Source organism: Glycine soja, chromosome 1, assembly GCF_004193775.1.
Source record: "Glycine soja cultivar W05 chromosome 1, ASM419377v2, whole genome shotgun sequence".
NCBI classification, from domain to species: domain Eukaryota; kingdom Viridiplantae; phylum Streptophyta; class Magnoliopsida; order Fabales; family Fabaceae; genus Glycine; species Glycine soja.
In genome coordinates this window covers 42,447,842-42,519,930 of record NC_041002.1, presented here as the reverse complement: position 1 = coordinate 42,519,930, position 72,089 = coordinate 42,447,842, and the positions used below count along the sequence as shown (strand labels likewise).

General features: G+C 32.7%; 4 protein-coding genes and 2 long non-coding RNA genes across 14 annotated transcripts; 5 read left to right on the top strand and 1 right to left on the bottom strand.

Moving 5' to 3' along the window:
- Positions 1-4,066: 4,066 nt before the first annotated feature.
- On the top strand, positions 4,067-5,648 carry LOC114416273 (nodulin-16-like). The gene is made up of 2 exons (XM_028381147.1): positions 4,067-4,318; positions 5,240-5,648. Exons 1-2 carry the CDS (start codon positions 4,225-4,227, stop codon positions 5,428-5,430), a joined length of 285 nt encoding a protein of 94 aa, XP_028236948.1. The 5' UTR covers positions 4,067-4,224; the 3' UTR covers positions 5,431-5,648.
- Positions 5,649-25,814: 20,166 nt separating this feature from the next.
- Positions 25,815-27,730, top strand: LOC114378739. The gene is made up of 4 exons (XM_028337392.1): positions 25,815-26,136; positions 26,233-26,435; positions 26,544-27,354; positions 27,708-27,730. The coding sequence occupies exons 1-4, from the start codon at positions 25,815-25,817 to the stop codon at positions 27,728-27,730; spliced, it is 1,359 nt and encodes a 452-aa protein (XP_028193193.1).
- Positions 27,731-29,669: 1,939 nt separating this feature from the next.
- Positions 29,670-31,282, top strand: LOC114378665. Its single transcript, XM_028337335.1, has 7 exons — positions 29,670-29,862; positions 29,954-30,028; positions 30,207-30,439; positions 30,551-30,769; positions 30,865-30,957; positions 31,035-31,139; positions 31,268-31,282. The coding sequence occupies exons 1-7, from the start codon at positions 29,727-29,729 to the stop codon at positions 31,280-31,282; spliced, it is 876 nt and encodes a 291-aa protein (XP_028193136.1). The 5' UTR covers positions 29,670-29,726.
- A 152-nt stretch (positions 31,283-31,434) lies between these two features.
- LOC114416280 lies at positions 31,435-32,865 on the top strand. Its single transcript, XR_003667445.1, has 3 exons — positions 31,435-31,604; positions 31,686-31,744; positions 32,609-32,865. It is a non-coding gene; the product is annotated as an uncharacterized LOC114416280 (long non-coding RNA).
- A 9,322-nt stretch (positions 32,866-42,187) lies between these two features.
- LOC114416288 lies at positions 42,188-43,033 on the bottom strand. Its single transcript, XR_003667447.1, has 2 exons — positions 42,932-43,033; positions 42,188-42,651 (listed from the first exon to the last, which is right to left on the bottom strand). It is a non-coding gene; the product is annotated as an uncharacterized LOC114416288 (long non-coding RNA).
- Positions 43,034-44,630: 1,597 nt separating this feature from the next.
- On the top strand, positions 44,631-50,226 carry LOC114416243. Of its 9 annotated transcripts, none has more exons than XR_003667443.1 (7): positions 44,631-45,287; positions 45,386-45,576; positions 45,931-46,037; positions 46,173-46,286; positions 46,377-46,505; positions 47,068-47,918; positions 47,994-48,603. XR_003667443.1 is itself a non-coding variant. In XM_028381120.1 (7 exons), exons 1-4 carry the CDS (start codon positions 45,044-45,046, stop codon positions 46,464-46,466), a joined length of 639 nt encoding a protein of 212 aa, XP_028236921.1. In that variant the 5' UTR covers positions 44,633-45,043; the 3' UTR covers positions 46,467-46,505; positions 47,068-47,918; positions 47,994-48,133; positions 50,010-50,226. The 9 variants fall into 9 exon arrangements, 5 of the variants coding, with proteins under 5 accessions (XP_028236937.1, XP_028236934.1, XP_028236921.1 ...); XR_003667444.1 differs by having other exon boundaries at positions 45,851-46,037; positions 46,210-46,286; XR_003667441.1 differs by having other exon boundaries at positions 45,851-46,037.
- Positions 50,227-72,089: the final 21,863 nt, after the last annotated feature.

Sequence of the window (72,089 nt, the reverse complement as noted above, 5' to 3'; positions counted from 1 at the left end):
CAAGTTTTTGCATTAATTTTCCTTCAAAGTACATGAAAATTTCTTCTTTTTAATCCTGTTGGTAAAAAATTACAATGATATTAAATTCTTTATTATTTCATTAAAAATAACAGTAAAGTGAAGAAATTCTAATCATTCTTAACCAAAATTGACTATCAATTAAACTCAAATTTTGTAGTTATCAAACTCCCCCAAATTAAAATCTTTGTTTGTCCTCAAATAAAAGACATGTTTTGAATGTACCGACACATGAGATAACTGCAAATCATTTCAAATCCTTCAATGACTGACCCTTGAGCTTGCATTTGTCTTGATCTTATGATAAAAGCATGAAGGGATGCACATGGAGATGGAAAAGCATAGCAAATAAAAACTTTATCAAGGCAAACTTACCATACTTCATTCCTTTCAAGGCTAGTGTTTCCCTCAGCGCGCAAGTGTCTCAGATAAAAGTGTTTTTAAATTCAACAACCGAACTAATGTTTCCAACTTTGCACTTCTTCTCAGTTAAGGTAATCATACATACATATTGTGGATCACTAAGGGCTTTTTAGGCTTGTAACATGACAGAACTAACAAGGAATTCATGGTTTTTCTTTGGATTCAAAGTTAGGTTCTAAGAGAGCACCTACCTCATGTTTTTCTGATAACCCATGATTTTATATTTCACAACCCCAACTTTCATGTCTTCCATTCCTAACAGAACACACAATCTCTTTGGCACTTAGTTGCTATCAGCTCTTTATTTGAAACATACATTTTTTAGACCGGATTACACTGGTACTCTTTGTTTCGTTGTTGCTTTCTCGTCTTGTTCCGAACTCTATTCATATATCGGGTGTTACTCTTCTCCCAGGTAAGCAATACTTAGGGCCTGATGTCTCTTATACTTTGATGATCCTCCATATAACTTGTTTCCATAAGGTTGAAAGTGTTTCTGCTCTTGTGTCTGAGTATAGAAGTCTCCACTTCTATGGTATTTAGGTAGATTCACGTGAAGTTTCTGATGGCCAATACACATGTTGTCGAGTTCATCCTCTAAAATTTTTGGATACTTTATCCCAACAAATCAAACAAACCCTAATCCTTTTACGATTACTCCATGCAGCTATGAAAATCTCCTACATATTATTGTATCAACCAAAAGAAACCCCAAGTTCCTTAGTCTCAAACCCATCAGGAAAGTGGGAGAGGAAATATGTAACAAGATTTTATCTTTTTTATTCCCTACGTTTTACCACCGACCATCTATCCTCCACAACCTGAACATTCCCAACACTTGGATCCACGGTCACTTTGTCACTATGTTTCCCTAAGATTCCAACAAGTTGTTTCCCTTTACCCCTCTCATCACATGCAGGATCCATTCCCTTTACCCAACAACCACAATAATTAGTTTTCACCTGCAAGTGATAGCATGCTCGATACATGTGTTTCTCAACATCTTCGTAGCTTCTGTGAATCTTACTCCTTTCCATTCAAAGATATATCTTAATCTATAACTTGTCTCTAGCCAATTCAATCTCTACAAATAACTTGTTCCTTTTTTATTTTATTTATTCTAGCATGTTCTAAATGATTTGTATATCGTTGAGTGGCTAAAGAAATTAGGAATGCTCTTACGTAATTGGAAGTACGTTGATTATTGAAGTGTCTATTTGTGAAATATGCTCAATATTTTTTAGGTCACCGTGTAATTTTATCGATGATTGCTATGGAGGTAATTTTTTCTTTAATCCTTGAGCAAACATTGCTTATTCTAAACAATAATGACAAGGAGCAACTATTGTGGAGTAAATATTTGCCTTAATCTTTAAGTTTGCATTGATTATATTCTAAGCAACACTGACTTAGGGGAACCTAACTTGGAGGAAATAATGGCCTTAATCCTTAAGTCAGCATTGCATATTCTAAGCAATACTAACATAGGGCAGCCTCGGCTCTTTCTATCTAATCTGGGCTAAAAGCCAAGCTACTTCAAAGAACATCGGGATTAATAGCTTAAATTGGCATCTGCACTCAACCTAAAAATACCTAGATAAGAGTGATCACTTGTTCCCACACATAATGACCTAAAAGCTTTTTTATCAAATGTGCCCATATATAAGAACTCTTCTCCCATATATACATTTGGGACTTCACACATTTTTAGTACTTTCCCATAAACATGCATTCGAACTTAAGCATCAAAGTCTTTACAGGTGCCGTGTCAGCATCAAATTAAAATTAGGTAATGCTCCTATGTATAATTATCATTAAGGAACTGATATCTCCCTTAATTATTTTTTATTAGTTAATCTAGGTAATCTTTCTTTAATAAGTTGTCAAAGATAACATTAGACATATTCGATATTTGGTTAGACCGAGTATTTAACAAGGGATCAGATATTTGATTAGGCCGAGTATCTGATACTATAAGGGGTGTCAAGTATTCGGCTAGACTAAGTACCTGATACTACAAGAGGTATATTTTGGATAGGGCAAGCACCCGATACTATGAGAGGTATATGATATTCTGAATACCTATCTGCGGTATAGTAATTATTGCCGATCTTTCTGATATCCATATTTTATAGTAAACTAATCTTATTATATTCATTGTAGTTAGAATATTATAAAGCATGAGACAAAGCTTGTCCCTAATTGTTGTAATATTAGTATTAAAATTTGTTAAAATAATAGTTAAAACCATTCGACATTCATAAACGCTGCCTACAAAATTTGAAGTTGTTTTAATCAAACATGTCACACTACACTGAGTGATATGCCAATTAAAATACTATAATAGACATTTAATTGCTTGTTTCAGATTTATGGTTGAAGCATTTGTAGAGTTATCTTTTAAAACTCAACGTCAAATGATGCTTATTTTTATTGAAGGAATAAATGTTTAAATCTACTTTTTGAAAGTCATTATCGTGGCTTCTGGATCGCATATAAAAGGGTCGGAGTTTAGTTAATTTGTTAGTTAAACAATGTGCGTGGACTGTAAAGTTATTAGATTCAAATTTTAGGGATCATAAAAAAATGTTGATCAGCGGGTTCAATTAGAAACCAGTCTAGTGGTGATTGATATGTTAACTCCAAAGTATAATAAGAATCAATGTTGAAACCCATTTTATGCTAATGAAAGAGATTCATGAAGAAACATTGGACTTCTCTTCATTCAAATACTAATTACCATCAATATTAATTCCAACACCACTTTAAAAAAAGTTTTCACAGAGGGTTATAATATTATTTTCATGACTCTTCATTACAAGCAATTACATGTCTATTATAGTATTTTAATTGGCATATCACTCGGTGTAGTGTCACATGTTTCACTAAAACAACTTCAAATTTTGTAGGCAACTTTTATGAATGTCGAATGGTTTTAACTATTATTTTAACAAACTGTAATACTAATATTACAACAATGAGGATCAAGCTGTCTCGTGCCTTATAATATTCTAACCACAATGAGTATAATAAGATTATTTTACAATAAAATATAAATATCACAATGATTGGCAACAATTATTATACTGGATAGGTATTCAGAATAGCAGATACCCCTATAGTATCAGGTGTTCGTCCTATCAAAAATATGATATCTCTTATAATATTAGGTATTCGGTCTAACCGAATATCTAGTATTTCTTGTAATATTAAGTATTTGACATGACCGAATACTTGATACTTATGTTATATATTCGGTCAGATCCAAGATCAAACATGTCTCATATGATCTTTGACGACTTATTAAAACAAGATTACCTATATTAACTGGTAAAGAATATTTAAGAGAGAAATAAGTTCCTTAATGATAATTATAGGAGTATTACCTAAGCAGACAACCTTACAAAAGGACCATAGATCAAAAGTCCAATATTAAGTGCTTTTTGTATATACCCAATCCCCTACTTGGTCGAGTACTATTTGAAGGAGGAGGAAGAATATCAAGAAGAATATCAAGAAGACATCAACAAGGAAGGAAATTTATATCGTGCAGGTACAATTATTATAATACTTTTGATTAAAAATAAATTGATTCTTAACTCTTTGAAAACACTGAATTAATGGATTTCCTACTGTTCCATTTAAGTGAATAGTCCCAATAACTTCTCCCTCCTCCCCCCTAGTCATATATATAGTATAAACATTCCACTAATTGTCTCACCCTTTATTACCAAATATATAATCTCATTTAGTAGATCTGTTATAGTTTACAATTAATTAAATATGGATTCGAAGACGAAGATAGCATTACTTATCCCAGGCATGCTGGCCATGCTCCTTCTGTTCTCAAAGGTGGCAGCTAGGGATTTTAACGAGGGTAAGCCACATTTAAATTTTCCTTAATTATATATTTTCATGAAGTATTTTAAAGATAATACCAATAAATGCTTTCAAAACAGTGCTTACTGTTTAAAGATTAGAGATATTAAGGGGATTTGTGGGTTTGCAACGTGTATCGATGTCTCAGGACATAGAATACTCGATGTAAGTACTTCTTCATCTAAGTGGGTGCACCTTGTACTACACTTAGTTTGTTAATCATCATTGGTTTATAAAAAAAATGCTTTCAAAACACTAGTTAAACATTTAAAAATATAATTAATTTATGAAAAAATCATATTACTAATATATTTTAATTTGTTCTTAACTTTTATAATTTTTTAATGTCTTAAACATTGTTTGTCCTTTTGTAGTTATACATTTTTTTAAATGGTCCTTCTAAAATTTTCTTTTTTTTGCTTTGGTTCTTACTATTTTGTTCTAGACCTTGTAATATTTCTAGTTTTCTATGTTGTTGTAATACCTAAAAAAATTGGTTTTAGTTTCTATCTATTTTTTTCTTTACAGGAACTAATTCAAAATCAACAAAATATTACACAGGCTAAAAAATAAGATATATGACAAGAGTTAAAACAAAATAATATGATAGGAAAAATGAAAAAAAAAAATAAAAATACCATTTGGAAAACAATTGCAGGAACAAAAAAAAAAGCCTAATTGAAGAAACTAACAAGATATTTAACCCTTTTTATTATTTACAAACTGAAACTGTGAATTTAAAGGATTCGTTGGATCATAAAGGAAGGACTTAATCCCCTGCCGGCATTTTGTATCTTATCATTTAACCTTTTCATACTTCAATATTTATGTTCACTTTAATTATTATATATCGTTTTAATTTTATCCTCAATCACATTTATGATTTTCTTTCTATGGTAAATGGTTCATGTGTTTGCAGGTGAGGTTGTCAAAGAGACTAATGAAGAGGGTAATGCCAAATCAGATGGTGGTGGGGGTGACCTTCATTTTATGTCTTGTTCACATCCAACTCCAAGTGGACATTGCCCATGTGGCTGTTGTTCGGGGTTCACAGAGTCGGGAGGTTGCGAAAAGTGCTGTGCTAGCCCTCCAGGTGGTGGTTATCCCTAGACGTGGTTCGATCTGCATACTAAATAATATACTTTTATGCAGTAAAAAAAGTCATGAATAAAATCTCGTCTTGTGAGTGGCATGGAACCACTAGAGATATTTCACAATTAAAAAATAATGATTGTACCTGTGTGATCATAAGTTTAAGAGCTATCTCAAATATATGCTCTTCGAATATAGTCACAAATCGTGGGTTTAAGGGTTTTTATTTACTTCCACCGTTATTTTATAATATAAGTTAAAATATGTTTTTTTTTTATAAATATCGAAAATTTTAAAATTTATTCCAGTAAAATTTTTGTTATATTTTTTATCCTTATAAAATTGAAATGTATTGTTTTTTTCTTGGAGTCGGGACAAATCCAAGTCTACATGACATTTATTAGAAATTAAATTATAGACTAAAATATGTTTTTCGTCACTATAAATGTCAAAATGTTCAAAATGTTATTATGGTTATGAGAGTGGGTGATTTCTGTGAGTTAAAAACGGACACAAAATGCAAAAAAAAAATCCACAAATTTGTAAATCTCTTTCTTAACCTCCTCCTTCTCTAACTTTCTTTATCTTCTTCGAATTTACAAAAACATTTTTTTATTTTTCTTTTTTAAATTCTATATTCAACTACAATGTCTAATGCCACTTTATTGACTTTGCCATCTTCTTCTTCTTTGAATTCCCCTTTGTTTTGAAAATCTAACACCTTTACTCTCAAACTCAACGTTATGAATACTAATTTCAATGTTCTATTGGAATCAAATGTTGTTGACAAACTTAACAACCTGACTTCCATATTCACCTCTCTCTAAGAAAGTTAGGTAAGAATGAGGTTAAGGAAGAGCGATTTACAAATTTGTGTTTTTTTTATTGTTTTTTACCCCCAAAAAATAACTCACTCTCACAATCATCAATAGAACCAATAAAAGAGTAACACATAGGTTCAACGAATACTTGAACCTACATCCTGGCCAAAAAGAAACAAATTTTAATTTTTCAAGGATAAAAAAAGATTCAAAATTTTGCAGGGATGAATTCTAAACATTTTTATATTTATAAGGATAAAAACATATTTTAGCATGTAATTTAATTTTTTAAAAATGCGACATAGGCTCGAATTCGTCCAAGCCTGGCTTCAAGCCAAAAAACAACACATTTCAATTTACGAGGATGAAAATATATCGAAAATTTTGCAGGGACGGATTTTGATCACGCTCTTTGTTGTTAAATTTGTATTTCTATTTGTTGGAGTACAAGTATGATGTGAAGTCTCACATCAAGTAGAAATGGAAAAGTTGAGCAGCACATAAGTGAGAAGAAGACCCATAAACATGAGCTTTAAGGTTTTGAGTTAAAGTATGGTGTTATGTTCACTTATTTGGTTGCTCATGGCTCATTGGTAAAAATCTCCCTAGTTTACCCCCCCTCTCGATTCTCCAAAAATTGGTTTACTCCCTCATATACAACTAAATCCTATATCCACAAAGCTAAAATCAAATTAACAAAAATGATGTGTGGATATGAAAAATCCACTTGATATCTAGTAAGAAAAAGACATAATAAAGAGAGAAGCCCTAGATATATTAGTTGATATGGTTTGATAGGTGATTGGTGAAGAAAGATAGAACAAGAAGTCTATTAATAGTGTTTAAAGTGGATAAGTGTATCATTACTAGAAAACTAATCACCAAGATATGTATGCTATTTGATATGTTTTGCAAAATATTTTTTGTTTTTAAAAATCAAATTACAAAAGCTTCTCAACATCATATTGTTTTTCAAAAGTGTATTTTAATTTTCTGCTTTTGAAACAAAATTCTCAAGACATTTTTAACATGTTTAACTATATTCTTTTGATCTTGTTAGTTGTTTTTTATAAAGAAAAAAGAGGGTGCAACTTGTCTCACAAAAAAACTATACATTAGCTTGGCAACACAATTTCCAAAATCCATGACCAAGATCCTGACGCCTCCAAATTCATTGGAAAAGTCATCTAAATTGTGGTCACCCATAAATAGAGGAGTGTGTTGAAAGTCCTACATGATGGAAAGTCGTAGGCAAAAAGGAAACATGTTGATTGAAGTCCCACGTTGACTAAAAATAGAGTCGAGATAGATTATATAAGTAAGGAGAAATTATTACCTTGCAAGTCATGCAGGTTTGTAGAATTGAGTTAGGTTCATAACTCATTTTCTAGTATGATCGACTTTTATGTTTGTCATGTGAAGTTTTAAAAGACCAGACGAATCTGCCTTACCCTCCATGAGACATGTTTAAAGGTTGGACACATGAGAACTACTTGTGCCTTCACATTTAGAGTTAAATAAATTAGTAGTATTTTTTATATTGATTTGATTATAATATGAGTATTATTTATTTTTCTTTTTAATAGTAATTTTCTTTTATAATCAATTATTTCTATTTTAAAAGCTACAAATGATCGTATTTACAGTTAAATAAATTAGTAGTATCTTTTATATTGATTTGATTATAATTGATTTAATAATTAAATATTGTTTATTAACCTTTAATGGAGGTAACTTGACTACTTGAACATTGAAACACATCAATAAATCTCTTTTTATGTCACTATTATTTATATATGGTCTTTGTTTTTCTCATTTTTTGTTCATTCTTCTTCCTATATTGTTTATGAGATTCTACCGTCTGTTTAGTCTCAAGTGTACGTGCCCGTATATGCCATTGTTATTTGATTCAATACCGGGAAGAAAATAATTGAAAGCTCCAACTTCTGTAGAATGTATAAATTATAAATTCTGTTAGAGATACAAAATAAAAAGTCAGGATTAAACCCATATTTAACATCCCCTACCCCCTCCCAAAAAAATCAAAATCTAGCATTATTTACCATCCAAAAATGGCCTTCAGAACCTAAGAAAATAACCTGATGAGAAATAGGGTAAGCAGTAGATAACATTGGACATAAAGAGCTAACATATCCAACACTAAGAAAGAGGTAATTTTACCAGGCCCAATGACCCCAAGGCTCTATTCTCAGAAACCGCAGAAGACTGTAAATATCCTCGAGGCTGTTCAATAGATTAAAAAGGGCTCCATGTCAGGAAGAATAAAAACTAATTTACAACGCTAGACTACTAGAAAATAATCTAATCTAAATACATGAACAGCAGTTCCATGGAAAAATTTAAGTACATACTCATTTGGAGAAAATCCAAAAACTAATTTTTTAACTTTTCAAAGAAAGTTTTCCATACCAAAATCACTTCCGGAATTTGGATGGAACAATTAAAGTGAGTAAAGTATTTTAACTAAGCTATTAAAATGCTTCTTATATTTTAATTTGTTTGGATAAAGTATTTTAAAAGTAATTAAAATGTCATCATTTTTTTAAAGCATTTTAATAGACTAAATTAGAAGAATTTTAAATTCTCACCAAAACCACAGGAATTAAAATTTCACATCCCTCTCTTCCACGGTCAGCCACTCACTCACGCAACAAACGCTCTCTTCCGCTTTTCCCCTCTCAGCCACTCTCTCTTCCCCTCTCAGTCACTCTCTCACACTCTTCCCCTCTCAGCCACTCTCTCTTCCCCTCTCAGTCACTCTCTCACGCTCTTATCCTCTCAGCCACTCTCTTACACTGCAGACGCAAGTAAGTTTCCTTTGCGATTTCGATCCACACTCTTGTTGTGTCAAGTGTATTCATTTTTTTTTGTTAATTTGTGATTTATTTTTTATTTAGTTGTTTGATTTCATTGATTTTGTACCCTGGGTACTCATTGTTTGATTTCGTTGCTCATTGTTTGATTTCGTTAATTTGTACTGTGTGCATTTTTGCAAATTTATTAGGAACAGACCTTGCACTCTAGGTGCTTGTGTTTATTCTTCAATGAGAACTTTGGTTTCTTCACTTTGTGTTTATTCTTCAATGACAACTTTCTTTTCACAATATGTTTTTCTGGGATAGGGTTTTGGTTTGTAAATTTTTTTGTATTAATTGAAGGGTTTCAATTGTGTGGTTAGAGTTCCAATTACGGTGTATCATTTGCTATTTTGATTTTGATTTATATGCTCTTGCATTGTAATGTTTGATTCTATTCACCTCCATTCATCTTAAACAAAACTTGAATTTCAGTACATTGTATGGAGGGCCTGTACATTTTTCCTTGCTTCAAGCCCAAAGGGCTCTTCCATGAGGGGACATGTTCAAAATAAAACTATTGGAATTAGTAGTTAAATGCCTATTGTTCACCAAAAATAAAGTAGTTAAATGCCTATTGGAATCTGTAGCAACTAGCAATTATTTTTCAGATTCATGTACATAGCTATTCTTATACTAGAGTATATTGTCTAAGGAACTAGGATCATCCTTAATCTCCTTATAATCATTGTCAAATTGTATATAAATACTAGATCAGTTGAATAACTCCCTCAATCTATTCAGAAAATTCATTCTCAGCTGTTAATTTGTGATTTATTTTTTATTTAGTTGTTTTGGATAATTGAAAGATTACCTCATTAGATTCTGTTGGAACAGGGGAATGTCCCAGAGTCAAGTTTAGTAGTCAATCATCATTACCGAGCATCAAAGTTAGAAATTGTTTCACTAAATTGTAAGTATATAAATATTGCCAATACTAAGTTAACAAGAGCTTTAAGATATTAATTTCTCTATTAGTGTACAAACTGATTATAAATAGGTGCTGTGCAGATTAACTATTTCCCTTTTTACTACTTATTTGCTGCATCAAACATAAGTGATAATTTATATTTTATACAATCAATATCACTAGAAGGTAAAGTAAAATGAGCCAAGAAATATACGTACGAATGGTTTTTTGTTTGTTTGTACATATATTAGCTGACCTTAAATGTTGAACCTTATCATTGCTTGAACAATTTATGTGAGGAAGGTGCTGCATATCTAGCAGAGAACCCACGATGTAAAGATTCTTCATCATCCTCTACCCATCCCTCGTCAAAGTTTTGAGCATAGCTTAAAGGGTCATAGTTAAAACCACCAATGGGTTTATAAGAACTTGTTCTCTTCGCCCATGGAAGCTTCAACTTGAGACGCCCCCAACATGAAAGCCTCCCTCCGTTTGTTTTGCTTCTAAGAGATGAACTTTTTTCCATGACTTCGAGATAGCTTCATTCATGGAACGAAACTTTTGTCTAGCTTGTAGTGTTTGTGCCTGGTGGGGGTGTTATCTTAATTCTCAATTTATTTGCTAAGAATTTTAAGTGTGTGGTAGAGAATAATGTATAACTTAAGAAAAAACCCTTTTTGGGTTGGTAGTAGCTAGATGATATGTATGGAGAAGCAATACTATTAACATCTGGATTAACCTCTTGAGGAATAATGTAGTTATCTCTATTCTTTACAATAAATATTACAAAAGAATAGAATATTTTATTAAAATATAAAATGATAAGTAAGACTCAAAAAATATTATTTACATACTTAAATTTCCAAAACAAAATAATTACTTAATATTATTTTTTAAGAATAACCTAATTAAAAAATCTAATGTGGAAAAATCAGGGGACCAAGGCCCCCCTCATGTAGCCGTAGGTCTGCCCCTGATCATGTATGTTTGAAAAGTTGTTTAAAAATATGTTATTTCCAAAATGCAAAGATATATTTAGATTCATATTATTTAATATATTTTTATTTATTTATAAGAATGGAAGATAAATATACTAAAAGAATTACATCAATTTACGCATCTATTAAATAACTGAGCTAGAAGTCCCCTTAGTTCATACTATTTAATATGAACAAATAAATTTGATGTCTTGTAATTAAATCTACACCAACTTGAAGAAAGCCACAAAAAGATGAAACTGAAGAAATAATGCGTACAATGTCATGGGAGGGGGGAAAAGAGTGCAGCTAAAAAGTAATAACAGGAACTATAGTCAACAACCCATGACATGCTCCCTGAAGTCATTGTATCATCATTGTTTAAGACACTATTGATCTATAGTCATACCCAACAAATTTTATAAACCATAAACCAGTAATAATAGGAACTTTATTATTAGCATTCTAGAATCAAAATTTCAACCATTATGCAGTTGTTACTCATATATTGGCCCCTTTTCCATTTCAACTTCCTCAGCTACTTGGTCAATTCATTGTTGTCCAAGTGATATGTTCTTCTAAATAAAGGGAAGGTCTTAGATAGTCTTCTAGTCTGTGTTTGATGAGTTAAAGTTGCACTTTTTTTACTGTTGAATATTGATACTCTGATTTTGAAGTCTGTAGATATGGACATTTATTTTTGTTTTGAAGTCTGTGTTAGTATTTTTTTATAATTTTTTATATATGCTGAATCTAAAGCACTTCATTATAGAATTAATTAATCAATACTTTACTTACATACTTTTAACTCTAACAGATAATTTTAACAAATCTTAAAAGTAGTATATCTAAAACCTGTACAATCATATATACCATATCAATCACATCCCCTTTGCAATTGCCTAAAGTGTATTGGTTGGATCAAAGGGACTAGCAAGTAACAACAGTGATTTATACGTACGGGATAGGGAACCCTGCTAGTATCCGATTTTTATGAATGAAACTTGTATGTGATACATCTATTATCTATCAGCCACAAATATGTAACAAGTTGGTCGATGCTTCCATATGGAAAAGCCACAGATCATTAATATGAGTGGAATTAAACTTGAATTTCTTAAGCTCCCTATGCCTCGAGTTTAATTTTTGATTACAGGGGTCTAATCAAACCCAAAAAGAAAAAAAAAACTTCTTTTTTTGTTGTGTATATATAGTTAAGAGACATTTCTTGTCATCCAATTTATATTCTGCTAAAGTTAACCTCTAGGCTCTTGCTTGTGACAGCCTAATGTAGAAAAATATGGGCATTAAAATTTATAGCTTATTTACATCTTTTCCCTACATATTTGTTTTAAATCTCAAAATATTATCTTATATCATTATCATGCAGTTTGGATTGAGAAGAAATGGATCCTAGCATAGTTGACACTGCAATGACTTCAAGAAAACGTAAAAGAGAAGAGTATAAGAAGATAATCTTATTAGCTGCTGCTTGTGTTGTTCATATGGTCATTGGTGTAGTGACATGGTATCATAATAATTATTTTGTTAAGGAACCAACCCGTAATTGGGAACAAGAACGTCACAGCTTCCTTAATCGTCTTTATAGAGGAACAAATAAAGATTGCATTGAACAATTGAGGCTTAGTAAAAATGCATTTTTTAACCTTTGTAGAATTTTACAAGAAAAGGATGGATTAGTAAGAACAAGAAATGTTCCAACAACTGAAGCAGTAGCAATGTTTTTACATATCCTTGCTCACAACCTAAAGTATAGGGTAGTGCAATTTAGTTATTGTAGATCTAAAGAAACCATAAGTAGGCAATTCAATGATGTCTTGAGAGTGGTAATGAAAGTGAGCAAAGACTATTTGAATTTTCAACCCTGTACTTTAGAAGGTGCGGAAGCAAACAAGTGAAGATGGTTTGAGGTAAGTTTATCAATTGTTAGGAGAGATTAGTTAATTATAAAATTTTCTTAGAATCTAAAAAAATTTTCTTGTTTGTAGAGATGTATTGGAGCACTTGATGGGACTCATATTCCGGTTACAATTTCTCCTGATGAGAGACCTAGATATCGTAATAGAAAGGGTGATGTCTCTACAAATGTGTTAGCTGCTTGTGGTCCAGATTTAAGGTTTATTTATGTGTTACCTGGGTGGGAAGGGTCTGCAGGAGATTCTCGAGTATTACGAGATGCATTACGTCGTCAAAACAAACTTGAAATTCCAACCGGTAATATTTCTTAGAAATAATTTTTTTTCTTTTTTTTTGGTCTAGTTTAATTCTATGTTTGTTATTTTAAACATTGTAGGTAAGTATTTTCTTGTGGATGCGGGATATACCAATGGTCCAGGATTTTTAGCACCATATCGAGGGACTAGATATCATCTCAATGAGTGGATTGGAAACATCCCTCAAAGTTACAATGAGTTATTTAATCTTCGTCATGCAAGTGCCCGAAATGCAATAGAAAGGTCATTTGGGATCTTGAAAAAAAGATGGAGTATATTAAGAACTCCTTCATTTTTTGATATAAAGATACAAATAAGAATTATCAATGCTTGTTTTGTGTTACACAATTTCATAAGAGACGAACAACAAATTGATCAACTTTTAGAAGTTCAAGACTTTGAATTCTTATCTGTTGTTGATGAAGAGTTAGTCCATCAATCAAGGGAAGGAGTTCAAAATAATGTCATAGATGATATCACAACTATTCAAGCTACCGAGGAATAGACAAGATTTCGAGATACATTAGCTATGAATATGTTTGCTAACTATCAAGTTAGGAGAAACTTTGCTTAAGGATAGTTCTTTTTTAAATGTAATTTGCTATTGCAAACAAACTTTGTGTGCTTTGTTACTATTGTACTTTTCTATTGAAGATAGACTTTTATGTACTTTGCTATTGCATAAAAACTTTGCTTGAAATATTTTCTATGATTGTGTAGTGGACTAGTCAAATGAATAAAGTAGGTTATATCTAATATTTGTTATGTGCAGGTTGAATAAGTGACATTAACTTCAATGGAGTCATCTAATGAAAAAATGATGGACAAAAGAAAAGTTTTAGGAAAAAATAATGAGGAAACAAGAAGTTATTTTACATGGAATTTTGAAATGGAACGTGTATTGACTGATGTACTTAGAGATCAAAGGAATTTGGACAACAAGGGTGACGAAGGTTGGAAAAGGTCAGCATTGAATGCTGCAGTCGCAGTGTTGTCTACAAGCTTCATGTTAATGTCACATCAAATAATGTCAAAAACCGTATCAAATTATGGACATCGTGGTATGGTATTGTAAGTGACATCCTTGGCCAAAGTGGATTTGATTGGGATGGCACTAAGCACATGATCACAGTTGAGAATGAAAATGCTTGGAATGAATATTGCACTGTAAGTATTCTTTAATATGTTGCTATTTTTTATTTAAAGTAGATTGGATTTGACTTTTTTTTCAGTTGCATAAATCAGCTAAACCGTTTCGATTCAAGGTGCTTCAAAACTGGGATGATATAGTGGATTTGTGTGCTAAAGATAGAGTCATTGGTCATGGAGCTGAAACTGTTGTGGATGCTGAAAAAGCGAAGAGTAGAGAAACAAATGAAGTGGAATTAATGGGATTAGGTGCTACTGCCATAGATTTAGAAGAACCAAGCTCTAATACAAAAGGAAAAAGACAAGGTTCGACTTCTTCTGGCACACATCCTCACAAGAGAAAGATGGGAGAAAAAGAAGGAATAGCAGCTTCTTTGGATAAAATGGCCAACTCTTTTAACCGAATGGTAGAAAAAAGGGATGGTAAAGTTGATGATGAAGATATTCAAGAAGTATGAAGTGAGACAGCTTTGATACTAGATCTTAATAGACAATAATGGGTTAAAGCTATTAAATGGTTAATTGACGATTTAAAGCAATTAGCTATTGTGAAAGCCCTTCCAATTCACCAAAAGACAGATTATGTTTTAACACATCTTGGAGAATGAAACTTGGTGAGTAACCTTTTGTCTACATTTCCCATTTCAACTTCCAAATTATAAATTTGTGTCTTTTTTATGCCTAATTGAGCTCATATTTTCACTATAGTTATTTGTCTTTCCTCTTGTGACTTATATTATCTTGTTTCTTCTCCCCTAAATGGCAGCATTGGATGTTAATTATTCAGGTTCCTCGACCTTTTACACTTGATGATGAATGAAGATTAAGGAATGAAGAACATTGTTTTTTTTTTAATTTGGACCTTGTAATTCCTGTTTAAGATCTTTGTTTGGAACTTGATTAATTAGGACCTTGTAATGCTTGTGTTGATTCGTGTTTATGCGTTGGTGCATTATTAACAATTTGAATTTTCTTCCCGTACGAACAATGAAATTAATATCATTTAAATTTTGTACGAGATAATTGTCCTTAAATTACATAATTATTTAATTTTAATATGTTTTTTAAAATTATTGCAAGACTAGGTAATTAATTTTTTTTAACAAGAATAAAGAATTACATATCATTCATCTTTTAATTTTGCAGTATTATTTAATCCAAGTTTTTTTTTTGTGTTACTACAAGAATATTGTATAAGATTCAAAATTGTTTAGCATTAAAATTATTTTGATTATTTAATTATTAAATATTTAAAAAATTTATTATTATATATTTTATAACATTAAATTTATTTTGAATATTTAACTATTTAAAAAATGACTCATGTTTATTTTCATTCAATATTGAAATTTTAATTTTTAAATAAATATTTAAAAATGAAAATTTGAATTTCATTGATATGAATTACTTTGTCCAAGCAAGGAAATTAAAATACAAGAAATTGAATTGCCTTATCCAAACAAAATATTTACAAAATGAAAGGAATTTAAATCAAGGCAATCAAAATGCTATGAATTTGAATTTCCTAGAAATCTTTAAATTCTCCATCCAAACACATAGTAAAGCTTATGCCGACACGCTAAAGGTTTGACAGCATTGCAAGGTACATGAGTATTATAGACCAAGGGTTATCAGCTTAAACACTATGAATAATAATGATACTACAATGTCACAGATAGATTCATGAGCATGAAGCAAACAACACAAATACAATAGGAAGACAAACACACCGCACATATGTATGATATATCAACATAAATACAATAGGAAGACAAATGCACTGCACATATGTATGATATATCAAAACTTATAGGAATCCCTCTTACGGGTAAACATCATTTAGTAATGAGAAACGAAACATTACAAGCAAATTCAACAAAATTAATTAGACACTTTGATGCACCACTGGCATCTATCAACATTACAGAGCCAGAGCACACATCATGGACAAAATTTTGTCCCATAAATCATTTTGGGTATCAATTTTTCCTTCATTTACATAATTATTTGAGAGAAGGTAAATGAGATTGTATATAACGGAACTGTAACATATTTCCAATAAATTTTTAAGCTTACAAATCTTCCATCCAGATAGATGAATGTTACAAACCTGTATGCATTCATCAATAGGTAGACCTCATGGTTGCACAAATTTCTACTTCTGGCTCCTGGAAGGCAGCAAAAAGCTGAATCATTTTTATATTATATATGCCAGCATTGCCCTTATAACTGAAATTAAATTCAATCACATATTAAGTTAACACAAGGCCATGACTACATAGAATATTTTGCTGTAGATCTTTTTTGTCTACCACTACTTTGAAGAGGTAGGTGTGCAGAGGAATAGTGAAAGAAGAAAAACAGAATGAAAAGGATAGAGCAGTGATACCTCATCCTATTGTTCCTTTCCTCTACTCTCTCGCGGGCTTCATTTGATATTCTATCTGATTGCCTCCCTTGCATTCGTAATCCTATCCACCTACTTCAGGTTAAGGTGGTTACGATTCAGATATCTAAGATACTCTCTCCTTGCTTTTTACCCTCATCACTGGTACACACTACTAATCTTCAATACTAAAAAAATAGTTTTTTACGATGCACATTCGATGAGGGTTTTGTAAAACTCATCTTAAAAAGTAAGGCGATGACAATTTTGTAAATATGAAGTTTTTCAACGAAGACGCTTTTACAAAAACCGCCCTGGAAATTACCATTCCATGACATTCTAAAACGGTTTTTACAAAAACTATCTTAGAAGGGAGTGTGTTTTTAATGTCTCTCTCCTCTTCTAACTCTTGTTTCCTCTTCTTTCCCTCTCCCTATTTGTTCTCCTTCTTCCTCCTCTTCTTCCTTTTCTTTGTAGTTGTATTTGTCACATAAATACCATCTTTTCTTCTGTCTCTATCCTCGTTATTTCTTTCTTGTTCTTAAAATACCTAGCCCCCTCTCATTTTTGTCTCTTGCCACGTGATTTTTCCATTCAATTTAAAGTTCTTTAGTTTGTGATGTGTTTGTGTATTCATATTTTTGATGAATTTGCAGTTTTGGATGTATCGACAGTTGAATTCTGTGTTTCGGTCTTTAGGTATTGTTGATCTGTTCGGTTCTAGATCTTTTGGTCCAGGTTTTGTGGACGACATCGTCATGTCTTCCCTCAGCAGAGAGGTTGTTTTACTCACACTATAGTTTGTTCGATGAAAAGAAAATTAAGGCTTGTTCACAAGTACATTAGTTTACGAAAAATTAAATTTTTATTCCAGGTTTTTGTTTTTTTATATATTTAATTTAATTTATTATTATCTATGTGAATTTGTGAACTTGAAGGAGCAAGAATCGAGATTTTTCTTTTGTCGCAACATGGGTCATGACGGGAGGACGAAATAAAATTAGATAAATAGTTTTCCAAAAAAAGGAAAACTTGGGGAGTCGCCACCAATGTTTATTTAAGGAAAACATCGGGAAAACTTGAGAGTCATTTACGCACGGGAAAAGTATTAGTACTCCACATGCTTGTCATGAAGACAACCACCTTTAATCAAGTGTGCTAAAAAATAAAGGAATTTTATAATTATTATCATCCCTTGAGAACATGAATTATTTTTTTATATTTTTGTTTATTTAAGAAAAAAAACAATTTTTAAGAAGAAATTTTATGTTTTTTTAGTTTTTTAGGTCGACAAGGGGTTTGTCCTTACTCCTACATATCCCCATGTGCAATGAGAAAAATCAGGCTTACATAGTTATTTGTAGAAAAAGAGCTTCTGTGTTGGGTTGATTTTATTTATTTATTTATTTATATTTTTTTTTTGAAAGATTTTGGTTCTGGGATAAACTTTGTGAATTCAAGCAAGTCGGAGACCCAGCATGGAGTGCATGGAATGTAAACCTATACTAAAAAATACAAATGTGGATTTGCAAAAAAAAATTAATAGAATGCAATAATAAAAAGAAAATTGCAATAAAGAATAAAATAAACAACAGAGACGATAAAGAAATACAATAAAATAAAGAGTTATCCAGTAATTTTTATAATTATTCTTACTTTTTTTTCTGTTGTCAAAGTCAAAGGGTTGATTTTGACTTAGAAAACACTGACGGAGTGTTGACATGTCAGGCCTAGTCACCAGGCTAAGTGGCAAGGGTGCATATATAAAGGAAAGAGTATAACTATCAGTATTTATTTTATCTTAGATTTCACAAAAACGAGCTAGACCCAAAATGGAAAAGGGTGCATATGTTAAAAAAATGTGTACATAACCATCTTTATTTTATTTTAGACATAAAAGAAATGGGCTAGGCCCAAAATGAGAAAAGGGTGCATGTGTTGAAAAGGGAGTGTAAATAGCGGTTTGTATTTTATTTTAAACTTCACAAAAACGGGCTAGGCCGAACATATAAAGAAAAAGGGGAATGTGTTAAAAAGGGGGTGCCAGTAGCAGTCTCAATTTTTTCAGTAAAACAAGCTAGGCCCAAAATAAAAAAAGGGGCATGTGTTAAATAAGGGGTGTAAACAACAATACTTTTTTGTTTTGGACTAGGGTTAGAACCGGGTCTAGGCGACCCGACCCAACCCGCAATTAAGCAACAGGGTTGCCTCATCCCCAAAATGGTGTGGAAAAAGGGGAAACCAACAAGGAGGGTGGCGCGCCTCCACAAAGGGTGGCACACCTGCTAAGCGCCACTGGTGCATGCCCCAACAATGCAAGGCCACCACGGGGATGGCAGCGGCAGTGCAGAAGAGGTGTGGCGACCCAAACGAAAAAATGAAGAACTAGAGGAGATGTCAAAATTCGTGAAAACCCAAACCGAAATGCAACAACAAAATTAAAATAGTAATTAAATCAACATAAACCTCGCCAGTGGCCAAGGTGCCCACCATCGAGATAGGACGGAACGAAGTAGTAGATCAAGAAAAGACAGAAAGAAGAAAGAAAGAATGTGGAAGAGAAGAAGGGGAGAGGAAGGGAGGAGAGGGAAACGTGAGAGAATGAGGGAATGAGAGGTTACCTAGTGACCCCTTTCTCTTCTTTGACAGTGTGGCTAAATGGCACGACGTAATTGGTTTGTCTTCGTCCTCGGGATCCATGCCCTCTCTGTGCCATTAATGAAGAGGCTTTCCTCTTTTATTTACTTTTTCTTTTCTTTATTGTTCTTCCTTTTTTGTCTTTTCTTTCTCTCTTTTTTTACTGTTCCTTTTTCGTTTTTTTTGTTCCTTCTTTTCTTTTGTTTTTTTGCGTTTCTTTTTTTTATTGTTCTTTTTTTTCTCTTTTTTGGGGGTCTGGACAGAATTAGGATCTAACAACTGCCTCTCTTTACTTATCTTTTATTGAAAGTAAAAGATAAGTAAAGACAAAGACACTAATTATGTTTAGATGATTCTTTGAAAGATCACAACATGAGAACGAAGAATCTTTGGGAAAAAAGAATTTGGTGTACCAACAAAATAAAGAAACTTGAGTTCAAAGACAAGGCAGGGAAATGAGTCTCATGAAACAAAAAAATATAAGACATTGAGTTCTATGAAACATAAAGACAAAGAACATTGAATCCTATATGGACGTTGAGTCCTATAAAAACATAAAGACAAAGGATGTTGAGTACTATGAAAACACACAGACAAAGGACGTTGAGTCCTATGAAACTTAAAGGCGAGGACGTTAAGTCCTGTGAAAACATAAAGACAAAGGACGTTGAGTCCTATGAAACATAAAGACAGAGGATGTTGAGTCCTATGAAACTTAAAGGCGAGAACATTGAATCCTATGAAAACATAAAGACAAAGGACGTTGAGTCCTATGAAACATAAAGGCAGAAGACGTTGAGTCTAGGGGTAGGGAAACGGGTTGGCACGTCCGCGTAAGCCCGTATTGGCAACGGACCGGACCATCCCACCTCACACTCTTACACGGACCTAATAAATTGGTCCGCTCCCGGCCCGCGGACCCTGCAGAAAAAAATTTATGCCCACCCCACACTTTTACATTCAATTGACACATGACATATTGCAAATATATTTTGTACTAAGTTTATGCCAGAAACTTCTGATGAGCTTGTAGCCTCTGGAGCTGGAGATACTAGAGTAATCCTATGATGATCCTTTCAATATTTTTAGTGGGCAATACAGTTTTAATTCTCTAATTCCAGCTCTTGTAATTACTTGTTGAGTGATTTGAGAAAATTGGTTTTTCCTTCATTTTTTTATAAGTACTTGTTGAGAAATGTTTATCACATTGAGGGGCATTGCTTGCAGAAAAAGAAGTGAAGAGTTTATTGTAAGGGCATATAAAGGTGGTACAAAGAAGGAAACTCATAAATCAACCTTGTGCTATTGGAATTGCTATCTCTCAGTTAAAGAAAGTTTTCAATCCAGGTGGTTCCTCCGTTTCCTTATTGAAAAATTTTAGTGTAAAGATTTTTTTAAAACTTTAATTATATAATTTTTTCATGCATGCTACTACACACTTTTGGAAGACAGATGATATCAACAACAGTGTAATAAATTATGAGTTGTAGTCTTTTTCTTGGTTAGAAGGAAAACTCTAATTAAAATGTGTTGTTCATAATATTTTAATGCTAATACTTTGTCCTTGTTCAGAAAATCTGGTGATGACAATGTTCCACCTCTTGCTCGTTCTCATCCTTTACCTTTATTAGAAAACTCAAAAGGTCACTTTCTTTCCCCTATTCTCCATTTTTAGCATGCTATTTCTCAAGGGCGTGATCTCATTATTTTAGTTTGAATTTGAATTCGGGCTTCATTCTAATATTACACTTGACTCGCTAAGGACCATCCTTTTGTTCATTGTAGTTTTTTAAGCAGCAAAATAAATTTCTTCAAGTAATATTTTCTGACAAATTTGCAATTTACCTCTAATTATATTTGAAAATTTCATTTTATTTTTAAAAATCCACAACAATTTAAAGAATTTAAGGAAAACCAAACAAATATACAAATCGAGCTTCTCTCGGGGAAAAAGGTGGCTCTTTTGGATGCCTCAGGGGTCATTCCCTCCCCAAATTTTTAAAACTCTTTAAATTTTGAACTTTCCCCCCTCGAATAAAATTTCTCATCCAAACCCCTTCACAATTTTCCTCTAACTTTACCTGTGTCAAGATAAATTACAAGCAACAACAAAGTCTAAGCTCATTCCTTAATGTAGTTTTTGGTTCACAATGTCACGAACTATTTGATGCCAAATCATAAAACTAATATATTTCACCTTTTAAAATAGTAAAAAGAAGCCTTTATTGAGTAGAATAAAAATGTTTTACTTGAATCTATAAGTGTAAACTATTTATATAAAGGCCAAGCTTTACAATGTGATATTGAGATTGACAGGCATGTCACAAATGATTTTTTCAAATTCAACTTTAGATAGGATTGTACAAAATGAAGATGGAGTTGATGAGTTCAAGCTTACTATACACGGTTTCATTGAATTTTTTTTAATTTTTTATTACTAAATAGTTGAACTAATAAATACATAAATAAATAAGAAAACATAAACCTAACAGCGGGAAGTAGAGAGTGGGAAATATCTAACTTTTAAAGTCACATTTTTAGCAGCTGAAAATATATATGGGTATAGAATCTGAGATCTCAAAGAACGGCTTGTAAAATGATATTGTGAACATATCATGGCATTGTAAATTTAACCATTTTCAAATTTAATTTGTTTATCACTTTCAAACTTTTCCTTTATATATACAAATTTAATTTGCTTATCACTTTCAAACTATATATATAAATTATTTTTCTTTCTCTAAAGCCATTTTTATTGGACCTAAATTTGGGGTCAATGGTCAAAACCTCAGCTTATTAGTAAAACTACAATGTATCACTATTTTTTTATTCGATGTCTATTTTTTTGCACTGTTTAATTTATTCACTGATCGTTACGTTATATAGTCTCAATTAATTTAGATAACATAATTTATCTATTGCAAGCATGTCTCGAGCTCCCAACACACTATTAAGGTTAGTATATGTAAAGTAATGGATGCTTTTTTGGTTCCATGTGGTGTGTGGCTAATGGTTAGTTCTTGTCTATGTTGTGCAGAGGTGCAAGCACTTTGAGATTAGTGGTGACAAGAATGGCAAGGGAACATCACTCTTATAGTTTAAGAATTAGGATTTAGAGTTTTTATGTTCCATCTAAGGAAGAGATTTCAAAAGCCAGGGTAGATGTCTTCTTTGTGTTTGATATAAACTTTAGGCCCCTACTAACTCTTTTAGAGAATATAATCCTGTCAATAAATTTATAGCAGCTTATGGGTATATAAGACTTGTGGTTTCCATGTTAATTATGCTAGTTTCCGGAAATATATTATACAAGAAGTATTCTTAATACTTTTTTTTAATAAATTTTGGTTACATTTCTGAGATTGAGCTCATTATTCACTGAAATGTTTTTATATAAAAAAAAAATGACTTATATTGCTTTACAAGTTTATTTTCTTATTCCATGCTATTACTATTTTTTATTGCTAAAGAGCTTTATGCAATAAAAATTAAGATGATAAGAAATTTTATGACAAAAGGGAAAAGGGAAGGAATGTAGGCTCAAACTAATTGACAAAATATGATATTGCTTTCTTATTTCCCTTTCCTATTTCTCACACTATTTCAAGAATGTTTCCTTTGGTGAGTCCTCTTATTTTTCGATTATATGAAGTAATCATAGAAATATACATTTCCCTCTTATGTGATACTTATAATTGACCTTAGTCTATTTGTACATAACAATTGTTGTGTCTTTCATTCATGTTTTGTCTGGCTACTAGCTTTTATATGATTTTCATGAAAATTTAGATAATCACTATATTATCTATAAAGGATATAAAAAAAAAAAGACACCAAGGTTTTAATTCCAGGTTGATTCATTTGCTTATTTTCCTCCAAATTTTTAACATTCAATTGAATCCGATACATGCACCTGCTACTATTGTGGTATTTGAACGAAGGTTTGAACTCTGTACTTTATACTTCATTATCATTTGAGCAAAGGTTGATTCATAGCCTTGGATTTGTTAGAAATTAAAGCAAGTTGAATTGTTAGAAATTTTCAATAGTTTCCATGTAGCAATAATGTTTATTTGTTTACTATTATTACTTTGTAAAGTTGATTTTGTGTTATTTTGTGATTGCTTTATTCTTTATTTTTAAATTTTTTATTTTAAAAAAACACATTCTAAGACAATTCTTTAAAAAATCGTCTTAGAATTCTTAACATATTTTAATTTTAAAAAAAAAAATACATTCTAAGAAGGTTCTTTGATGTATTCTATGACTGCTTTCTAAGACGGATTTTTGGAAAAATTATCTTAGAATCCTTAACTTATTTTAATTTTTTTTTTAAAAAAATACATTCTAAGACGGTTCTTTGAATAAGCATCTTAAAATGTTCACATTCTAAGACGGTTTTCTCAATATATATTTTTTTCAAAAAAATAAACTCTAAGACGATTCTTTGAAAAATCGTCTTAGAAAATCTACCCTTCTAAGACAATTTTTAACTAAGAACCATCTTAGGTATCATTCTAAGACGGTTTTTTGTTAAAAATCATCTTTAAATGATACCTTTTTCTAAGAAGGTTTTTTAGGAAACCTTTGTAGAAAGTAAAGACTTTTTATGACATTATTTACGACGATGATTAATAACCGACGTAGAATGTACGAAATAACCATTATAGAAAAGTGCTTTTCTAGTAGTGAAAACTGTCAAAAAATTTATTTACCTTATTTGCGAAGGAGGAAAAGACATTAGTTCACACCTATAAAGTAAAGTAAACTGATTAGAATACACTACGCACTCTCAAAGATACAGTATACCCCTTTTCTCTGTGTTACCTCTAATTTCAACAAAAAACAATTATTTGATTTTATATTTATATGAACTCTCTAACTTTTGCTCCTCTGGATACTATACAAGGTGTTATTTACTTTATTCTTTCCAAAATTAGCTGGGTGCTCCAAAAAACAAGGTATGATTCCAAGCCGTAAATATAAATTTCAATAGTTTTTTAAACACACACTACAAGAAAAATAACCTATGCCTACAGACGTTTTTTTGCTACAGACATACACTAGTGTAGGTAAATCTCAAAAATACTTTTACCTACAACTAACTAATGTAGCTAAAACTCAACCACTTATACCAACCATTATTTGGTGTAGGCAAATTCATTAAAATTAAAAAAATACTTCTACCTACAACTATGTTATGTAGGTAAAACTCCAAAAAACTTGGGCCTATGAGTGATTAGTGTAGATAAAACTCAAAAGAATTACTACCTACAGAAGCACAGTGTAGGCAAAATTTTAAAAAACTTATACCTACAACTACGTGATGTAGATAAAATTTCACAAAATCTATGCCTATAATTAGTTGGTGTAGGTATAACCTCAAAAGCCTTATACCTACGATTGTTGGTGTAGGTAAAACTCTTTAAGACTATTTGAATTTGAATACTAGTCTCTTGTTTTTTTTAGTAAATACTCAATCTCAAAAAATAATCATTCAATTTAAATTAATTTTTAGTTAATAATTGTTCAAAATTTTAAAGAGAAAATATATTAATTAGTAATATTAAAATTTTAATTTAGATTAACATCATTTTTATGGATTAATTTAGATTATTTGTGTTGCAGCATAAGAAGACAATCCTAGCATAATTAACGCTTCCCCCACGCGTATAGATCACTCTTGTCCTCTGCTAATCATTATTTAAAGTAAAATAAAAAAATATAGGTCATCATTTGTATTATAAAATAGTAAAATATAATGCATAATAATATAAATAAAATAAACCGTGTCAATTGTATATGTAACAATAAACGAGTACTAGAAATTAAAAAATAATATTAAATTTAGAGGAAAAAAGTAATATATTGGTGGTTGTAGGCTTCCAGTGCATTAGACATTTAGTTATTAGTTAAAATTCTCATAAGAGTCAAAGTTATTGTTTTGGTTCATTAATGCAGAATTAGTACTCTCAATTTGGTTCTTCAAAATTACTTGTCATCATGTTAGGTTTTTTAAATTGTCATTAAATTAATCTTGTTAACATATATATGCTATGCTTGTATTCTTGTGTTTTATTTTTCATATTTTGTTTCCAGCTAGGCAATTAAAATAATTTGTCCTTTTCACTGCTAACATTATTAATTTTATAGTTGCTAACACGGTTGTGATTGACTTATACCTGGATATTTTAGTTATATTAAGCACTAATTTATTATGTCTATTTTATTCTACTTTTTCAGTTTATTTTATCAAATGGATAAGAGTTGGATAGACTACAATTCTCTTAATAAAGAGAAGTATATTAGAGGAGTTTTAAACTTTCTAGATTTTGCATTTGCGAAATCGTCAAAGGATGGAAAAATTTTATGCCCTTGTACCAAATGTGTCAATTGCAAGTGGCGCTCTCGGATGAATGTTTATGAGCACATTATTAGTAATGGATTTCTAAAAGGATATGTTACTTGGATCTTTCATGGTGAACAAGTTGGCCCATCTAGTTCTTTAGATACATCCCAAGTGGAAGGGGAGTTTGATCATGACATGGATACATTGGTTCATGATGCATTCACAATGCATGCAACTAATGAGAGTAATGACACAGATATAAATATGGAGGATGGAGATTCTAGAGAATTTATGAATGGACCTAGTGTTCAACAATCTGAAGACAATAATAATTCAGAAAAGTTCTATCAGATGTTAAGGGAGGCAGAGCAAAGTCTTTATAAAGGTTGTAAGAAGTTTACAAAATTGTCATTCCTTGTACATTTGTATCACTTAAAGTGTCTAAATGGGTGGACTGATAAAAGTTTTTCGATGTTGTTAGAGCTGTTAAGGGATGCATTACCAGAGGAAAATACTTTGCCCAAATCATTTTATGATACAAAGAAGATTATTTCAGGGTTGGGTCTATCTTATGAAAAAATTCATGTTTGTCCCAATGAATGCATATTGTATAGGAAGGATTTGGCTGATGCTGAAATTTGCCCTAAATGCAATTTGTCAAGATGGAAATATAACTCTGATGATGTTGAATGTAGAAAAAAGATACCAGCAAAGATTCTTCGTTGGTTCCCTCTTATACCTAGATTGCAAAGACTTTTTGTATCACCAAAAACAGCTTGTTCTATGATATAGCATGAGGTTGGTCGAACTAAAGATGGACTCCTGAGGCATCCAGCTGATTCATTTGCCTGGAAGAATTTTGATTGTCAGTATCCTGATTTTGCTTGTGACGCTCGTAATGTTCGACTAGGTTTGGCTACCGATGGTTTTAATCCTTTCAAAACTATGGCAATTTCCCATAGCACTTGGCCTGTTATCTTGATTCCGTACAATCTTCCTCCATGGATGTGTATGAAGCAACCTAATTTTATACTTTCATTGCTTATTCCTGGTCCAAAAGGTCCAGGTATGAACCTTGATGTTTATATGCAGCCTCTTGTGGAAGAATTAAAGGAATTATGGGAAATTGGGGTAAAAATGTTTGATGCATGTAAAAAAGAGTCATTCCAAATGCGTGCTGCAATTATGTGGACTATTAATGATTTTCCTGCTTATGCAAATTTGTCTGGTTGGAGCACTAGAGGCCAATATGCTTGTCCATGTTGTGGTTTTGAGATTGGCTCAAAGTGGTTGCGTTATGGTAGAAAGTTTTGCTATATGTGTCATCGTCGTTGGTTAGAGCCCGATCATAAGTGGAGATACAATAAAAGAGATTTTGATGGAACCCAGGAGTTTAGAGCTCCACCTGATCTACCTAGTGGAGCTTTTTCTTTGAGACAAATGGAATATCATGGAGTTGGGGATTGGTCACCATGGAAAAAGAGAAGTATTTTGTTCACATTGCCTTATTGGCAACATAGTGTGCTCCGTCATAATCTTGATGTTATGCACATAGAAAAGAATGTGTGTGATAACATTATTGGGATGTTGTTACAATTAGAAGGTAAGTCAAAGGACAATGATAAGGCACGCTATGATCTTGTTGATATGAATATTAGAAGCCAATTACATCCAAAGATGCACCCAAGTAAAGGCAAACAATATTTTCCTAGAGCTTGTTACCAAATGACTTCAAAAGAGAAAGAAACATTTTTGGAAGTTCTCAAAACAATAAAAGCTCCTGATGAATATTTGTCTAATATTTCAAGATGTGTGCAAGTGAAGGAACACAAAATATCCGGTCTCAAAAGTTATGATTGTCATCTTTTAATGCAAGAGTTTCTTCCTATAGCTATGAAAGGTTGTTTGCCAGACAAAGTGAGTTTAGCTATATCCGATCTTTGTTGTTTCTTTAAGGAGTTGTGTGGCAAGGTGCTTAATGAGAGTAATTTAGAGCACCTAGAGAATCAAGTAGCTCTAACATTATGCCAATTAGAACAGATTTTTCCTCCATCTTTTTTCACCGTAATGGTACATTTGGTAATCCATTTGGCACATGAAGCAAGAGTTGGAGGACCTGTACATTACCGATGGATGTATCCTATTGAAAGGTATGAATACTTTTTAATCATTTTAAAACATTCTAGAGTTATAAAGTAAAATGATATTATCTTAATTTGTAACCTAAAATTTTCTTTTTAGGTTCCTTTTGACTCTAAAGTCATTTGTTCGTAATCGAGCACATCCAGAAGGATCTATTGCAGAAGGATATTTAGCTCATGAATGCTTGATATTTTGTTCAAGATATCTATCTAGGGTGGAGACTCATTTTAATCAATTTGCTCGAAATGATGACTCATGTTTTGTGGAAAATGTAAGTGTTTTAAATCCTAGAGGTAGACCATTGGGGAGAAAGAAGCAAGTTGGATTCAATGTGAAGAAGAGAAAAAGAGCTTCTCTGATTTCTCTTGATAAGAAAGCATTGGTTCAAGCACATAGATATGTGCTTTTCAATAGCAACAATGTTGACCACTTTCGAAAGTAATACAATTTTTTTCATGTTCATTTATTTATTGAATATTTGTATAATATCTTTCTATCAATGATAATGCTTACTTTTTCTAACCTTTTTTACATAGAGCCCATACTGATCTTATCAAGAGACAAAATCTTCGATTATCTCCATATGAAGTTGACAAAATTCATAGTAAAGAATTTCCAGATTGGTTCCGTGAAAGAGTAAGTTTAGGAAGAATCAATAATATTAAATTTTTCATTCATTTAAAATTTTAACCATTTGAAATAAAATTGTGGTAGGTTGCTCGATTGGAAGAGCAAGACAGCACTCTAGTGACAAATGATATCAAGTGGTTAGCTCGTGGTCCACTAGAAATAGTGAGAAGATATAGCGGGTACATTGTTAATGGAGTTAGATTTCATACAAAGACACGTGAAAGGTGCTAGAAGACTCAAAACAGTGGCATTGTTGTAACTGTTAAGACATTAAGTTATGCCAGTTCAAGAGATAAAAACCCAAAGGAGGGAGAAATCCACTACTATGGTGCACTAACAGATATAATTCAATTGGATTATTCTGGAAAATATAAGGCTATACTTTTCAAGTGTGATTGGGTTGATATAAACAGGGGTTGCAAAATTGATAACTTTGGTATGACATTAGTGAATTTCAATTATTTGCAACACACAGGGAATGATATATGTGACGATCCATTTGTTTTTGCATCTCAAGCTAAGAAAGTATTCTATTTGGAGAATAAAACACAAAATGGTTGGCTTGTTGTTGTGCATGCTAAAATCAGAGATGTATATGATATGGGTGATGAGCAATCCAATGACACGGATCAAGGGAATGAACAAGTCTTACAAGAGATAAATCATAATGATTTGATCAGACCAGAAGCCGATGATAGTGATGATATCATTGAAGTTACAATACCTATGGAGAACATTTTACCACATGACAAGGATGATAATTATATAGATGATGATGAGAGCGATGCAAACTTCTTTTGATTTGTTTTTATTTGTTCTATTTGAACATTTGGTTATAGTTTGAGTATACATGTGTTGAACATTTTGTCACATTTATATACTCTTATTCCTTTCTTTAGTTTTTTGTTCTTATTATTCATTACTCTTGTGTTTATTTTTTGTTATGTATAAAAATCACTCACAATATAATGATGTTATCCGTTTTTTATCAAAATTTGTTTCGTTGTTTCCTCAATAGTTTGATTCTTTGTGATTGGAGATTGGTGAAAAATAGCTTACAAGCAATCTAAATTTGCCTTTTAGGTAATTACTTTATTCTTCTTTTATTTTTTGGCATGGTGTTTAAAAAAATCATAGTCAATAATGTAGTTATATCTAATTTTTATTTTATTTTATTTTTTGGATTGATTTATTCAGCATACTATGGGAAAGCGCAGAAAGTTGAATATCATTCAAAATGATGGTCAATCACAAGCAAAAGAACAATCAATTGAAAGCTCTACTGAAGTGAACCAAAATAACAACTCTATACTTGAAGAAAATGCACAATTTGAAGGAGGTATAAAGATTTTATTAACTTAATTTCTTTATTTTATATTAAATTATTTATAACACAATTGTTTATTAACTAAATCAACAATCACAAACAGAACAACACATACAAGAAGATAGTCATGTTCAGTCTCATACTTCTCTTGAAAGTGCAAGTGAAAGTTCAACTAAAGGTATTTATACACATATGCTTTTTTGGGTTAGAATTATATGTACAATTCTGTTTGAGTTGAATATCTTTTAGAATATGATAAGATTAAATTTACTAGTGAGTTTCTTTTTTCCATATAGTTCAAATGTGTGTGTGTGTGTGTGTGTGTTTGATAAATGTCATATCCATGAATGATTTAGATAAAAAGAGAACCAGAGGTTATACACATATGCTAGATGTGTGGGACTTGCCAGATGGAGAATTCATACTTGTTGAAGTAGATCATTGGGGCAATCCTATGGGTTGGGAAGGGAAAACTCTACTGAATGCAATTGGGAGCTTGGTAAGGAGACACCAATGTGCTCCTATCAATTTTCTTAGCTGGAAAGATATGCCTAAGGACTATATTACTGACATGGTTGAATTAATTCAGGTCTGGTATAAAACTTTATAAGTGTTGTTTCATCTTGCTTCTTGTAAAATTTTATGTCTTCTAATGTCTAACAAAATGATCTTTTTTGTTTGTTAATGATACTCATAATAGAGTAAGTTTCGATTTGTTCCTGAATTAACTGAACAAACAAAGAAAATATTGATTGATGACATGAGTCTGAAATGGAGGCAATTTAAATATGAACTGAAATCAAAAGGATATGATGAGAGCAAAACTAAGGAGGAAATGATTGCTCACATCCCAGATCCAAGGGTTGATCCTTCTCAATATCGTGATTTAGTACATTATTGGTGTTCTGAGAAAGGACAGGTATACATGACAATGTCACCAACCTTTTGCTAACATAACAATTATATATTATATGTTTATTTTTATTATTGACTTTTTATATTTGTTGGTTATAGAAAATAAGCAACATCAACAAAAGGAGCCGCTCAAAATATGAGGACTTGCATTGCATGGGAACTAATAATCTTCCAAGACGGATTCATGAGATGGTTTGCCTTTTTTATATTTTTTTATTTTTAAATTGCTTAATACAAATAGGATGATTGATCTTTTTAACTAATGTTAGACTACAAAGGCTAAGGGAGTGCAACCTTCTAGGGCAAAAATTTATATTGACACTCGAACTCGAAAAGATGGAAGCATTGTTACTGAAAAGGCTGCTATTATAATTGTAAGAATTTTAATTTTTATTTCAATACTTTTTCTTTGTTTTGCTCAATTTTCTAATAGAAGGTTATGGGGTGAGGGGGAGTAACTAATGTGGAGATGAGTTTTGTTTAGTGATATTGAAGTATTCAGGATATTGATGTATGATAATAATTTATAAGGTGTATTTATGTAGGATGAACTAAAAAAGAAAATGGTTGAAGCAGAGAGTTCGCAAAATTTACAAAGCACCCAAGATTCTACTGATTTGACAAATGATATATATTCAAAAGTCAAAGGACCTGAAAAAAGAGGACGTGTGCGTTGTCCTGGCAAGCTTCCACATCAAGCAAGTTCATCTCAAAGCTCTTATACAAACAATAGAATTCAAAAGTTGGAGAATTTGCTTGGAAACCTTGTAGCTGTGCTTAAAGTATGATTTGCAGAAGATCCACAAATTAATCAAGTCTTAGAAGCTATAGATCAAGAGGTATGAATTTATAATTCTACTTATTCAACGATTTAACTATGATATGATACTTTACAAAGAAAAAACATTCTTTTAATTTAGGTACCTACAAATGATTCTACCGGTAAAGATCATCAAACTACAAACAATCTTAGCTAGAGGTGAGTTGAAATATAGTACTATATTTTAACTATATATATATATATATATATATAGATAGATAGATAGATAGATAGATAGATAGATATATAGAATATATCATCATTATGTTATTTTAATAGCAGTTGAATGTTATAATTTATGCTTCAGTCTTGTTCCTTTTACTTGAATGATGATTTGGAAAGCCCTCATGCAATTGGACCCTTCTTTAGGCTCTCATGGTCAAGGAAAAGATGATGGCAGCATCAACCACATGATTATTCTGTTTGTGTCCCCACTATAAATATATAATTGGGTCATCTAATTGATCTTTTCTGGATGGGATCACCTAAATGAATTATTGATTAACTGGACCAGCTTGTGATAATATATTGTTAAATTTACACGTCCCATTTTTCTTTTTTGAGGTTTGTTTTCTTGTATATGTTATTGGGTGATATATACTTGTTAAATACATACTTGAAAGACCTATGCTAAAGCAAGAGTATTTTACAATTGGAATGAGGGTGGGAAAAATGTGAAGCAGAAAAGCAACCTTATTTTCATGTGAATGTTTGGCTATTATTGTTGCATACTCATTTTGTTTGACCATTCCATGTCCTTCCTAGGTTTTAATTATTCTCATCTGCATATCAACTTCATAAAATGTAACCCTTCAACAATTTCTAATTAATTATAAGTTGCTGTAATTAATTAGTTGTGCAGAAGTATGCTAGATAAAGTAATCTTTTTGAACTTTCAACAGAAAACACAATCAATTTGGCTTTAGGGTCATCTTAATTACAGTTGTCACGTAGCCCTTTGAAGTATGCCATATCTAGTAAAACTAAAAGCTAAGAACAAATATCTTTCTTGCTGTGAAACAGGCTTCATGGAGTTGCTATAATTTGTTGCTTCTGAGAGAAAAAGGTAGGAGCATGCCAAGCTTATGATGGAAGAAACAACTAGTTAAAACAAGATTCCAAATTAATTGCTGCACATGCAACATTTTAATACTACTGGGCTCTTTTTTTGTTCCATGATATTACATATAGAAGAACCATGTTCTAAAAACATTCCCTTTTTTGTTCTTAAATCTTGCCACTGTAACCTTTTTCTAGGCAAAAGTGATGTTAATATGTTAGTCATTAGTCATAACTCCATGTGATTAGCACACAGCATATACATTTAATTTGAATTTCAAATTGAGAGCAAATAAATTCTGAGGTCAACCACTAAAGATATGTTTGGATTTCTTCCATTCAAAGCTCACAATCTAGTTACAACAATCACAAATTAGGCTAACAAAAATTTAATTGTATGTAGCAGGTTGTTGTAACTTTTCAAATTTAATTAAGCTCATGTATATTTAATTAAAAATTATAATAAAAAAATAATGTAATTAGGAACTAGTTTTATTATTATATGACATTTACCTACAGAAGACCGTAGGTACAAGTAAATTGACTTTTACCTACAGTTAGAGATTATAGGTATAAATTAATATCTTTTACCTACACATTTAAAATAGTAGGTGTTACCTATAGTGATAGTTAAATTTGACTGTAGGTAAAAATATATCCGTAGGTAAAGCCTATAGTGACGACTATTAGTTGTCACTGTATACCCCCTCAAAGTTGACGCAAAAAACGTCTGTAGGACAAAGTCCTTTATACATCTACCTACGGATTTTGGACTTCTAGTGACAGATTTTGACTGTAGGTATAAGTCATTTTCCTTGTAGTGACACAAGTATGTTAAATGATTTGATTAGTGTGAGCACTTTATTATTCTAAAGATGATGAAGCAAATTAAAATTTAAAAGACCAAACTTCTAAAATGGTTCCCCAATGATTACAGTGTCATTACTTTATTCTTCTAAAGTTTTTGTCACCAAGTTAGTCCCTTAAAGATCTAAATTTGAACTAGCAAAAAAAAAGAGAATGCAATAAACTTCACGTTTCAGTGAAATTAAAACCACAACATCTGTATGAAATACCTTTGAATCGATCTGGCGATATAATAAATATTGTTCATGAGAAATAGATGTGTCAAAGTAAGGTCTCTATACTGCTTTGATTTCCCATCTAAATTGGTTTGAAGAGCTTGCAATATCCACATTGTCACAGATGCTACCTGTGAAGAATCACCTTTACCTTCAATTCCTTGAAAAAGTTGGTGTAAGGTAGATCGATAGCTACAAATATTTATTGAATTCTGGTATGGTTAAATAGGTCAAGATCTCAAATAAATAAAGGCACAATTTACAAACATGAACAAAGGAGAAACTACACAAGGTTTAAGGAGAGTGTCCACTGTTGAATAAGAACATTCTTGTAGCCTAAGTCACTCTCTCACAAAGTACACATCCTTGTAGCCTATTATTTATTTTCCCTTGTTCCCCCTCATCAACATTGTTTCAAAATAAATAAATAAACTTCTACAAGGGACACATGATGTAGAAATGGCCTCTCAATTTAATTTAGAATGAGTCATTCACACCAATATTTTCTCAAAGTTTCTTATTCTTTACTAGTCATCACCACATGGCAATCAAAAGAGGCAGTAACAAGTAACAACAACCAGTGTAAATGTAAACTCTTAAAGCTGAGTAAGTTTGATTGGTGGAAGACGTATTTGAAGTCATCACCTCTTTTTTCTACATAGGAAAACAAATGAAACAATTGGTGAAAATTTAAGCCATAGTGTCATACTATGAGACTAACAATTGTTAGGCATTGAAACACAAGGATTAGAATAGAGTATACACACCACCAATCACTCCCTATGTTCTTCAAGTAAAATAATATCCATAATAAGTATTTATTGAAGATATAGTTCATCCTCAAGAACTTGTTGATACTCTTTTTTTTTCTTGGATGGATAGTTGACTTTGTAACATCCCAATTTTTGTATTCTAGATTAAAAAGGATTGTTATTTATAAATAAATATAATTTTAGAAAAAATAATAAGATTTTATAAATAAATAAATAAGGAGATATAATTATTAATTAAAATAATGATTTGAGAGAAAATAAAAAGGGTATTTCATTTATTTGTTTGATAGAAAATAAAATAGAGTTTGTTTTTATAAAATAAATAAATAAATAAATATAGAGCAAATAATAGGCTGAGTCCCTAAGTATAAATAATTATGTTAAGTCAGATGCCTCTTTTTGGCCTCATTTTCGTTTTTTCCCTTCTCTCAAAACCCTTTCTTTTTCCCGTAGCCCACCAAACCTGTCTCAGAAAAACAACGATCTCAGACTTGTTCACCGTTGGATCGTCGTGAAATTTGAGTACCACGTTCGCAACCCAATTCTGAACATCCTCACCGTTGGGAATTTCAAAATCATATATGAGCTTAGAGTAAAACCCTTCGCATTGTAGCATTTTAATTTCCCGTAGAAACCCAAAACTGTCTCGGTAGAACTACGATTCCGGTTTCGTTAACCGTTGGATTTTCATGAAATTTGGATATGTTGTTCGAAATTCAATTGTGCACACTTCCAACGTTGGGATTATCGAGATAATATTCGTGGAGGGAGAAAAAGGAATCGCATGAAGACAGTACAAGTGGAGGTTTCAATCTCTTCTCCGTCTCTCTGACGTTTGGGAACTCTATCGGAGCAGTCGGAGGAATAACTGAAGGAATCTCAGGGAACCGCTAGAGATGTTGCTATCACTGGCTGAAGACACGTGAGTCCGCTCAGAGGTAAGGGATGAGTTTATCGCAATTGGGGGTTAGAATGAACATGTGTAGGGATCCTTAGAGAACTAAATTTGGGTTTTATTTTGGGATGTTTATTAAATTTCAATTTTTCCTTTATGATTATAAATACAATATTGATGTCCTAATGGAAATTGCATGATAAATTATGCTCTTGATATTTGTATATTTCGACCTATGATTTTGATATAATTGTGTAATATTATTTGAGGGGTTTTAGTCCTCATGTTGTGATAGTCTTTTGTATAAATTGTTATATTGAGGATATGAAATGATGATTCAAATTGTGAGTATGTGATGAATTGTGGAATAACATGTTGCTTTGAGATTATAATATTGTTATTGAGATTGAGTATAAGTGTAAAGTTGAACATGTGTTAATTTGTGAGATACGTGTAAACATGTGATGGTGGATTGTGACACTATGAGATGTGAAATTGTGAATGAGTTTTAGTTGTGGATAAGTGTGTAGTTAACACTTGATGTAAAATTACTTGTGTTGTAAGCTATGAATTGTACAATAACCCGACCAGTGTTATCTTGAGAAAAGCGTTGATGCGCAGTGTTAAAGAGAAAATGTAGGTTTCCTATTTAGGAACCAGTGTTAAATCGTAGCACAATTGTGTTGAACATGTTTAAAACACGAGTGTAAGGTTGTGGGTATTGTATAATTCATGAGCAGTGTCTGCATGCAAAAAAATTATTTTAGGGGTTGGACCTGAATCAGGAGGGAGAGACCCTGACAGACTCTTCGGAGTGTAGGCCTTGGGGGTCACCGGGTTTGAGTGCTCCTTTAAGCTTATGCTGATCTCATATGGTTGGAGCATTCTCGCAAAACATCGTGACCTTGACTGGTCTCCCTATGATCTTACTTAGTGAGAGTGACCTGACAAACCCATTGCATGGTGTGTCTTGTTATGTACTCCTAAGCGCCCTAGGGTGGTTTTTCACTGACATGGTACCACATTGCATATAGGATTGAGTCTTAGCACAACTGTTGCATATGCTTGCTAATTGATGTGTTATTATTCTTGATCGGAGTGTGGGATTCTTGTGTAATGTTATTGATGATTGAAAAGTGAATTTTGAATGACGAAGTGGTGAAGTTACGTGAGCTATGTTTAAGCAAGTGATATCTCATTTATATAATATGTATATTTAATTGTCTTGTTTCTCTATTAGCTAGGAATGTGATAACTCACTCCCTGTGTGTTGTTGTGTTTGGATCCTGTGATGATCTTGAACTTGTGTTCGGGGGAGCAGATGAATAGGTGGATGACTATGAAGAACCTCATGTTAGAGGACACAGGAACACAACGCTCTGATAGAATGTGACATTAGGATATAGGTTCTATATTAATTGTATGAAGCTTAGACGACCTTGTTGAGTCGAGAATACTTTATCATTTATTTGGACAAGTTTGAATATGATGTAGAAGAAAATGAATGTGATCCTTTTTTCCCTTTGAAAGACTTGTAAAAAAAATGTTTTAAAAATACTTTTAATTAATATTTGAATTTTTTTATTCCTTATTAGTATATATGTGAGGGGTAGAGGGTGTCACATTTAGTGGTATCAGAGCAGGTCGAACCTTTCGACCAGTGTGTTATGTGCTTACCATATTCTTGTGTGCACTCTGTGTGGTTACTTACGACTAGTTTTGTTGAACATGTTTGAATTATTATTTGTATTTCCTCCTACATGATTAAATGAGACTTAATAATAATGCTTGTATGTGTCTTGCATCCTTAATGTTGCTATACCATAAATCCACTGTTGAGTCGTGAGTTATGAGACTGGTCATCTCTATAATTTGCGAAGTGCGGTTGGACATTATGGCAAGCCATTGGGTGATGCAAGTAGTCTTGATATTGATTGATAATGTGTTAATGAACCTTTATCATCCTGTGTGTATGTTGTTAGTTAGCTTATTTCTCCTTTGATGCGTGGATTAGTGTTGCAAGAACCTTTTGGACCATATATATATCTTGGATGAATGTGTCTTTCTTGATGTGTAAATGCATGACTACTTAACTCTCTTTATTTTGTGCGTAGTCGTGAATGTAGTAGTTGAAGTTTATGATTCCTTAATACGTACTTATTAACTATTTAATTCTTACTTCATATATGTACGTTGTATACTTATTATAAGAACCTTATAATTCTATGTATACTTGTAGTATGGTGTTTTACCTTAATTGCATAAAGAGTATGGTTGTTTGAGATTCTTGTTCTTAGCAATGGTGATACTCTATAGTTCAATGACTCATATAAAAAAAAATTATTTCATAAAGAATACTCTTTAGACCGTACCTTCTGATTCTAGTGCAACTTATCCTTTGTGTTGCGTGCTTAAGTCAAGTAATTCGATTACGCTTCCATGCTTGAGTATAATTCATTCTTTGTGTTGTAAGCCTACATCAAACAATTGGATTATTGATGTTTCTGTCACAATCAAGTGATAGTTGATGTCTCCATATGTGCATACACTGTGATTATGTTTTCGTTTCTAGAATTCATTTGGAGTATCGACTGTTGATTCTGGATGAGTGATCCTTCTTGATTTAAAATTATTGTCTCCTAATCAATCGAGTGTTCATCTTGTTATTAGTTGCTCATCTTCCAATCATGTCTAGTTAAACTGCTTGATAATCTTTCTTGTTGTTACTTCTATTACGAATAAAGAAAGACTTCGCCCTTGACAATCACGTTAAGATGTTTTGAGAGGAAACACTTGAGTATGCATTATCCTTGTTATCCATAGACGAAAGTCAAACTTAGTAAGTCATGTATTTGTGTTCCTTGAGGATATGCTTATTTACCACCTAAGTGCAAGATTGAGAATCTTATAAGTGCAGTACCCATAGAAACTTGTAGCCGTAGTTCGTGAGAAATATCTAGTATAGAGTTGTTTGAGAACATAGTGTAGTTGGAAAAGTTATAAAGTATAGTTAAGAGATTTAATGTGGAACCTTAAGAAGAGTGTAAGGTAGTTAGTAAGACATTAATTGTTAAGCATAGAAGGATTCAAGAGTGAGTGTTCTTGCGAAAGGTAGGTGACCTAAAAGATTATTGATGATAGTTGTATGATTAGCGAGATAAATATTAGTTCTTTTTACCTTAATATGGAAAAAGTTTGTGGATGCTTTAAGAAATACCTTAGTACCTATTGTGACCTCTATGTGTACCTGGTCATGTCATAATATGATTGATGTCCATGTGTGTTCGTGGAATGCGTGACAGGATCTCTCACCTTGAGTTAGCTCTTGTTGTGGTTTTGATGATTAGTGTTTAGTATGTTTCCAGTTAAGTTGAATTATGATGTGTATTATAAGGTTGTTATAGACCCTTTGGCATCATGAATTATAATAATAATGCCTGCAAAAGTACAATCTAATTCTTAGTTTTAAACAGCAGAGGCTGATAAGAAAAATATACACGCGATCAAGAAAATGAAAGAAAACAACCACTCAAATGAAAACTTTAAGATCATTGGACAAGGTATGACCAACAAGGATCCTTCCATTTATCAACTCTGTCACTTTCTTCTGAGCAGCCCAAAAATCCTTTGCTACAAATTTTATCATCGTGTTGAAATGTATTAGTTTATTAGCACAAGAATCACAATGGTAATTAGTGATTATAGAAATAAATCTCACAGACCTTGCTTGCAAGCAGAAACGATGGCCACTGAATTATTTTCAAGCTAGGATCTAATGAGTATGGAACCATCAAAAGATCCATCTCCCTGCTGGAGTAATGCAATCATGGTTCAATGATCAAAAGATGAAGGACAAATAATAGAAGCTAGGACTTACGAGAAAAAACAACTAAAGAGTTTGGCTTCGAAGCCTTTCCTATCACTTATGATATCTTCCTCACGGAAACTGCAAATAACTTCATTCCATAATTGAGCAAATTTAGCAGCTTCACTCCTTCTACTTGCAGAAATCTACACAAACACAGAAAATATGAGAAGATAAATAATTACGCAAATAAAAAAAAATAAAAGAAACAAATCCAGAATCTCACCTTTGGAATTCCACTTGGGTTTCAAAGCTTTCGGCTTAGCTTGGTTTTCGTCGGCGCCAAATTTGTTCTTCTGCGAATGAAAGAACATAAATCGATTAATTAAAGGAACTAGGGGTGGGTAAGCGGGGCGGCCCGCCCCGTGTAAGGCCCGCCCACATAAGCCCGCATTGGTAGCGGACCGGTCCAATTCGCCCCGCTTCTTACACGGACCAAATAAATTGGTCTGCCCCCGCCCCGCGGATCCCGCGGGTCAAACGGGTCGGTCCGCGGGCCTAGTTTTAAAAGAACTTTAATTTTAGTAAAAATATAATATAATCAAATTAAGTTCAATGCAAATATAAATAAAATCTCAATAATTAGTCAATTACATCAATAAAATAAATAATGTCTTAATAAAAGAAAATCCAAGCAATAAATCTAAAATATGAAATTTAAACATCTCCAACAACAAATGATTTCATATTTGAAGTAGCTTGAGCCTTCTCCATCTCCATATCTTCATCTTCTTTTCCTAAAACTTGAAATAATAATAAATATTAGAATAAAATCAAGTTAAATGATTAAAAGACAATAATTATTACATATTATTTACCCTGCATATCAAATACTAGTAATCAATTTTTAGTATATATTGTCAACAAGAAGCCTAGTTTGATATTTGTTAAGCACACGTGAGGAGAAAAAATGTTCTTAGCCTGCTACAACTACTAAATATGATATGAGCTATTTTTTATAATAAAAATATATTGAAATATCTTTAACAATATTTATTTAACAATTATTTTTGGCTTAAATGATAAGAATTGATATTTTTATTATTTATGACTTTCAGATATGAAAATGACAGATTAAAAGAGAAAAAAGATCGAGAAAATATCAAAAAAGAAGATTTTTAGCAGATTATCACTTATCTTTTTTATCTTAATCTTTTATTTTTGTTATCTTATCCTTTTTTATCTTTTTCATCTTTTAATTTAAATCTTTTATCTTTATCTTATCTAATATATTCTTTTATCTGTTATTTTAAAAAAAAGTTTAAAGTGAAAAAGAGAAAATCAAACCTAATGTAATGGGTCAGGATCACACAAATTAAACCTAATGCGGGCAGCGGGCAACCCACGGACCCCGTGGGCCAAACCCGCATAGTCCGCAGGTTAAGCGGGGCGGGCCCAAAAATATAACATAACCATTGACTGTTTAAAAAAATTGGTCCGTAACCCCCGCGGACCGCGGGCCCCGCGGGTCAGTCCATGGACCTGAGTCCGTTTACCCACCCCTAAAAGGAACTGAACCCAAAAACGAACAGGCCCGACAGGATCCACCCACAGACCCAGCTTCCCTCCATGAGAGCAGATCCAACTCGAGTGGCGTCCTAGTCAAACCTCTCTTCGACGACAGAGACGACAATGGCGACACTCATGATGGCCATGAGGTAGACCTCGAGGGCGGAGGCGAGTAGGAGGAGCCTGGCAACGGGGGAAGGGGCGAGGAAGTGTGGGAGGGGGGAGAAGGCGAAGATTGTGGTGGTAAGGTGAGGAAGAGGGAGCTGCCAGTGGCTAAGTGAGTAGAACAGATAGAACATCGCAAGGTGTGAGTGAGCGAGCATGATAAAAAATTAAACCCTAAATCAAAGAAGATTCTCATGGAATCATCTTTTAAAATATTAATAATAATTATAAAATTGTCACCGCGTTTAAAACTAAGGTGGTTATGAAACAACCATGGTGGAGCACATTTCTTAAAAGACTCCATTTTTAGTGGTGTGAATAGTTAAAGAAGACCTAAATTAAATTTGAGCCAATTAATACAATTCATATTGAGAATTAAAATGAAATAACTTAGGAAATTAAATCTAACTCACAAAAATTCTTGGTTACATGAATGGAGTTTAAATGATTTCACATTGAACACGGGAGACTGGGGCCGGTCAACTATTAAATATATATGCAAAATATAAAATTTCGTAAAATTGAGAAGTCATGCAAGCCAATTTTACCGAAATCATTAGTCACCACCACCTATACAAAGTACAGTACTAACGGAAGAAAGTACAAGTACGTACCAAACAATGTATAGTCCTGCAATACAAAGTATACTCCTAGTGCCAGGAGCTAGCGAGTGTCGCACTGGTGATACCGTCATACTTATTCAGCGTTACTCCCTTCCAATTGGGAGGCAGCGGCATATCTATATACCTGCTGCAAATGGATTCGTAGTGCCAGGAGGGGTTGTTGGACTTGCGCTACAAGAAAAAAAAGGCTATTCACAGCGGCATTTGTTATTGACATATAATAAATGATGTTGCAAAAACAACTTTTGCCAGCAAACTTTTTTTTTTTTGTTACAGGTCCCTGCAAAAATTTTACAGTGACATTACTTTTGTTTTGTCAACAATTATTGTTGCTGAATTTTTACACATTTGTTGTTGCCATAATTATTTGTAATAACTATTGTTGTCATATTTTAAATATTTTAACAATTGTTGTATGCTAAAAAAACATTATTTCTCAGCTAAAGTGATTATGATAAAATATTTTTTTAGTCACATTAATTATTATAATTTTTTCTTAGTAACAAAATGTCGTCATCGTAAATTACCATTTCTTAGCTAATTATACTATTGCAAAAATTTATTTCAATATTAAATTTTATTTTAATAATAATTATATATTATTTTAAAAATTAATATTGATAATTTAAAATTAGATCAAATTAAAAAATTGGCAAATTCCACCTGAGCAATATTGTTCATTACTACCAAAACAAGGCCTAATACAACTTGTAACTACTGACCGAAACAACCACTAAGTTCTACCAAAGCTTTTAGATACATCTCATCCTTCTCACCTAAAACTGAAAACTAGTCTAAACAATTTTAACTGCAACATATAATTCTAAAGTCCAAACACACACCAATCCAAACCGCATAAAAGAAAATCCTGCATCTTTCAAATAGCTTGTTGGAACTGCACAAACAACCCTACATAATGTCTCCCTACACCACACTATGTTTGCTAAGCAATGTTGTTGATAGTCATGCCTATTATTAGATCTGGGTTTGCACATTCTCGAGAGTGATTCAAATGCTTTCTTGAGTCTTCACGGAGTTGTGGGGGGACACAAGGCCAGGGAAGCCACCTCTTCTCTTCTTGCCACTGAATTATTCCTGAAAAGGAGATCGAACCATCTACATGAAGCTAGATATATACCAGAACTCTATAACAGTGAAACTAACTAAAATTTCTTGTTATAAAAGAAAATGTACATTAAGGTCTCAAATGCATGTCTTGGCCAATCACCATTTAACCATGAAAGAAGAATATCTAATACTCACTAGAAGCATGTCATCAAGATTACAAAGAGCAGGAAGTTGATAAAAAAATACTTGTCCTAGGCCTTGAAGTAATTACTTGCAGAATTCACCCTATTAAAAACATCATAACTACCCATTTGAATAAAATCAAAGTTCAGTTGCGAGCTTAAAATTTGATCCAACATCGAAAACCTCATATACCGGTCATTGTTTGCTCACCGGCAAACATTTCCACGGCAAAAGAAAAAATGTCACTGTTCGCTCACCATCAAACATTTCCACTGCAAAAGAAAAGAAAAAACAAGAGGAAAGAGAGAAGGAAATGAATCTCGCCTGTAGGATTCCATAACATGGTTTCACGTCTGTTGGTTCAACTTGGTTTTCTTCAGTATTGAATTTATTTCCCTACAAATGAATGAGCAGAAATCAACAGAAGGAATTGAAAGATAAGGGAATAAACGATAAGAGGTTACTATTGAGGGGTGAGAGGAGGGAATCAGCATTGTGGGGTTGTTAGGCAAACAAAAGGGAGTCAGGAGAGAGAATGAACAAATGTATATATTACGGTTAACATAGTTCAAATTTGAAAGATTTTTTCATGGTGAAAAACTTGGCGTGTATTAGAAAGATGAAAATGTGATTGTGAAATAATGTTGAGTATTTTCCAAATCAAAAATATATTTAAGAACAATAATTATCTATATTTAACATTAATTTATTTTCTTTTATTTGATTTCCATTCTTATTATATAAAATATACAATACCTAATATATAAAAGATGAAAAATATATAATTTATAAATAGATGATATATTTACTTTATATATGAACCCAAATTATTTCTTTCGGATGACAATAACTAATACAAATTAATTTAAATTTAAAATATTAGTGATGGTTATAATTTGAAATAAAAAATTCTTTAATTTAAATTTAATGATAATAATAATAATAAATTCTTTTTTCCCAATAGATAATAAAAAATTCTTAATATCAATAATTTGAATTTCAAAAATATATAATCTTGAAAAATTAATCCAACACTTTGTCATAACAAATTTTTATATCATAATTTAAAATATATATTTAAAATTTATTTCCATGTACCAAAGAAAACTATATGTTGAAAATCTAAAATACGATTTTTAAATTTAAAAATATCAAATTATTATGAATTTTAATTATTTTTTCATGGAAATTAATTTTAATTATAATATAAGCTATAAAATTATAAATACTTATTCTGTTATTCATTATGAATTATAAAGGATAACATGTTTTTTATCCCTCTAAAATTACTATATAAAGTTTGATTTTAATCTTTCTAAAAAAACTTCTTTGTCCTTAGTTACTCTAAACTTGAAATGTACATTTTTTTTTTATTTTAGGTACTATCTAAACAATTTTTACTCACATAAGTGTTATTTAAAGCACTTTAACAATATACAAAGTGATACATTTTAAATTTAGAGGACAAAAAATGTGTATTTTCGAATTAGAGGGAATAAAAATAGACTATAAAAATCAAAACTTAATAATTTTAGAGTGACAAAAACATACCTAATTATAAATTAAAATGGATATCTTGAGTGAGAGTATTGTTAGGATTGATATACTCACTACTAAAAATACCATTTTTTACCACAGGGTATTTAAGTCGGTTATAAAAAACCGTTTTTATTTATATCATAGTGGCAAATTTGTAAATATTGTTAATATTTTAAAATCGGTTTTTGAAAACCGCCTTGGAATACTTTAAAACAAGGACGGTTTTCGGAAAACCCGTCTTAAATGTTTAGTATTTTTAATTAATATAATTTATCACTTTCTCTTTCTCTCTTTATCGGGCAGTGTACATGCCGCTCTCTCTCTCATTCTCACATTCGTTGTCGCCTCAGCTGCTTCATCGTGGCGCTGCAGGAGATGAGGGAGCCCAAAAGCCTCACATAACGTGAACAAGGAGCATGAAGAGGTTCTACGCTCCAAACCCTCTATCCTTGCCCTCAGCGATGAGCTCGATAAGCTCCGGCAACCTCTCGCCACCGCTCTCTCCAAAGAGCTCCAAATCAACGGCACATCTTCTTAAAACCCTCACCATGAGACTGAGACCGAAAACGAAACCTTAGTTGAGAGCTCTGACTCGATTGAGCCGAACTCGAACTCGAGGAACGACATCGTTGTGGAGGACCTGCTTAATTTTCTCTATTTTGGTTCATTTTTCGATGTGAAGAGTGACTTTGTGTCCATGATGCTTACCAAAACGCATGAGCGTGGCTGCTGCTTGACCTATGACTACGTCACCAACGACGCCACCGATCTGCTCGGCGAGAAGGACTTGGACTCGATCTCTAGACTAAGAGGGTTGCTCGTTTCGCGGCCCGCGGATTCGAGCTTTTCACACAAGAACGCGCTGCACCGCTGCGTGGAACATGCCAAGCTGTGGCTTGCTAAGTCGGAGCAGCCCATTGGGCCTAATGCTGATGTTACTTGTATGGTTCTGTTGAATTGCTCTTTTTTTCTTTCATGTTGAGTTGTTTTTTACTTGTTAACTTGTTATTGAGTGTTTTTTTTTTTTTTTTTTTTGTAGATGCTGCATTAAGGGAGAAGTTGAACAATATTATGTCTTCGGAGTACTTTACTACCACACCTGAGATGAAGGCTCCGGTTGAAGTTGATGTGGCGGCTGCTGGGGGCAATTACGTTTCCTTCCATGTGCCGGTGCATGGGTTTGTGGTTCCGGTTGAAGTGGAGCAGCCTGTTTTTCAATCTCAGGAGAAGGTATAATTTATAGTGCTTGTTGGATTGGTTGTTTTTGAAAAGTTAGTGTTTGGAATGTGTTGCTTGTTTTGAATTGGTAAAATGGGAATTCAACTGAGTTAAGTTCATGGCTTGAATGTTGTTGTGTCTTTGTTGGAATAAAGTTTAAATTTTTTGGACTGCTTTGGGACTGAAGTACCGTAGATGTCAACATTACTTTATTTGGTTGGATAAAATGTTGTTGGGAAGTGATAGAACTTTTGTTGAGAGGTGATTTCTGTTTATGGTTGCACAGGTAAGAGTGTGTTTGTAATTTGAATGTTTGTTGGATAGAATGTTGTTGGGAAGAAAGCTTGCTTGATGATGCTATTGCAGACTTCATTATCAATCTTCTCTTTGCGGGAAATGAAACAACCACCAAAACAATGCTCTTTGCAGTCTATTTCCTTACTCAATGTCCTAGAGCCATGAAGCAACTGCTGGTATATATAACAACTACTGTTGAAATTTTTTCCCTATATGTTTATTTGGTACATAAAACATTATCTTAGGGGATTGCTCTGATTTTTATATTTAAACTGAAAAACATTTTTTTTATTAGTTTTTCTCTTGGACAGGATGAACATGATTGCTTTGTGGTTCCATTTCTTTCAGCAGTCCATTTAGATGAGAATGTATACAGTGGAGCTCTAAATATTAATCCTTGGAGATGGATGGAACCTGAAAACGAGGTTAGTCCACATACCAATTTGGTGCATACTATATGTAATTTTTTGTACTTTAATTTCTTTTCTTTCTTAATTCCTATCCTCTGAATGTAGGAAAAGAGAAATTGGAGAACTAGTCCATTCTATGCACCCTTTGGAGGAGGGGCTAGATTCTATCCAGGAGCAGAGTTGGCTTGCCTATAAATTGCTTTTTTTTCTTCATTACTTCGTAACTACCTACAGGTAATGCCCCTCTTTCTCTCTGGTATTTGAGAATGAGAAATGCCTCCTCTTTATTCTTTATTCTTGATGTCATGTGTCCCACTTCTTATCTATTGTGTATTTGGTTCAACTTTGAAATGCATTTTATAACTTTCATGATTTTGTTTGATTTGACATGAAAATTTGAGAATACTTTGTGAAGACATAAGGCTCTCTTAGCAGTGAGAGTATATATTCTTGTTTCCTTGGTCCTAATGAACTACTCCATTTGTTTCATCTCTTCAAAAGTCTTATTTGCTTAGCATTTTTGTATTCAGTTATAAGGTCACAACTCACAAGTAATGACAGATTTTAATTGAAGAGGTGTCATAATTCTAGTGTTTGGCTTTTCAACTTGTACTCCACAAAATAAATTGAAAGGAGTAATAATTAATGCTGTTTTGATACTTAGAAGGTGGTGAAATGCTAACTAGTAACTACTGAAATGATGAATTTGTGTAGAATTTTGTTTGCTTTGTCACTTGTCATGTAGCTTTGGCAAAATTTAATTGCATATGTTCTTATGCTTGGCTTTCTTTGTTAGAATTTCAAGAGGACGTCTTGCACAACTGTGCTTACTCTAGCTTACCAAAGTCTTGGAGTAGTATATGGTGACCTCAGTAGTGCCCTTATTTATGTTTACAAGACCACATTCTCAGGGAAATTAAGCCTCAAAGAAGACAATGAAGGAATTTTTGGGGTGCTTTCATTTATCTTCTGGACATTTACCATTATTGGTCTCTTCAAATATGTTTTCATTGTGATGTCTACTGATGACAATGGGGAAGGTAGAATCTCACTACTTGATTCTTGTGTTTTAGATTATTATGGAATGTGTCTATCCAGCTCCATCCTTTCAAGTCTTAAGGCTACTATTTGGCACTTCCTTCCAGTGAAGCCAAGCCAATGATAACTATTTGGGAAGGATGCACAACTTTGTAATCACAGTGTTTCCCAGGAAAAAAAATCACTCCACTAACTTTTGGATATTTGTCTGTCATGCATGTCACATGAAATCACAGAATGACAAAAGCATAGTCTATAACTATGCTACTATGGTGATATTTTTAGACTTATGAGTTAGTAAGGTGAGTTGATATGTTAAGGTCATAAAATCAATTCTATTGCTCATGCTTTGCCATTTTGTGACAGAGACACCCGCCTGCACCTTTGGCAGGGGAGGGTGTTGCTTGCCTAGTTGCCTTCCTGTGTTATTGGTTTATTCATGGACAACATTCTCAATTTATTATTTGGGATTTTCTTAAATAAATTAGGAAGCATTGTCATTTAACTGCTATGTTATTTCTAAATATCTAATTTTCATTTAAGAAAAAGACAGAGATCTTGGCTAAAGCTAGAAATCTGCTTCTAGAATGTGACTTTTCAATTCCTCAAGTGAGTTTCCAGACTGGGAAAATTATTCTTTTTGCTATTGTGATTTTTAATTATTTATGGAGAATGTTTTTGTAGGAGTATACAAGGGATGGTTCTGTTTGGAAGAGTGATGAAACTTCTGCCGAGTTATCTAGCCATGTGGTAGATTTGCTTTTCTTATCAGAGAGGTTTCTAGTATTCAAAGCAGCCAGGAGCTAGTTCATCAGACATTGAAGGTATACAATCTAGAATAATCAAAATATTTTACACTATGCAGCATATTTTATTTGAAATACAAACTGTGGACTATATATATATATACTGTTTCAATCAGTAGATGTATGCTAGTTTTACCAGGTCTAAAGTTTGCGTAAATCAATTTTATTTCTTGCTTATGTTCTTCTAATTTGCCTAATTTCGTGATTTTATGTTCTATGCATCTAATACACAAGTAATAAAACAAATTAAATTATTTATATCACTATTGTAAAAAGTAATAAATAGGTAGTGAAAAGAAAAAGAAAAGCTGCCCCTTTCACTGTTGAAAGCAACAAATGCTAGCTGTCTCAACGTGGAGAGAAAACTTAAGTTGAAAAATTGGTTCCAAAAAGGTCACTAGTTACTCTAGATTCTTTTAACTAATTTATATCTTTTTAAAAAAATAATTAATTTAATTAATTATATTAAATTTTTTGGTTATTTATATTATTATTTTAAAACTATTATTTTTATCTCTTTATTCAATTAATTATTTTTTATTAATATTTGGAGAGATATATAAAAAATAATTAATATATTTAAAAATTAGAAAAAAAATTAAATAAAATCTTATAATCAACAATAAAGTAGAGAGTAATGATAAAAAAATTACTTAGTGAGGGGTCGAGAGGACCAAACAAACTATTTAATTAATGGTCATTCAATTTCAAGTGGAGGATAATTTTATAATTTTTGTGCTTGGACTGTAATTATGATGATATGATGTGATGTTAAGTGGTTAGTAAAATAAATAAATAAATAATTTAGGTGGCTTAGACTTTGACTTGTATTAATCAGATTTGTTTCTCTCTTGATATCTTCCTCGCCCAAATTCTTGTCCGCAATGTTTGGAGTAGAGAATGAGCCAGCGTTAATCAAAAGAGGTTAATTTCTATTTGATATATAGTGGAACAGATATTTATCTTATCAATAAAAAAAAATGTAATAATTTAATTTTAAAGATGTTTTTATCAGAAATTGTAATAGATATCATTTTAAAGATGATTTTATAAATATATATATATATATATATATATATATATATATATATATATATATATATATATATATATATATATACCTACAGTCAGATTATGCTTTAGTGGAAGGAGATCTACTTGAAGAACAACACCACAAGTCTAATAATCAGTAGATGTATGCTAGTTTTTTTTTTTTAATTCCTAGTGTCATCCTTAACACATTTTATTTTAATGTTTGTTTGTATTATTTGCTTAAAACATTACTGGGTTCAATGCCTCAAATGAGTCAAGGAAAACATATCTTGTTGATTTAGCTCCAAGATTTCAGCTGTTGGCCGAAGAAATATTAGAGACAAGTTCACCTTGTTATTTATAATTTGAAGGAGGTACTTTCTTTTAATATAAAATCATGGTTCCATTTCTCTTTTTAGCTAATTAGTTATTGCTTTATCGATAACTAGCCAAAACATACCAACGCCCCTGTGTGCATTTTTATTGCATTATATTATTTTTTTAATTGATGTGTATACTAATTTTAATTTAATATATTTTTTTAATATATCTTGATTTATACAATTTTTATAGATTGTTTGTAGTCTATCGTATTTTAGTGATGTTAAAAAAATACCTAAGTCTAATAATTAGTGAAATAAATAATTATCTTAATTTTTATAAATAAAAAAATTATAAAATAATACAAAGAAGAAGAGCCCGTTAAATGGAACAATTTTTCTCATGTGAGCACTGCACCGGTTGAGAATCCTGAAACTTTTAATATATTTTTTTATTAGTTAAAATTTATTAAAAATAATAAGTTTTATGACTCTTGTATCTTATTTAATTGACTAGTTTCCTCTAAGTCTGTTATTTGCAGATTTGCCGCACCTCTCATTGAGTACCATTGATCTGCTAGATAGTGTTTCGATTATAATGGATAGAGGGTTAATAGGAATGTATCATGATTGGTGTTAGTCCTTTACATTTGATGTCGTGGGCTTGTGACTGTATTTAATTTTCCCTTGTGTGTATTTCTATTTTATTTAACTAAACATTGTAATTCATCATAGGTTTATGTTACATTATATATATATATATATATATATATATATATATATAGAAATCTATTTACTTTAATTGTTAGTCGTTCATTAACTTCGTGCATTAGTGTAGGATTAATATATTCTAATCTGATTTTATGTAATATAAATATTTTTCTAAGATGGTGTTGATATCACGAATGTCTTAGAAAGTCAGGCTTCAAAGACGGTGTTAACATCACGAACGTCTTAGAAAGTCAAGCTTCAAAGACGGTGCTGACATCACGACCGTCTTAGAAAGCCAGGCTTCAAAGACGTTGTTGACATCACGAACGTTTTAGAAAGTCAGGCTTCTAAGACAGTGCTGACGTCGACAACGTCTTAGAAAGCCAACCTTCAAACACAGCCGTGACGTCAACACCGTCTTTGAAGCCTGGTTTTCTAAGACGGTCGTGATGTCAGCACCGTCTTTAAAAGTTGAGATTTTCTAAGACGGTGTCCTTTCGACCGTCTTTGAAAGTGAGACACTTTCAACGACATTAGATTCAAAGACGGTCAAACACTGTCGTTGTTTGTCTCTTTCCACCGTCGTTGAAACCGCTTTTTCTACCAGTGACTTATAACTAAAATGTGTGATGTGTGTCATGAACGAGTAAATATTATCTACGAATATTTTTATGAAATATTTTAAATGTATAAATATTTTTCTTAAATTTATATTAGGAATTATTCATATTTTAAATTCTTTTTGATATATTTTAATAATGGACTATTAATAAAATATTTTAAGTTATTAATTATTGTTGTCAATTATAATTACATAGTCGATTAAATATTTGGTAGACTATAGTTTTTAAAATACAATTAATAGAATAAACAAAAATTATTTATGAGTCATGTATAATTATGTCAAATAATATTGCTATCAGTCTAAAGTGGGTGCTGAGGTTTTTTATGTGTTGTATCTATTTCAAAAATAACATTTTCCAAAAAAAAATTCTAGAAATAATTTTTAGTTAATCGCTCATGATTTGAGGCTAAGGGTACTTCATATGAACCCTCCTCCCTTGATCCATTGAAACGCTTTTAAGGACAAAATCTTAAGGCTCAAACCAACACTAAAGCAAAACTACCTTGGATGTGGTAAATCTAATGATGCACTAGACTTGAGGTCAGAACATTGACGTTAGAAGCTAGGAGGGCCTAAGCCACATACAAAGGCTGACAAAACCTCTAGTCCTTTGATAACTCATTGGCAAGTGTATCAAATTATCCTACGTAGTAAAGTAAAATTGAAGTTTGAGTGTCAAGTCCAAAGGGACTTTGTTTGTACTTAGATTGATGTATATCTAATTCTCAAGCAATTAATGTATTAATCTAAATAATTGTAATCAGAAATAGTAAAAATAAATTGACATAAAATTGACTAATTATCTAAAACAGGAAAGAGCAAGAAAAACAAATACTTTGGGGCGATAAAGTGATGATTGATTCATAATGCGAATATGTTGGGGCCTAGCTTACCAAAACTACTCTCAATGTAATGTTAACGATTTTTCTTTATTTAATATTATTTCAACTATCACCTACATCTTCCCATATATTTTAACCATGATCCCTAAAGTGAAATAGTCTAATTTACCTAATCTCTTTCCTAATCCCTTAAGAGAATAAAACAGTTAAATTGTATTATAAACATAGATGCATAAAACAGACTAAACAATATCATTCTATCCCTAGATATGAATCATTTAGATTTCCTTTCACAATTCTTAGGAGATAAACATTTTTCAATGCCTAAATCCTAAAACACATACATGAATATGGGTGACCAAACCACAATCAATGAAATTAAGCATAAAAAACAGACTATAATAAAATTAAAATAACATTAAATAGATAGTAGAAAAAATTTACATCAAGAGCGTTTGGTTGTTAGACTCCCACCAATGGAAGGTTTAGTCTCTCATTGTCATGAGAGGCTTTACAATTGCAAGAGGATAATGGGAAGTGAAGAAGGTAGAGAAGAATGAAGATGAAGGGAAGGAACGACTCCTAAAGGTTGGTTTCACTTATCCTGCATGAATCCTAGCTTTTGCTTTCTATGGGAAACTTTAATATCATGGATATTCATTGTGTCCTTTTCCTTTCCTTCCTCCTCTTTTTATAGGTGAAGTCGGCTTAAATTTTATGCAACCTTGTGCTACGCGCGACTACTGTGCTAAGCGAGTGAGTCGATGGTCACACACTTAGTGCGTGACTCACGCTAAGCATGCCTTCAAATATCAAGTTCTTCATGTGACTTCTTTGCACTAAGTGAGGGTTGCCTGCTGAGTGACTGTGTTGCGTTGAGCACGTATGACGCACTGATCGATACTCTTCATCAGATCTTCAACTTATCTTTCAAGCTTTACTCTGTATTTCTGCAGCCAATATAACACTATAAATTCATCAGTTTAAACACCTATTGGACTAAAATTTGAATGATGTTATAATTCTAATTATTCACATAAAATAAGCAATAAAAGATGGGAAATATAACAATTTTTATGACTTAATCCCAAAATATATCTATGCACAGCAGTTATCAAACTCCCCCAAATTTAAAGCTTTGTTTGTCCTCTAGCAAAAGTAAACTAACTACACTAAGTTAGATCCATGACAAGGTTTCAAAGGTACCAATCACATTACATGAGATGATTGCATAACATTTCATCAATTTCAATGGCCAACTATCTAGTTCGCATTGGTCATGATCCCCTAATAAAAGCATGAAAGGATGCACTTGGACATAAAATAGGTTAGCAAGTATGACAAGCATCACAGAAGATTCACCATGCTTCATTCCTCACAAGGCTAGTGTTTCTCTCAAGCACATAAGTGTCTCAGTTATGAGTGTTTAAATCACAACAATTGAAAGTAAAATTCTCAACTTTGCACATCATCTCATTTAATGCAATCATACATATAGAATTTGGATTACTAAGGACTTTATCAAGCTTGTAATGTGGTCGGGCTAACAAAAAAATCATGGTTTTTCTTGGATTCAAAGTTTAGGTTTTAGGAGAGCATTCCTTTCCTATTTTCTTAACAAACCATAGCTCATATTTCACCACCCCAACCTTATTGTTTTGCTACACTTAATAGCACACAAAATTTATTTGGCACATAGTTGCTTCTAGCTTTTATTTATCAATATAAATAAACACACATAATTTTATTTTATTTTGACAATTGAAACTCCCCCAAATTTGGGGAAATTGTTCCTGATCCATGAGTACTCTCCTATAAACTAAGATAGAGTGCTTACACAGTATCATTCAACTCAAGTGTCAACATCAAATTCATTCACATTAGGCTCAATAAGGTGCAAGGGATTCATTCATTCACTAATGGCAGGGTGGCTATTTGGCTAAGTAGCCAAAACAAAATAACAACAGGGCCTTGATCATCTCTACATCATGTATGCATTCAAACAGTCCAAGAATCATGCAAAATAGGGAAATTAAAATCAGTTGTTCTCTCACAATTAAGCTTCACACATCTAACCTGGTATTCTGAAGCACTTAGTTTATCGTTCCATGGTTTTCTGTCAAACATCCTCTAGCGTTACAAGCTTGGTGAAGTACTGAGGGGTCTAGTTATGTTTGTGAAGTATTGAGGGGTAGCAGAGCTAAAGTAATCATCTAGCGTCATCCTCTGTGGAGAATCTTCTACCATGATGTGTTCTTCTAGGTCGGGATATGGATTGATCACAAGAGAGTGAGAGGATCATTTAGATGAGGGTCCTCTCTCTCCTTGATTAATCTACACCTCTTGTTGTTCTCTCCTTCTTCTTGCAGTGTTGTTCCTTCTGCAAGTTGCTTTGATCTTTGGATTCAAAGGAAAAAGGTTTTCCCCTGCAAATGTACCTCGCATACAAGAAAGAGAAACACTACCGTGTAGGTTATCAAGGTAAACAGATTAAACAAAAATTAAATAAAGAATTAAAGAATAAAGAAATATTTCCCTCAAATTGGGATTTGTAATAACCAAGTACGAAGGAAAAAGTCCCCAGAAACGGCACCAAAAACTTGTTAACTCATTCACAAGTGCACCAAATTGTCACGAGTAATAAAGTTACTTGGAAGTATGAGTGTCGAATCCACAAGAACTTTATTTGTACTTAAAGTGATGCAAACCCAATTTTTAAGCAATTAGAAGAAGTAGAAGAGATAAAGAATTGTAAGTGTGAAATTGGAAGATAAAAGTAAAAGAAAAGAAAATAGGAAAAATAACAATATTTGAATGCAAAAGATGAATTTAGAATGCAAATGTGTTGGGACCTAGCATGCCAAAACTACTTGTGATGCAATGTTAATAATTTTCTATATCTAATGTTATCCTAGTTTCCACCCACATCTACTAAGACACTTTATCTTTGGTTTCCCGCATGAAGAGCCTAATTTATCTATTTTTCTCTCCCAAATTTCTTTGCAAAAATAAAAACAATAAATTGCATTAAGATTAGATATGCATAAAATAGGCTAAACAAATATCAATCTATTTCTAGCAATGATTTCATTTAGATGCCTTTTCCCATTTCTTAGAAAATAACCATTTTTCAAGACATTATCCTCTAAACACTACATGAACATGGATGATCATACCATAATCAATAAGCAAATAAGCACAGAAAAGAACAACAAAATCTGGATTACATTAAATAGATAATAAGAAAAAGTTACATTACAAGAATTGGTCTACCAAGCTCCCAACAGTGGGGGTTTAGCCTCTCATTATCATGAGAGGTTTTACACTTTAGGGCTGATGTTGATAGAAGAAGGGATGAGATGGATAAAAGAAAAGAAGGAAGGAATGGTTGGAGAAGGAGGATTTCCCCTATTAAAGCTGCTCGGGCTTTGGATATATTCAATAGAGAGCTTTGAGACTTGGTATGTCTTTTCCTTCTTCTTCCTACTCTTTTTATAGGCCTAAGGTAGCTTAAAGTCCATGCGACCTAACGCTGAGCGCGTACTCCTAGGCTTAGCGGGAATGGCGGTGCAATCACGTGCTGAGCGCATCAACGCTTGGGCTTTGCGGGAATGACGGCGATCACGCGCTTAATGTGGAATTCACGCTAACACTACTTAAAAATAAGGTTTTTACATCGGTTATTTAAAACTTTCAACATCGATTATTAACCGATTTTGAAAGTAATATCGTTAACATCAGTTTTTCAAAACCGATGTTAACTAATAAATACAACATCGGTTATTTAAATTGCCGATGTTAGATGATAAGAATTATGAAAAAAGAAAGTTATAAATCTACATATCAACATCGGTTTTCTAAAAAACCGATGTTAACTGTTACTAACAACATCGCTTTTTTAAAAAATCGATGTTAACTGTCATTAACAACATCGGTTTTTTAATCAATAAGTTTTACCTATAAATATAAATAATCATTAGTATGGGAAAAAAACCAAAACCAAAGTGCCAAACAATGATAGAAAGCAAATCTCAATGAAAACCTAAGGATGCACATATCGCATAAGTCTATTAAAGCTTGCAGCACCTCCCTAGACTGCTGCCCCCTGTGTATGAACAGTGGCCAAGTATGTCCCCAAAGGAGACCATTGCACAAAACTCTCTGTCCAAAACTGTAATTAAAAAAATACATGAACACCCATGCCAACAGCAATAAAAAAAATCATGTAAAAGTAGGGCACTTGTAAATATTAAATAGTACAAGATACTGAAATAAAACATTCACTCATTGCATGCTTATAAACAGGATTAGGCTTTAAATGCCTGGCATCGTTCCACAAAACCTTAGTATCTGAACCAGCATGAATCACAAACTGGTCCCTGGCCTTTGCATCAGTGAGCCAGTGTTGAAGATTTTCTTGTAAGAGATACCAACACCAAAGAGCATCAGAAATATCAATAAGGTACAAGGTTCTAGACCAAAATCTACTAAATCATAAATCATAACTAAAATACAAACATATATTTTTCCAACTTTAAGTTGTACAACAGGTAAAGCAACTGTATTCACAATTCAACATAGAAGAGTGGTTCGTCAAAAAACTTGAAAGTGCTTTAACTCATCTAAATACTAATATAATAATAAATATCAGCAGAACCACATTAAAAGGGAGCCAGTACCTATATATTGCATAACATATTATGAATATGCAGCTAGCAGAAAGCATCATATAATCCAAATTATCATAGTAGCAAAAGGCAACAATTGAGACAAAACTAGGCATAAGTCATGGCTACAATAATACATTACAATATAAGCATAACAACCTCTATAGAATAAGAGGCAAAAAGTAGAAAAATAAGCATATGTAAACATATGAACCTTACCCCTGGAGCATATGGCTTAGTTTCAGGAGGAGCCCACTCATTAGGCACCTTCATGAATCTGTCAAAGTCATCAAACATGCTGCACGGAAAATATGTGTGCCCGGTCTAATTTGTACCCATGAGTCTTCTCTTTAGCAAGCTCAGCTTCCTAAGAAAAAATAAATGCCCAATTTAATCACACCCAAATCAGAAAACAACATACAATTCAACATCGACTAAAAACATAATTGACATAAAAATCACTAACAACACACAATATAGGACAACAATTACTTTTAGATTACATTGAAGAAAGAGCGTGTATACCTGAGGGGTATTGTACTCAATGAAGTAGTAACCTAGGGTTTTCTCAGTTTCAGGATCAACCGGCATCCAGAGGCCATCCAGAGACCACTTCTTCGAGCTTCTCAAACTTCTCCCTTAGAACCACGGGGAGGTTATCCACAACAATAATGTTAACAAATCCAGACTCAAACTCGAGATTCTCCTCCTAGTAAACCACCTCGTCATCACTATAAAAAAGAAAAGAGTCAGAAAACCGCAACCCTAGGGTTCCGTTTCAGTGACTAGAACCTAAAAAAGGTGAAGTAGTTGATACCTGACGATGCCGCATTTTTCGCCAGGTGGGAGGCGAATGGCGTCGAGATCGAGAGTGGAGAGATCGACGCCAAGATGCAGCGCCGTGTCCTTGATCTCCTTCATTACCATGACATCCACCATGATTGTAGCAAGCACAGTGTTATCGTTATGGAGGCAGATGGCGATGCGAGAGAAGGTTTGGTTTCTAGGGTTTTCTCCAATTTCAGAAATGCAAAAAATGGTGTGCCGCAAGGTGTAAGGATTGTGTTTTACTCTTCCTTTGGTAAAATTGGAGCTTTATATTCTTTATAGGTTGCTCTCTTTATATTAATTCTAGGTGTCCCTCTCTTTTTTTATATTAACTCTGGAATTATTATTAAAATGTTGTCAACATTTTTTCTTATACTGACACTAGGTGTCTCTTTTTTTTATATATTATATGTAGTATAAGTTTAGTGAGTTTACAGTCAAAAAGTATAGTGAATTTTATATTTATTATCTTAAGAATTATCTTTCAAAAGTATGATTTTTTTATTATTTGCAGTCAAAAAGTATAGTGATTTTTTCATTATTTGCAGTCAAAAGTATAGTGGATTTTTATATTAACTCTAGAATAATTTATTATTTTAATAAATTATATATATTTAATCTACAGTTAAATTATATCCATAAGTAAAAGGAGTCATTGTAGAAGCAAGCTTTATGATGATGAACCAAGCAATTTTGATGATGCCAAAAGCCCAAGTGATTGATTCAAGACTTCAAGATCAGAAATCAAGAATCCAATCCAAGATTCAAGAGAAGAAATCAAGAAGCAACAAGTCAAGACTTCATATAGGATAAGTATTAAAATAATTTTTCAAAAACCAAATAGCACAGTTTTGTTTTACAAAATAATTTTCTCAAATTTTCTAAGTTACCACAGTGATTACTCTCTGGTAATCGATTACCAGTTATCAGTAATCAATTACCAATGACCAGTTTGGTTTTCAAAATGTTTTCAAATGATTTGTAACATTTCAAAATGATTTTGAACTAGTGTAATCGATTACACTATATTAGTAATCGATTACGCGTGAATCTGAACATTGGAATTCAAATCCAATTGTGAAGAGTCACAACTTTTCATAAAATACATCGTGTAAATCGATTACACCATTGTGGTAATCGATTACCAGTGAATAGTTTTGAATAAAAAGTTAAGAGTTATAACTCTTAACATGGTTGTCTCAAAAGTCATAACTCTTCCAATGATTTCTTTGACCAGACATGAAGTGCCTATAAAAGCATGACTTTGGCACACGTTTCAAAATATAATATATTCTTCCAAACAATCCTTTTTCGCAATCTTTCTCTAACCATTGCCCATTGCTTTTTCTTGCCAAAAAGCTTTCTAAACTTTGTTTTCTAAATTTTGTTTTCAAAACTTTGTTTTTTCTATAAGTGGAAATTCTGCAGAAAACAAAAATGTGTTATCTCTTCTTTCCTTCCCCCTTCTGACAAAAGATTTCAAAGGACTAATCGCCTGAGATATCTTTTGTATCCCCATCACAGAGAATTCAAGGGACTAGCCACCTAAGAATTCTTTGTCCTAACACATTGGAGGGTACATCTTTTGTGGTACAAGTAGAGGGTACATCTACTTGGGTTGTAATACTGAGAACAAGAGAGGGTACGTCTCTTGTGGATCAATTCAAGTGGAGGGTACATCCACTTGGTTGTTCAAAGAGAACATGGGAGGGTACATCCCTTGTGGATCTTTGCTTGTAAAGGATTTTACAAGGTTATTGGAAATCTCAAGAACCAGTGATTGCTTGGGGACTGGACGTAGGCACGGGTTGTGGCCGAACCAGTATAAATCTTGTGTTTGTCTTCTTCTTCCCTACACTCTTTATCTTTCCGCTGTATACTTTTTATTTCAACTTTACTTTTGTCTAAGTTATTGTTTTTGTTCTTTACTTTCGCATAACTAAGTAATAAAGCCTAATTGAATCTAGTAACATTGAGAATGATAAATTTTTAATTAGTCAAAACACGTTCATAATTAATTCAACCCCCCTCTTCTTAATTAATCTGAGGCCACTCGATCCAACAGTCGTAGGTATAAGTTTGTAGAGATTTTAAAATATAATGATGATTTAATATTTACTTATTGAATGGTGACAAATATCTCATAAAATATACTTTTTAAATATTTATTAGACATTTTGGTGATAAATAATATATACATTGTCTGTATAAATGTTTTTGTATGATAAATTTTTTATTTTTATAATAATTAAATAAAATATATTAATAATAAATTTTAATTGTTTGAAGATATAATTATTTTTACCAACATTCTATAAATTCTATAAAAGTTAAACTCTACTATTAAAAACAAATTTTTTTTATTTTCAAATGAACTAATATGCAATAATTAATATAAATGTGTGTTATATTTAAATGATAATCATTAAATAATAAAATTAAAATTCCAAAATTTAGTTTAATTTTTAAATGCTTACCTTTTGAATTTCTTATTTTTTATTAATTATCATATTTTTTAATTAAAATATAATTAATAACTCAATATATGATTTTTAAAAAAGTATATAAATAATTAAAATAATAGTTTATATTAACATCAGTTATTTTAAAATCGATGTTGTAAGTGCTTATACGACATCGGTTTTAAAATAAACAATATTAAAATCACACTAAATCGAGCTGTTAACATCGATTATTTGAAAATCAATTTCGTCAGGCACTTACAACAATTGTTTTAAAAAAACTGATGTTAAAATTGCATGAAATCGAGCTGTTAACATCGTTTATTTGAAAATCGATGTCGTCAAGCACTTACACCATCAGTTTTAAAATAACCAATGTTAAAATTGCACTAAATAGAGTTGTTAACATCGGTTATTTGAAAACTGATGTTGTAAGTGTTTAATGACATCGGTTTTCAAATAATCGATATGAATAGGATGATGTTAAAACTTTTTTTAGTAGTATAGGCATGCCTTTGGGGTTTCTTGTGGGCCTTCTTTGCGCTAAGCGTGAGCTGGCCTATTTGAAAATTTCTTCTTTTGAATCCTGCTGGTCAAAAATTACAATGATATTAAATTCTTTATTATTTCATTAAAAATAATAGTAAAGTGAAGAAATTCAAATCATTCTTAGCCAAAATTGACTATCAATTAAACTCAAATTTTGTAGTTATCAAACTCCCCCAAATCAAAATCTTTGCTTGTCCTCAAGCAAAAGACAAGTTTTGAATGTACCAACACATGAGATAACTATGAATCATTTCGAGCCCTTAAATGTCTGACCCTCGAGCTTGCATTTGTCTTGATCTTGTGATAAAAGCATGAAGGGATGCACATAGAGATGGAAAAGGTTAGCAAATATAAACTTTATCAAGGCAGACTTACCATACTTCATTCCTCACAAGGCTAGTCTTTCCCTCAGCGCACAAGTGTCTCAGATAAGAGTGTTTTTATATTCAACAACTGAACTAATGTTCCCAATTAACTTTGCACTTCTTCTTAGTTAAAGTAATCATACATACATATTGTGGATCACTAAGGGCTTTTTAGGCTTGTAACGTGGCAAGGCTAACAAGGAACTCATGGTTTTTCTTTGGATTCAAAGTTAATTAGGTTCTAAGAGAGCACCTACCTCATGTTTTTCTGATAACCCATGGTTTTATATTTCACAACCCCAACTTTCATGTCCTCCATTCCTAACAGCACACACAATCTCTTTGGCAAGTAGTTGTTATTGTAAGAAAAAAGGTGTTCAAAAAATACACATTGCGGAATAAAAAGATCTATTTTGTATTTAAATTATATTATAAACATATGACATATTAAAAAGTGTACATGTTGATGAGCTCTTGAAGCATAAAAATTCTTCAATAATATGAAGACTCTACGTGTATCCACACCGAGATTGACCTTTATTCGTCAACAACTTTGACAAGTGGAAAAATTAGAATAAAGAAGTGATATTGGGATCATTTCAACGTGCAGTCTAAGACTCTATTTATAGCACGCTAAGGATACCAAATTTTTTATCAAATCAAAATTATTATTGATAGTATCCTTTTTTAAGCTATATTATTTATTGTTACCTTTTATTGCTAACCATTTAGAAATTAAAATTGAAATAATAATTGACTAAATCAAACTTGTATCTAGCCTCCTTTTCAACCCAAATTCCAAATACAAAATCATACATGTTTGCTTCTCTTCTTTCACCAAATCTTTCATATTATTTATATTTTCAGTGCTAGCAAAAATATAATAATATTCCAACTTTTTGAAATCAATTAATCTTTTGATCATATTAAATTCTCTAATTTAATTAATCATCAAATATTAAAATAATTTCTTTAACAGAGATTAGAACACTTATTTGTGTGTGACCCCGTAGGTTCAATACTAAGTCGGTAATATATTAATCAAATTAATATACTAAACAAGGTATGCGTCTAGCAACACTCCTTAACATCCGGATAGCATGAAGTAACATTTTACTTTCAAGAATCATTAGAAGAGCAGTGTAATAATTTCTTCCATCTTTACAACTCTGGGTTAATTCTAGAGTATGATATTATTGTCAAACTCTTTTGAGTTAACTCATAATGAATTAAGAAACTCATTTATTCTTTCATTTAATTTTCCTGGCTAGGATTTAATTTTATTCATAGAGCTCAAACTCATTACCAAGAGTTGATAGATTCCTTTTTGATTAATCATTAATTCTATAGGTATTTAATCATATCCAATATCCATTCAATAAGTGCTCTAAAGAATTAAGTGTTCGGAATCAAAATACAACAAATAATCTGTTAATTACTATGACAATCTAAGGTCAAAGAAAGCTATTATACCTCTTCTTGAGAATTTTCTATTGGCAGTTTATGATAAATTTTAACCATTAGAAAATTTCAATTGAGTCAGTTCAATGATCACATCAACATGTGACTCATCTATATATGCAAATTAATAAATGAGATCTATTAATATTTATCCAATAAATACTATCACATATATATTAATCTATCCGGATTATTAATATCCTATTTACAATAATCCTATGATCAAGAACGGTTTAGATTAAAATTAGAACAAACTTGTTTCTCATTATCATAATCTTTATTATAATAACAAGTCTTTAATTTTAATCAAGGACATTATCAAATGGACCATTTAATCAAATAGTGAAATATGATAATGAAAATAAAATAATACTTTATTATTAAAATTAGATTTGATTACATGATGACTTGAATCGTGGGCATACAAAATTTATTCCCAAACGTTATCAGCTCTTTATTTGAAACATACTTTTTTTAGACCGGATTACACTGGTACTCTTTGTCACGTTGTTGCTTTCTTGTCTTGTTCTGAACTCTGTTCATATATCGGGTGTTACTCTTCTCCCCAGGTAAGCAATACTTAGGGTCTTATGTCTCTTATCCTTTGATGATCCTCCAAATAACTTGTTTCCATAAGGTTGAAAGTGTTTTCTCCTCTTGTGTCTGAGTATAGTAGTCCCCACTTCTATAGTATTTAGGTAGATTCATGTGAAGTTTCTGATGGTCAATACACATATTGTCGAGTTTGTCCTCTAAAATTTTTGGATACTTTATCCCAACAAATAAAACAAACCCTAATCCTTTATGATTCCTCCATGCAGCTATGAAAATCTCCTACATATTATTGTATCAACCAAAAGAAACCCCAAGTTCCTTAGTCTCAAACCCATCAGGAAAGTGGGAGAGGAAATATGTATCAAGATTTGCACTACTACAAATTGATTATTCAACATCGGCAAATCAACATCGGCTATTAGAAAACCGATGTAGTAAAACACGCGGTGGAATTTTTGCAATTTAAACCAACTTTTTGAAGGCGTCAACCACGATTTTTATAAAACCGCCTTTGATTTGAATGTTACGAAGGCGGTTTTATAAAACCATCTTTGTTTCTAACCATGTTACTACGGGTCTTAGCTTGCACCATCTTTGAAATCATCATATTCATATTTTAATTTCATTATTTATTCATTTTCTAAGCTGACATAGGGTTTATCGAGGGCTTCCTTTCGTTCCTTCCTCTCTGCTACAACAATGGGGAAACCTAGGCGAGGTCGTCGCTCTCCCTCCGGTTTCTTTTCTGGCTCCTCCTCTCGCTCCTCTTCCCCTCCGACTCTCGTTCCTCCTCTCGCCCACGCTCCCTTTTTCGGTCCTGTTCTCCCTCGCACTCCAAATCCTCTTCCCCATCATTCTCCTCTTCCTCCCGAAGCTCCTGCAGCCGCAGCCCTCCCCCGCAGAGGCACCAAAGGTACCGCTAATTTCCTCAATCGGAGCGCCGAAGGTACCTTTCGTGCTGGTGAATGTTTTCACTTGTGGTATTGACTTTTGAGTGCGGCGTGATTGAGAGCTCGAAGGTCCCGCTAATTTCTATGATCGGAGTGGGGAAAGCACTTTGCATTCCGCAATTTGATTGTGTCTTTTTTTTTTCAATTTGAAAGCGTGTGTTGTTCTCTTGGATGCTAATTGATGTTGAATTTGGGAACTCTTGTTTTTAAGTTTTTGGATTTCATGCTGAAAGTTTTTTCGATTCGTGTCTGTTTTCCAAATTTTAAAGCATGCAATGTTCTCTTAGTTGGGGATTGATGTGGAAGTAGAGATCTATGTTTTTTCTTTTTAATTCTTAGATGCTATGCTTGAAGTTTTTGAGTGCGGTGTGATTGGGAGACATGTGGAAATTGAATCTTATCATGCCTGCAACATTGATTGATCATTTTGTGTCATTTCTGAAGATGATTAATGGTCAAAGTTTTAAATTATGCCGTAGTTGTGGTTTTGCCATGATAAATGGACATAGGTGATGACAATATCATGTTCCTTTAGTCCATATCATATCCTTCAAATTGTTGTAATAATTATAATTATATATTTTAATTTTAATTCTGGATGTGATTAACAATCTTTTTCGCTTTTGTGTTACTCGTACTTGTTGCTTATGTATTTATCTCCTGTGTTTGAACTCAAAAAACCTTCTCCTGTACGCGAATCACTTGTTCTTAATGTAGAAAAGTTTAGTGTATGAGTGTATTCACTGTAAGTTAACTCTACCAGTTAGAGTTAACCTCTAGTTAGTACAACTATTAGTTGGTTACATAGTTAGAATCTCTGCTCTATAAATATCTATTACTGCTAAGAGATTCATTTGAGCCAATTGTATTTTCTCTTATGAAATGAATATTAGTTTCTCAACATAGTGGAACATCTGCATCTCTTAGGGTGTCTTGTTCTTGAATTTTATATATATTCCTCACAAATCTGTCTTTCTAAGAACTTAAACTTTGAAGGTTTCGCTTATATCTCAATTTTGTGTTGAGAAATTCTTGCTCTTAAATTTTATATTTATTCCTCACAAATATGCTTTATACGAAGTTAAACTTTGAAGTTTTCTCATATATCTCAGTTTTATGTGCTGAGACTTTCTATGCATCTGTTTGCAGGGGAGAAAAAACTTGCTCATGTAAATGGCAAGTAAAATACAGTAATTTTAACTATTCAAGTTAAATTTCAAAGTTTTTCATCAAATAATCATGTGATCTGTCATTGTGTTCATGTCAGGAAATGTGGTGCCTAAGAAGGATGTGGTTGAAACCATTCAAAGGTTTAATATACAAGTCAATAATTTGACTCAAGTAAGCATATGGCCTATGTTAATAGTTGTATATGTACTTTTATTTTAAATTTGAATTTCAAATAAGGACTCTAGGAGATTTAGGTAGTTAAGATCAAGATGAGATGATTCAAATCTGATTTGATTTTCCTTATATTTATTTTGTAATTAGGGTGGTTAGGATTTATTTTAGCTATCTTTGCCTATATCTCTCTCTTGTATTTCTGACCCTTCAAGAATAATAAATATCACTTTCTTCTCCTAAAATTACATTCTATCAGAGCTTCAGCTTTATGAATGAGAGTGCAGACTAGGCATGTTTTAGAGTCTTCTCATCTCTACTGCCACCGGTATAAGATGCATAATAAAATTGAATGCCCTCTGCTTTTGTAATATTTAGGATATGTGCTTATGTACGGAATTGTTTTACAACTTCAATGGAAAAAGATTTGAAGATTCCAAAATCTATAATAACTCCCAGAAATATATGTGAAGTATGCAGTTTTTAAATCTCACCATTCAATACATGTTTTTTATATATATTAAAATTATTCAAAGACTAAGACCACATCCAGTTTTCTCAAAACTGGAAAGGATCATTCCTCACATGCTAAGGCAACTCATACAGAAACTGCATCTATACTTACATTTAATTTTTATTGTGGATTGGAAGCAACTTTCTTGATTGTTAATCTTGCCTTGTAGGATGTGAATTATTTGTAGATTTGATTCAACTGCAATGTCTATTTTGACACCCAAGATTGCAAGTCAACAAAATTTTATACATTAAATAAGGTTTTCTTATTTAACCATTTTATTACATAAGATATTAATAAAGATAATATTATCCCATATTTACCATTTCATTTCATTTGTGGTAAAAAATTATGGTCTCCTGCTGACTAAAGAAACTTAATTATAAGAATTTTACTTTGAAGGATACCCTTTCCTGCCAAACACGGTCTGTATGGCCAACTGAGATATCCATGATTTGAATGATTTAACTGTACTAGATAACTAGTCTGAAATATATTTCACCCTATGAGACTATTGTTCTCTTCTACATTTTCAGAATTTAAATGAAACTTTCTTTGGGCAGGAAAAGAGAGGAAATAATTAATTTATGGCTTGTTTTTCAATAGTTTCAATTCAAGGTTCTACCTTTTCTTCAGGTTTTGTTAAGGTCTCAGCATCAGGGACATAGGATTGATATTTGGTCAGCTGGAGTCACTCTACTCTACATGGTGAGCGGGAAGACTCCTTTCACTGGCGACCCAAAACAGTAAAAACCACCTGCAAAATTCATTTGTGATGATTTTATTTGTTTTGTTTTTACTTTGTTTCCAGTTTTCAAGAATTTATAAGGGGAAGGGTGAAAACAACAAAAATCTAGTTAATCAGTAGACTCTTTAGCTAGTCTTTCTTTCCAACTCCTTTGTGCCGGTGGTGGTGTTGTGACTAAGATTGGTTTTGGGACCATTTTGTGGTGAGTGCAAAGATGAGGGAGAGAGGGTTCAGGAGAAGTTTTGGGACCATTTTTGTGGTGATGCTGCTGATTTTGTTAAGCAGAATTTTTGGCCGGAGCTTGTGCCTAATTTGTAGTTTGCTATTCAGAATGTTTTCCTCAAGTATGTGTGTGTGTGTGTGTGTGTTTTTTTTTTTTTTTGGGTTTCAATGTTTTGGGACCATTTAGTTAGTTTCTTTTTTGAAGTACTTCTTATTTATTTGCAGTTTTCAAATCATGGCTCTCTTGAGCATCATGGATTTGCAAGGAACAAGTTTTGGAACTTAGATCCCAATCCCCCAGCATTTCCAACAAATAGCACAAACAAAGTTTTCAAATAAGGTTTTATTTAGTATAGCTATTGCATTATCTAACTTGTTTTTCTGATGTCTACATGAAGGAAAAAAGAAGTTTAGTACCTCAAGAAGTACACAAATATATAATTGCTTCTCATATTTATAAGGGAAATATTTATTCTAAACAGAAAGTTCATATCCGCATTAATCTAACTGTTAGAAGTAAGAAGTTTCTAATATAATTATTTATGCGCACTTGACTAATTCATTACCCCTAACTCATAATTATTGTCTTAACTATAGTATTACTTAGAAGGGAATAAAAAGATTCGAATGGTTCTTATTGTTAAAATATTAAATTTTAATTTGTTTAATAATTCATTTATAAGATAGTTACTTGGATCTAATCATGCAACATGTTTTACAATCTCAGTTATTGATTTTGTAATTAATATTTAAAGGAGTCGAAACTTAGTTATTACATGTTAATATTGAAGCACGATAAATAAATGTAGTCTGGCACTACTAAAAAAAGGGCCTTCTATATCGGTTATAATGACCTTTCTACATCGGTTATGATGCGTGGTGATAACCCGGTGTCGTTGAATACCGACATCGGTTGGAGGACCGTCTTTGAAGGGCGACCATTCTACATCGGTTGTGTAGCTACAACCGATGTAGAATGTGAGTTTTCTGTTAGATCAAGTGGCCTCAGAATAATTAAGAAGGGGGGGTTGAATTAATTATTACTAGACCTTTACTAATTAAAAAATTTACCCTTCTTAGGCTTTTACTATGTTGTTAAGAAAATAAAGAATAGAAAAGAAACTTAACCAAAAGTAAAAGCGGGAATTAAAGTGCACAACGAAAATTAAAAGAGTAGGGAAGAAGAAGACAAACACACAAGAGTTTTATACTGGTTCGGCAACAACCCGTGCCTACATCCAGTCCCCAAGCGGCCTGTGACCCTTGAGATTTCTTTTCAACCTTGTAAAATTCCTTTACAAACAAAGATCCACAAGGGATGTACCCTCCCTTGTTCTCTTTGAACAACCTAGTGGATGTACCCTCCACTAGAACTGATCCACAAGAGATGTACCCTCTCTTGTTCTCAATCAACAACCCAAGTAGATGTACCCTCTACTTGTACCCTCCAATGTGTTAAGACAAAGTTCTCAGGCGGTTAGTCCTTTGAAATCTTTTGTTTATGGGAAAGGGAAGAATCAAAAGAATTCTCAGACTGTGTCTTATTGAATCCTTTGAAAAGGGAGAAGGGAGAGACAAAAGAATTAAGGCGGTTAGTCCTTTGTTCTTTTGGAAAATGGAGAAGAGAGACACAAAAAGAATTCAGGCGGTTAGTCCTTGGCGAATTCTTTATGGCAAAGGGAAAAGGGAATGAAAAAGATGAATAGCACAGTTTTGTTTTCAAGGTTTGGAAAACCAGAAAACTTTGGAAAGCTTTTGAGAAAGGAAGAAGAAGAAAAAGTTCAAAGAGATTCAAAGGTTGTAAAGGATTGTAAGTTTGCTATCAAAAGATTGATTGTTTAAATGCAAATCAAAGTCTAGCTTTTATAGACTCTTCAATTCTAGTCAAGAAAACTATTGGAAGAGTTATAACCTTTAGAAAATCTGAAAACCATTGGAAAAGTTATAACTTTTAGAAAAACTTGAAAACCATTGGAAGAGTTACATCTTTTGATTTTTGTTCAGAACTTATCACTGGTAATCGATTACCAAATCATTGTAATCGATTACACAAGGCTACTAGGTGGAAATGCTGGTGGGTGGCAGTGACCTGGACCATTTGGCAGCAACGGAATATGATAGTATTCTCCAATGAAACATTAGACAACAACAAATTGATTGGCGAAGCAGCTTTCTTGTTGTGGACTTGGCTGAGGCATTTGGAGAAGGATTTTTTTTGTCATTTTAACCAATGGTCTACTAATCTTAGATTAGGGATAGTGTAATAGCTTAGAATAGAACTTTTGATTAGCAGCTTTTCATTAATATGGTCTATGGGCTGGCTGTGGTTCCTTTTTAGACTCCATTCAGTCTAATCTCGAACCACTAGCTTGGGCAACAAAAATTGTATTTCAGTACCTCTGGTACTCAATTATCTATATATATACTTATCTTTGCTGATGAAAAAAAAAGAAGAAAACATGTATAACATATACCACTTAAGGGCACTGATTAACAAATTGAAAGATGGAAATTTATTGAAAGTTATAGGGAAATGCTGATGGTGTCAGTGTGTGTGTGTGGCTGTCTGTGTGTGTCTGTGTGTGTGTGTATGTGGGTGTGTTTTTGTGTGTGTGGCTGTGTGTGTATGTGGATGTGGGTGTGTTTCTCTGTGTGTGGTTGTGTGTGTTTCTGTGTGTGTGCGTATGTGGGTGTGGGTGTGTGTGTGTTTCTGTGTGTGTGGCTGTGTGTGTATGTGGATGTGGATGTGTTTCTGTGTGTGTGTGTGTGTGTGTGTCTATGTCGGTGTGTGTGTGGTTGTGTGTGTCTATGTCGGTGTGTGTGTGGGTGTGTGGGTGGCTGTCTGTGTGTGTGTGTGTTTGTGTGTCTGGCTCTGTGTGTCTGTGTGTGTGTGGGTCTATGGCTGTGTGTGTGTGTGTGTGGTTGTGTGTGTGTGTGTGTGTGTGTCAACAGCACAAGCTGGATTTCAAAGATACCTTTAGGGGAGGAGTACTATTGACAAATACTGAATTGATCTTAGATAAGTTAGTCAAACAAATACAACAATTTATCTACCAAACAAATACAGCAGTATATGTGTATATAAATGCTACGACAAATGTCAAAACAGTAGTCTATCATAATACATATAAAGATAGTAGACCGTACAAACGTACCTGGAGTTGCTATAATCAAAGAGCTTCCACAGCAACGCCAATTAGCAGTAATAAATGATAAGCCTAAAAAAAATATACAAAAATTATCCACAGTGTATTTAAACCCTTTTAAGGCCTATTATCTACATTTCAATTAAAATACAACATCCATAATCAACTTAAACCAGCAGAAAAAGAAAAGTTCACTGCAACAATAAACAAATCCTGGCCAATAAGGCAATTTTGCCTATCATAGTCAAAATTTTACCATGTATACGGCATAAACTGATAATTCTAATTGAATCATACTATACGGCAAAAACACTCCCTCCTTAAAGCTCGACCCCTGCAGATTGAGGGAAATCACCCTCAGCTTTAACAAGGAGATGATGTTTCAGCAATTCAAACTCCCAACCAGGATAAGGCTAGCAATCAGAGTAATGTGGAAGCAGAAAGGAGGCTAAAAAGCATTATTGAGTGCAGTGCAGAGGTGTTGGAAGAGGCTCAACACTTATGGCATCTTGGAGAAAATATAGGCATGGAGGCAGCTACAACTAATTCAGATATTCTTCATAACTATGCCTCTATGGAGTGCAGAGATAGAAAAGAAGCAATGGAGGTAGATGATATTCCCTGTGTGGGGAAGCCTCTGATGATTGGTTATGTAAATGACCTGATAGTTCCCAATTCATCCTTGAAAGGAATTATTCAGATCATTGCCCCATTCTCATGAATTCTAAACATATTGATTGGGGCCCTAAGCCTTTTAGGCTCTTTGATGCTTGGCTGTCTAATAAGGATTACACTAAGGTGGTCAGGGACTGCTGGTCTGCAAATCAGCCTATGGGATGGGGGGTTATGCATTAAAATGTAAACTTCAGAACCTCAAGCATAGGCTAAAAACTTGGAGCAGAGATAACTGTGGAGATTCGGGCAGCAAGGTGAAGCAAACACAGAAAAAGTGGAATGATCTGGAGAACTCTCTAATAGCTCACCCCTCTGATCAGTAAGTCCAAGAGCTCAAGAGGACACAGGCTGACCTTTGGGAGCAGTCTTTTCTTCATGAATCAATAGTGAGACAGAAGTCTAGAAGCAAGTGGATCATAGAGGGTGATGGAAACACCTCTTATTTTCACAAAATTATAAACTTTAGCAGAAGAAGGAATGCAATTCTCCAGCACTTCCAAGGCAGATTTGCAGAACCTTCCTTGAATAGAGCCAATCTGGATGGGGTTTCCTTTAATGTTTTATCCATTAACCAGAGAGATATGATGGTGGAACCTTTCAAAGAGGCAAAGCTGTCAGAATTTTATGTGAATGCAATATTTCCTAAGCCTGAATTACTTTAATTAATGTTGTCTTCACAGCTTTGCCTTTCTTTTATATGTCTTTTTTCAGGGCCCCTTCAGCAGTCATTAAGAGGCTCACTGCTATTCAAAGACAATTTCTTTGGGGTGGAAATTTAGAAGGAAAAAAGATAGCTTGGATTGCATGGAACCAAGTGTGTGCTCCTAGAGAAAAGGGAGGGTTGGGTATCAAAGATATGAAGGCTTTTAATAGAGCTCTTCTTATCAAGTGGAAATGGTTGATGTTCCACCAACAACATCATCTATGGAGCAGAATACTCACCTCAAAGTACAGGGGTTGGAGAGGCTTGGAAGAGGGCCCTCCTAAGCAGATTTTTTCCTCTTCGTGGTCTGACTTAAGATCTATTATTCATCACAGCAACATGGTTGCTGTCAATAAGCAATTTCGCTGGAAACTGGGCAGTGGTGATCAAATCCTATTTTGGGAAGACTCTTGGGTGGGAGATGGAATTACTCTTAAAGACAGATACCCAGAATTATATCAAATATCATCCCAAAAATTAAAGACAGTGGCAAGCATGGGGATCTTTGGAGAATCTGGTTGGGAGTGGAAATTCTCCTGGAGAAGATATCTATTTGACAATGAACTGGGGGGAGCTTCAGCTTTTATTGACTAGACTGCAGCAGTAAGCACTAATGCAGCCTTGATGGATTCTTGGGTGTGGGGAGCTGAACCAAGTGGGATCTTTTCTACAAACTCTGCTTATAATTGTATCAAAGCTATTAGCTAAGAGAATGAAGACAGTGCTGCCCACCATCATTAATGAAAATATACTTTAGCATCTCACAATGCAAATATACTTTAGTGTAACAAATATTCATTAATGTAACAAATCCAGCACTATATCCCCACAATGCAAATAGTACAAGAGCAAGCAATCAATATACTTTAGCATCTCACACCCATACTCCATTTCAAGCATTATATTTTTTTCATATTTAGATATAACTTGACTACAGAGACATACCTTCGATGGCTTCCCTGGGAGTCTTAAAGCCAACCACAATGGACTTCCAAAATCGCTTCCCACCCTTTCCTTTCGTAGTTTTCTTCGACCTGCGAAAGTGAGAAAATCTTAAAACGAGGAACGCCTAATGTTAAAACGAAAGGACGTACCTCAATCGATAAGTGGCAGACATGAACTCCACAAAGACCAACTCCACAATGTGGTTGCAGTCACGGAAGCACAGCCTAGTTTATGACAAAGACGAACTTAGGGCAGAAGGAGAAAGAAGAAGAACGCCCTGGGAGTCTTAAGGCGAACCACAATGCACTTCCAA

What these genes read in the sequence shown, in the direction of transcription:
- LOC114416243 (XM_028381120.1), top strand. Translation starts at nt 45,044, where the DNA reads ATGATGCTTACCAAAACGCATGAGCGTGGCTGCTGCTTGACCTATGAC. An exon ending in GCCTAATGCTGATGTTACTT is followed by an intron (nt 45,288 to 45,385) that starts GTATGGTTCTGT and finishes TTTTTTTTGTAG; the next exon opens with ATGCTGCATTAAGGGAGAAG. An exon ending in TTTTTCAATCTCAGGAGAAG is followed by an intron (nt 45,577 to 46,172) that starts GTATAATTTATA and finishes TCTCTTGGACAG; the next exon opens with GATGAACATGATTGCTTTGT.
- LOC114416273 (XM_028381147.1), top strand. Translation starts at nt 4,225, where the DNA reads ATGGATTCGAAGACGAAGATAGCATTACTTATCCCAGGCATGCTGGCC. An exon ending in AGCTAGGGATTTTAACGAGG is followed by an intron (nt 4,319 to 5,239) that starts GTAAGCCACATT and finishes ATGTGTTTGCAG; the next exon opens with GTGAGGTTGTCAAAGAGACT.
- LOC114378665 (XM_028337335.1), top strand. Translation starts at nt 29,727, where the DNA reads ATGGGAAAGCGCAGAAAGTTGAATATCATTCAAAATGATGGTCAATCA. An exon ending in AAGTGAAAGTTCAACTAAAG is followed by an intron (nt 30,029 to 30,206) that starts GTATTTATACAC and finishes TGAATGATTTAG; the next exon opens with ATAAAAAGAGAACCAGAGGT. An exon ending in ACATGGTTGAATTAATTCAG is followed by an intron (nt 30,440 to 30,550) that starts GTCTGGTATAAA and finishes TACTCATAATAG; the next exon opens with AGTAAGTTTCGATTTGTTCC.
- LOC114378739 (XM_028337392.1), top strand. Translation starts at nt 25,815, where the DNA reads ATGAATGTTTATGAGCACATTATTAGTAATGGATTTCTAAAAGGATAT. An exon ending in AGAGCAAAGTCTTTATAAAG is followed by an intron (nt 26,137 to 26,232) that starts GTTGTAAGAAGT and finishes CGATGTTGTTAG; the next exon opens with AGCTGTTAAGGGATGCATTA. An exon ending in GGAAATATAACTCTGATGAT is followed by an intron (nt 26,436 to 26,543) that starts GTTGAATGTAGA and finishes TCTATGATATAG; the next exon opens with CATGAGGTTGGTCGAACTAA.